Here is a 64,372-nt window from a genome sequence, read left to right on the forward strand (position 1 = left end):
CTTCAGATGCAATTGATCGGAAGCACAAATTAACAAAAGTACATATTTTCCTTACAAACGCAATCTATTTTAGCAATGGAGCCTTAATTGTCGTACTGTTTAATTTTGTTTGCAACTGCAAAATTTCGAGTATCATGTGACAACTCTAATAAGAGTCCTTTTTTAAGCCTTGAGGTACTTCAGATATTTTTCTGATAATCCGTATATTTGGTAACTTACTGACGTACAAAGTGTGCAAAATTATTGTTTCAAAATACATTCAAATGCAACTTTGAACTACAAACGTGTTTACAGTATTTATTTTCAACAGTAACGTACTTTTGCACATGTTTCTTTTGAAGAATTCCAACTAATTACCTTTGACGATTTAAAACCATTCGAGTTTAGTTATAGTTTAGTTATTATCTACAAATATTTATTTGTTAATCTAAAGTATAATTGTTTTAAGTTCAGTCTCCAAACCCCTAAGGTATAAACAAATGTAAAATTTTAATAAATAACATTCAAATTTACTTGTTGCGCATCTAAATGGTCCGTTTGCCACGCTCATATTTACCGAATAGAAGCGATTTCATTTGAAAAGTAGCGGCGGAAAAGCGAAAAAGGCAAGAGCCAGTCAGTCGAAATAATAAACCGGAATAATGGATCTGATTATAAATTCCGGACCAGCCGAAATACATTCAAAACAGAAGATATATAGCCGGTTACCTACTGTGCGCGCAATTAAAAATTTCATAATTTATACCATATTATGATTTAGTTTTTATGAGCTTTATTATACGCGTAATTAAAAGGCTGCCGCTTCAGGCATATCCATAAATATTTCTAACTGGTATTAGATTTAAACGAAATTTTAGACGAATTATTTTAACATTCTTATAATTTATTTTTGTATTCTTATGGTCGATTTTGTATTAGAAATACGTACATTAAACCGAGTACCTTTTCAATTAGTAATTTCTAACTAGAAAACGAAGAAGTGTCCCTTAACGAAACGCTTACCCGAAAGTAAATAATAGAAAAGTTTTCTATAGGAAGATTTCACTTCATACAGACTGTATAAGTACCGAAAAGTGACCAAACGGAACCTTATATCCTTGCGGCGCAATCTAAAATATGTAAGGTAGTACCTTATTCTGCTCTGTATGAATACATATTAGTTCGTAAGATGATCCTTTATGGCAAGTGACTTTTGAACCACGGTGCTTATCTAAGTAGCAAGAAGCTTTTTAGTTACGCTCAGGTACTTTTCAGTACACCAGATATTATCGTCTACCGTGTAAAAAATCCAGAACCGAACTCAATTTGATGTTTCAGTTTGTTTGATTTATTTGCTGATTTGAAGCTGAAGCTGCAGCTGATAGAAGTCGGTGATCTCTTATCTAAACGTTACACTTAATACATTAAATATTGATTTAATTTGAGAAATTGACGTTCATTGTCCTGAAGTAATTTCAGGACCATGGAATGCGGAAAAAGACAACATACATTTTCAAGGGGGAGGAAGAGCGTGTGTACACACTGAAAAAACTGCAATTGATTCAAAAAAATCGATTGATGTGACAAAGAAAATCTCGTGTTTGATTTGATACATTTTTCAGCTCAGTGCTACAGTGCATAAAACACTTAATAAATTGCACTACGGAAGAATAAATTGGTAAAAGGCTAGAACTTATCAATACGGCTCTGTAGTTTTTAGTAATGGTTTCGGTTAGCGAGACATATTCACATTTTGATTTAATCAATAAAAGAATTTGCCGCTTTATAGAGGCAAAATCCTCATGTTGAAGATGAGCCATTTTTGCCTATCGGAACAAAACCATCAGAAAACTTTACATGGCCTCACTCATTGCATTCGGATTTTATTTTGTGCCAACAGGTTAAAACAAAAAAAAATAAAATTGCTTAGGTAAACGGCCATTCAAAAAATTGAGCTCTATGTCTTAGGTCTAAAGAATCACAGTATTTTTAACATCGCAAACTAATAGGAAAAATATTACTGGTTTCAGTTGTTTTTTTCTCTTTCCATGAATTTTCTAATAATGTGGTTCAATAAGAAAAAACTAGTCAAAATTGAGCACCATCAACTCAATTTAAACAATATTTGTAATTACTAAGTTAACTAATAAAAAAATATATGGACTAAAATCCCACTTGAGATGTCGTCTTTCTAGCAGATTAATTGTATAATCATAAAAGTGAACATTTATTTAGCTCTTATATGCTTCCTCTTTTTAATAAGGATTTATTTTTGTTCATTACCAGTTACGTCTGTTAAGTCTGTGAAAAATATATGCAGTTAAGGCATTAACCCAAAATGACATAGCAATTAGCAAAATAGGAAATACCAAGAAAAAGTCATTATGCAGGAAAAACGAGCAACTGCATTTTTTCACGGAAAACAGGAATAAAAATGCGATTCGAAGAATAGTACAAAACAACTTAAAAATAAAATATGTTACCAAAAGACAATTAAAACCGCAAACGACAAATTCACAGAAGATTTGGCCGAAATAAAAATTAATAATGTTATTTTTATTTTGCCCAAACTACTATGGTAACTACAAACGTATGTATGGGTACTGTATAAAACAATGTAGAGAATAATGTGGTTCAACAGGTTGAAAAAATTTAAAATTAAACAATCGAGCGTGTGATACATGGTCTTTAAATAATTAAAAGGGTATAATAATATTCAGAAAAACCTAAATAGTGAGAAGAAAATGTGAAGAAATTTGAGAAAAAAAATCATAACAATCATTTACAGACATTCTCTAAGGACAATAAAGCCAAGTTTAATTAGAGAATCAATACCGGGCCCAACTTCAGAAATAAATCAAATATCAATCAACAAATCCACATGAAAATCAAAGGGAATTAGTAAAGTCTGGAAACTAAGCCAGACTAAAATCAAAGTCTGAAATCACCTGCCAAAAGAACGGTCTGCATACTGGAAAATTAAGGTATAAAATTGTATAAACAAATGAAGGCAAAACTGCAGATGTATAGCGGTTAGACCAGAACGAAGCGACATTGATATATCTTCTCCATGGCACAGGCCAATACCATAACTATGAAGAACGCATATTAATTGTGCTTGAATATGAGTGAAAAGTCCGAACTGTCTCTTATTACCACTCGTACAAATGCTCCGTTGAAAAGAAAAAGTCAATTTAAAAAATGCAAAAACAAATACATCTTGCTTTAAACACATTTAATATTTAACACCAAAAGATTCAGAGCGAATGTACGGAAGAGAATACATTAACAGTAAGTAGTGAGCTATCGCCACTCTATATTCTGTTCTCTGTGCCAAGAATATATCTGGGATAGCAAATAATGATTTGAAACACTATCCAAAAGAGCATCTTTTAATAAGAATCCGAATTCTGGCAACTAAAAAACAGAAGAATAAATTGTTGAGCATGGAAATTACCTTCTGGAGATGTTCGTTAAAAGTTTTGAAGCTGGAACCGAGTATGCAAGAAATAAATGCAGAAACAGCGAAAGTAGAGTCCATCATTTTTCTGCAAATCCGAAGAAAGCTAAACTATTTCATCCCAATAGAAGTTCTAAAATGAACCTCAAACGGGAGATAAATAAGAGAAATGCGAAAAAGTACATAGTATTCAGGTATAACCAAAGGGATGTAAGAAACTCGAGTCCAGATAATTGTAATAATAGAGATCATGGGCGAATAGAAACCGAATGGTTGAATTTCGAGATTTAAGTAAGCATTTTTTTCTTTTTATTAAAAACATTAAGTTAATTTTTCCTTAGCATTCCATAACATATTTTTATTCCAGCAAATTATCTTTTATTTGTATACTTAAAAAAAACGTTAATTTGCATTTTTAAATTAGCACACTAAAGATAGCAGATAATATTACATCCATGAAAAATTATATTAAAACAATAAACAGTCAAAACCCCGCTTAACCACCTTAAGCACGCTCATGTATTCAACCATAAATCAGGCAGAAAAAAACGTATTTATGGTGTTTTGAGACACGCAGTGATTTGCAATGTGGTTTTCTATGTATTTGTTTAAGTTCATTTTTGATTTGGTTTTATAGTTCCGAAACAAAGGGGCTACTGCCATTAAAGACTTTATTAGAATCGTTTTTAACTGATTCATTATGTGGGGAGGTATTTGTTTAGCAGCTTGAAATTTATGGTTCTGTGAATTAAAATTATGGCTTCTGAAAATCTCTAGGGCTTTATGGTTAAGAATTGCAATATACTTTCCTATTACTGATTACTGAGCAATAGTTAAGTGGACAATTATGGTTGAAACTGGTATAGAGCTATAAAACCTTTTATTTGGGTATTTTTGAGCATAGTTTATGGTACCTAATGAACAATAGGAGGTTCTGTTGACAACAAATCTAAATTTTGAGTGTATATAATATAATAAGCAAATAAAAAAATGCTTTTATGAATAATCAGTCAGCGAGAAATTGCGATTTTTGAGACGCCTTAAAAGAAGTAATGATTTAGTTCACGAATTTAAATTAATGTTGCCGATGTTTATCTATTGTTTCATATTGAAACCTCAATGATACGCAAATAAGTATTGATTTTAAAAGCTAATGTTTGCTTCGTTAATATGATGTACGTGAGTCTTTTATCTGATATTTCATATTAAATGCTATATACATTTCTGTTGGAAAAACGTTACAATTCTATGCATTTTGTTTGAAAACTCACAGCGGTAACCATGAACTCAGACAGATATTTGTTCAAAAATAGGCTAGCATTTGAGGTTAGATTTTGGCTTATGCTCTTCAAAACTTAAAATTGATAACAAAGTCGTACATGTAAAAGACTACCATCCTTGATAAGACTCCAAATGGGTCGAATATTCTACATGCGAGATTTCCTTAATACAAGCAAACAGATTCTTCTGAGAAATCGAAATCGAACTTGTCGAAAATAGTGAAATTGGTTCAACTGAACAATACCATCGTACAGCGATTAAAATAGTGCTGAGTTTAATAGAAACGAGCATCATAACAAGACACCGACAAACATTTGAAAGTTTCCTCTGAAATGATTTTTTTGATCTCAAATTTTTGAAGAAACTCCATATTAACAGATAGTTTGAAGAAAGGTTTGTTCACACATTTTTACCAGAATTTGAATTTCAACTTCAAGCTCTGCAGAATCATTAATATTTTTTTAAAGTTGTTGAAAACTAATGTGAAGAAATGCAGTGCTCTGTCATAAATTGTGTACATTTTGTAAAAAACTCACGTAGCGAGAATACTTATTGATATACAGGTTCTGTTGAAATATTTAGCAAACTTAATTGCTAAATTTAATTTTGGAAAATGGCGATGAGTAAAATAATCCGGATTTCTGCTTTCCTTTAAATCACCTTTCATATAAGAAATATCTATAGGTATTTTATACGTAGAATATTTTCAGTTTCTCGATTCTAATTAAGGCGGGTTATTTCATTATTAAAAACGGGTTTAATTCATTGTCTGTTTTAAATATTTAATTGGGTTACTTACGTAAGTTACCGTTACCGTGTTCTATGTAAGTATTCATTTGAAGTAATACGCAAAAACTTGTTCTATCCGGGCTTTTTTGGATATTTTCTCCAATTAAGAGTTTTTGTTTTACTAGCTATTTAGAACAGTAAACTGCAAACTTGAAAAAGCTTTACTATAATACTTTGTACATGTATAATTTTAATAAATTAACAATTATTGAATACGAGAGAATACATGCTGCCTTAAATATACTGAATGTTTTGCAACCAAAGCTTGGGTTTCCATTTAAAACACCTCGATAGAAGAACCAACATAAATAAAGCGAAATAATCGCTTTTATAAACTCGATAAACAGTTAGCCGAGAGTGACGACATTTTTCTGTTAACTTGTCTATCGTATACCGCCCACCAGTTTCTACGTTTTACAACTACTTAGTTCGAATTACACTATACAGGGTGCAGCTTTTCATTGACATGTTAGAACTACGCTTTTTTTAATTGGGTCGTTTATCTTCAATACAGGTTACTATTTTACTGCGCGTGTTTTTGTATTTTTATCGTTAGTTCAATGAAACATTTACTGAGTTTAACTTGACATACTTTAAGCTCTAAGTAAATACCAAAATATTGTTCGGCCAAAGTGTTATTTCTCAATTGTTAATTTTCAAAATGTAGAACTCTCGTAAAAATATATTTCTGGTTGAAAATAGTCGAAATTTGATTATTTCAATTTGACTTCTGACCTCTATTCAGATATTGAGTTTGCCAAATTAGAACATTCAAGGCATTAATGACTTAAATGCTTTTTGTCTGCGCGAAGATAGCCATTAAATTACATTTTCAGCAAGCCAAATATTTTCTCTGAAGCTCTGAAGCACTGGCCATTTAATATTCATTTACAAAATCGAAATATGTATTTTATGAACCTGATTCAGTGACAAAGTGTTGGCATTAAAGAGACTAATTTATTTGTACTGAAACCAATAAAGTTCACATAAATACCCGATAAGATGATTGTTTAGAAATATTTTCATGAATATCATCATAAATATCCACTAAATTATGCAGAAAAGTGCATGAGAAAAAGTTTCAAATAATTACATGAACAACCTGAAAGCTCTCTCTGCTGAGAGCTTTTATTTTTACCAATTATGTCAGTAAATATACAGAAGCTCTTTAAAATAATATTTTTTTTTGCATTACCTGACGTTTTTGTATGTATTTCATGCAAATAAACGGTTATTTATATCAAGATAAGAAGCAATATGGCTGACAGCTTCAGAAGCTTTAAAAAACTACAGCAAATGAGCTCAGTACAAATCATTACCGAATTCGTTGTGCTGTGCTAAAATTTAATTTCGTTATACCTGCGTTGAATCTTGCTCACCTGGTATGTCCATTCAGCCAAGACAATGTTATGGCCACTGTCAACTACATGAGTAGCCAGAAACATAAAATAATTTTATAGATTTTAGGCCTCTACTTGGTAGGTCCAATCCACAGTATCTATAAAAGCTTTCTGATGCCATACATGGCATGGCGACAATGGCTTTTTTGTTAAAAGTTTCAAATTGATTTGTTCAATTTGTTGCCGGTACTTATTGTTAACTAAACGATCAAATTGAATGGACGATTGAATATTTTCAGTTAAAGGCAAATAATTGATTATTTTGATTTTTAAATAACGTATAACTACGAAATTCCAGATTACCTACTGATGGGGCATTAAATAATGAAAGTTGCAAGTTCTGAAACCAGTCCAGAGCAGAGTTAAATAGTTGTGTTTTTGAATCAGACTACGGAAAATTCAAGTAATAAAATAAATTTAATTTCACTTACAGCTAAGCTAACTCGCTAAAATGTTGCAAAAACAAAATGACTAACGAGTGCCACAGATGGATAAAAATGGTGCGACCAACACTTCACGAGGCAACTTCACAGCAAAAATTAGTGAGACAAGTTCCTATAAGACTTTCTCGAAAACTCAATAATAACTGATCTACAGGGCGTCAGAAATTGATTTTTTAAACTATTTGTTTGGAATAACTTTTTTAACGTTTTTACTCTGGCCATTTATATTATGGTTCCATAGTTGATATTTATAATCCCTTATTTACAAGGAGGAACCAATTTTTTTCTTTGCAAGTTTATGCTTTGGGTTTTGCAAATATTTTAGTTTTCAGTAATTTTTTTCGTTTTGACCCTGCCAACACCTTAAAAGGAATCGACAATCTAGAACCACCCTGTACCTAAGCATCACTTACAGTTTTTCAAATATTTTACTAACTTACACTCCTCTTTACAGTATTTATTGCCAGCAATTTAATTCATAATTTAAAAAATGTGTAGCAAATAGGAATTTGTTTTAAGTCAAATAAACGATTATGATTAATGTGATTATCGGCTCAGCTTAAGATCACCGACGACATTTAAGCGCATCAACTTGGTACTCAGAAAAAGTGGTTGCTGTCATCAGTCTGAACCTTTGCCATAAAACGAGAAAATTTAAAGCTATTGCCCGAGAGAATAAAGATAGCAAAGTGGTCGAATGGACAAATTATTGCAAATGTGGGTGGCAGTAAATGCTGCTTTATTTCTTGGAACTTGGAAGTAGCAATTTGCGCTTATTAGTAAAACTGTCGTTTTGATATACCAACCGTTATAATAAACGTTAATACTGCTTTTGGCGCTGGGATGTTTTATGATGTAATCATGATAGCTTGGAATGGGACTAAACTTTATGATTTGCAGTAAAGTCCATTGATTAAGTATTGCTTCAATAAATTAAATGCCGATTTGAATTGGAAAAGTTAACTTTTAAAACCTCTTATCGAAATTATGGCAATTATTGCAACATAACAATTAAATAAATGGGTTGGTTTTCAAACAAAATCACAAAAAGTAATATATTTTGCAACCAAAAAGTGATGATGAAGCTTCAATATTCCCCAATTTTAAAAATTTCTCGTGAAGTAATCAATGGTGGTTAATCGAAACCAAATCGACACCATCAGTAAGCTAATCCTTCTTTTATTGAATACTGGAACCCAAATGGTCATATCTGAAGCAGGTCTTTAGTGAAAAGCTTCAAATAGGCTTGATATAAAAATACAAAGCCGCCCAAATATTCCGAAAGTTTAAAAATTAACTACAACAGAACCAACAGCTGAATCGACACCACCAGATCCACCCTACGAGTCAGTTGATGAATATGAGACTAATAGTTCTACTTCTACATGGCAACCAGGGGCAAAGTAATGCAAAATTTACCGAAAGCTGCGTAGTACCACCTGCAATAAAAGAAGAAAATGTGTTTAATACAGCAGGAAATCTGTCCAAAACTAAACTTATTTGAAATCAGGAAAGCAAGGAGAGAGAAATATAAAGAATCTATAAAACTTCAGTGTTTTGTCGGAAATCTAAACGCAGTTCAAGCTGGAAGATTTATAGATTAGCGACCATTCATACCAGCTTTTTGCAAGCTGGCGCCCCATACTCCATTTTCTAGCCATTAATCCTCAAGAAGATTACTATACTTTCACAAACTACCGCACTTGCCATAAGGGCCACAATCCATCTATATTTACCATCTAAGAATGCGATTATCGACTCATTTTGCCCACTGTTTCTATTTGTCTGAATTAAACCATTTATATTTGTCTGAATTTAACTTATCAGCACGGATTAACGCACAACACCATAACCAAAATTAATGACCGAATTAATTTGGTTCCTCTAAAAATATTGACTAAACAAAAAAAACGTGACGAAATCACTTAAAAATGCTTGCTCAATTTCCGAGCTATGATACAAGCCGACGAAGTTTCAACTAATTAAAAATGTCCTTTAAAAGTTCTGATTTCAAGAATTATGCCGCCACAAGCGCAATTTGAGGTGCGGCGCTATGAGTTATAACTCACCAACTCACTGAGCGGCATCAACTCAAAAACGTAACTCAACCCAGGCCTAATCTAGTCTGAATGTAGTCAAACGTTCCTTTTTAGAAAGTTGTTCATCAATTTTATCGTCAATATCAACTTCTGGCGAAGCTTAGGGACCTACTGTAGGTCCCTACAGATCCTTATTCCTACAGATCCTGACATCCTGATCCCTACTGTTTCTCCTGAAAGTGGAAAATTACTGATGTAATTATTTAAAGAAAAAAAAATTATAATCAATTAAAAGATGTTATGTTATCAGCATCTGTCCGTTTTCGGCACAAAACTGACGAACAAATTAAAATAGGACTATTTTCAAAGGACAATAGGTCTGCTGCAGATTTCTTGTATGCTGCCATTTCAATCCGATTCTTGGATCGGGAACATTTTAAAAACTGAAGTTGCACAAGAAAATTTGGTAAGTGCAATTATAGCACTTCATTATAGAGGTAAATTTGACCCAAGATCTACCATGAAGACCCAAAAGTGAGCACCTTTTGGAAATATTATTTTATATCATCATTAAGCAACAAACGTGTGTGCTATTTCTGGTTTCAAGTAATTGATTTTTACAATTTTCACAATTACGCTCCAATATTTGTTAGTAAATAAACGTCAGTCCTCTTGGCGTGTTGGTTGGGGGGTGTTTAAGTACTATATAAAAAATAGTAAAAAAAATAATTTTTGCCAAACACTGAGATATTTTCATTGAGAAATTGATAAATTGTGAAAGAGTAAATAGTAGATCCTAATTTTCGTAAAATTATGACATTCATTTTGAATCGTCCTGTATAAATTGACCATCATCAATATGCAGGAAGAGCATTTGTTTAATCTCAAAATGTTTATATTTATTTTTATATTCGATCCCCACTTGGAAAGAGCAACATTTGTATTATTTTAACCATAACAATTTTTTTTACCGAGCGCATTATTGAGAATCTAAACTCGTACGTTTTTAAACATTGTAGTTAAATTGTTTAATCAAGTTTTTCGACCAAATCTATTTGCAATTTCTCTAGAAATTTCCACTGTGAGCGTATTAAATTCTAACATCTTATATTACGCTTTTGAAAGCCACTTCCGAGCTATAATGAGCTGATTTATTTGAAGCAAAAACTCAATATTTTTCTATGGTTTCGTCATAGGTATTGCCATTTGAAAAGTAGCTTAAGTATCTGAAATTCGTAAGAATTCGATACGATTCTCCTATTGAAAGCCGTTATCTTAATCTACTATGACAGCCAATAAACCACTATCAAACAGAGTGGGTGGTACGCACTTATTTCTGAGCATCCGCTCCGTCACTTTCTATCTTTTTTGGCAAATTTATGTGATGTTGAATGGTGCCATCAGCCACTGCTACTGTTCATATCTGGAGACTATCTCGACTGACGAAGATCCTGCCAGATGATACTGGCTGATTTGGTGACCTCCCGTGGATTTTATTTGGGATTTTGGCATGAAATTTGATATTTTTGGGGAAATATAGATAAGCACATAATTGGTTTGAATTAGGTTTAAATGTGGTCAATTTTTGTCATTTAAGAAATGCTTTTGATATAGTATTTTTCATTAGTCCTTAGCCAAAAAATGCTACTACATCTAATGCATTTAAAATGTCTGCATATTTTTGACTTTCTATTATTAAGTGATTGAAAAGAACGTCCACTCGACGATGTTCTTTGAGCCCGAAGACACAATCAGCGTCGAGAGTTTTATTGATTTGGAAACACTATAACCAGTATAAAAGTTATACGATATCATCTGATGAATCTTCAGTGTCTAACAGCAGGCCGCTTCGTTAGTACGCTCATTGAGCTGAGTGAATTAAATAAAATATCAAATTAATTGATAAATTCGATCGTTAACTCGGGTACCAAGCTGGAGGTAATTACATTAATAACGTGTCTTAAGTGGGATATTCGAGGTGTACTGTAAACATGTTTAGCACTAGGTGGCCGTTTGCAACCAGGATTCGATTACCTTTATACCAAGGCTTCTCAAAATTGTCTACTATTATTCATCATCAATAATCTTCGACTATCATCAACTGCTTTTGGGATAAAAATGTTGATGCAATCATGCAACTATCGGCAGGGAGATTCGACGTTGCACTTCAAAGTACGTCATTTATAATAATTCGACTTGATTGGAAAATGGCTTTTCATATGTGTAGAAGCAATAGCAAAGCAATGTGTTAAAAAAAATCTCTGAAACCCAGAATAGTTATAAAGTGTTCACAAATTCAAACGAGTCTATCAGCTTACACGGTTGCTCTAGGAAAATGAGAATTTGAATCAAGTTAAATAAAGGTACAAAGAAGTTTGTTTTTGAATTTGTTGACTGATTTTTAGGTGCAACAGGCGTAAATAAGGTCTTCGTTAAATAAATGATTTTTAAAACGCCACGTGCAATTAGGTTTCAAATTTAAGACTAGTTTTCTATAATTTTTTGTTGTTTTCCTACCACATGATTAATATTGTATATAACACATATAACTTTTCACTTCCATTTGCTAAATATTTCAACTTCATCTACAATGTGTTCAACGCTATTCATCTCTTGTTAAATATCTCTAATCTCTCTCAATTAACACAATTTTTCTTTGATTTGAGTATAAACTATTTCCTTCTACCGTATAACAAACCGGAAGGAGTTACTTATAAATTAGAAAAAAAAATTGTAATTTCCTTCGTCCCAGTTTTATTACCCAAAATTATTCACCTTTAGATACGCATGTAATCATAATTTAATTTTAAATTGAGCAAAATGGAAATGAAATATATGTGATTATACAACATTTAGTTATCTGGTATTTAAATATCATGCAAGAAAATCTGTCTTTCTAGCTCCAAAAAATGTGCAAATATGACAGTGTAACCGAATATATTAAACTTGGAAATGTACGTCCAACATTAATATTATTACATGAATTATCACAAATATTTTATTGTGTAATTAATCCGGAAATCAACCTACTCATCGAGGGAAAATGACCGAAATATATTAAATACCGATTTTTATAACATTTTATAATTTGATTTAGATATTATTCGCTATTATATAACATTTTACGCCATAAACTCTTGTAAACATGGCAACCCTTTGGAAACGTTCTAAGTCAAATACTTCGTTCTCTGAGTTTTAGCTTTCTGAAAGGTTCATTTTATAAAATAGTTATGTTTTTAGCAAAGTAACTGAAGATTTAAACAACGTTTTGTTGGAATTGCTTTTTCTTAATAATTGACTTATTAAATTGGTTAATGTTTCTAATTCTAATTATATTCCAAGTTGGTAAAGTGATTTACAAATAATTGTAAATGTCATTAAGTTTTGTTGAAAGAACATTATTGGTCAATCTCGTATTATCTTTGCCTCTGGAGTGACTAGAATGCACAAGAAACTCAAGAAATTGGAGAAAAATGCAAAAACAGGAATAATTTTTAAATAAAGAGTAAAAAATATTTCAAACACTAGAAGCTTTCAAAACAATTAAAATGCGAACTGTCCTTTAACACGCTTTATGAATATTAGTTTTATGGTACAAAGTTTGCGCTTTGCTGCAATGTGCATTAATTTTATGATATTCCACTGGTTCCTGTTTAGAGAAGCTATTTTATTCAATATTAAGCGATCTCTACAACAATTGCCTCGGTTTTTTAATTTAACATTTAAAGATAAAAGTCCGCAATTAGTGTGTAGGTTATGAAATAAGATTTAAAAAAGGAACTTAACGACCTAATGACGAGAAAAGGAATTAAACGACCTGTAATGAACTGTTCTTTAAGCTGAAAGTCAATTTTGAATCAATCATCAAGATATCTTTCTTAGAAGCACTTCTTAAGTTTTTTACGTGAAAAAAGTGAAACATACGTTTTGTGCCACTATTCAGTTATCACGCAAAAGAATAACAAAATGAGCCACTTTCTGGCTTCTATTTGCCAGGTTACGTTAAACACGATGTTAAAACTTTCCGCGCATTCCTCGTATAAGAAGGATTTTTAAAATGCGGTATATAAAAATTGGTCTAGGTGGCCACAACATTGAACCCTAATGGAATAAATATTTATAAACAAGTCAAGCTCACTGACTATTTTATTGCAGAAGATTGTCTAGACGGCTCATTGCAGAATGTTATGGAGTTATGCTAATCAGCCAACTTGCCAATTACTTCTTGTTGGCAGATTACGGTGGGCAGAACACTTTCCAACCAAGTGTCGCCTCGATTTAGCACGCTTTTTGATATTTTGCTGAATATACTGTATCCACTGACTCAGTTAGTTTTAAATTTTTCTACAGGGTGAATTCAAAAGTCGTGGCTTTAAAGGGCTTTTGTTGGGTTCTTAGGGCAGAAAATGCACTAAAAATATTTATGCAAATAATTTATGCTAAAAAACGTGTTATTGGATTATATAGTTATTATAGACGCGTACTATAAGTACAAGTCCACCGTGCGTATTAATCTGCTAACTTGACTTAGATGAATGTTTAAATAAAATACAATAAGAAAATTAAAATCGCATGCTTAACTTTTAATGTTCATACATAGGCGTAAAAAGTTTCTTCTATTTTTTGAAAATAAATCTTACTAACGGATGCACATAAATTTAGAATCAACTGTCCTGTTAAAATTCCTAAGGTACATATATAAATAATGTGAAATTTGTTTCAAATACTTTAATGGGTTTTCTAAACGCGTCCGCAAAATACCCAATAAAGCCTTGAAAAATGTCTATAACTCGTCAAGGAGGTCCAAGTCTTAACCAATTTTGTATATTTCTGTTACGGAATTATAGCAAAAATTTATGTACAATGAAGAATGTATTAGCGGTCGTTAATAGTCGTCCAGTGCCATTTTTTTCTTTCAACGACCTTTTCAAACCTACATTCAAGAAGTGTCCGGACAGAACAATATACCTGAGCGAATCGTTTTCAGGAATGAAATTAATTAAAGTAAAATTAATTTGAATAAATTAATAGGTGCAGACGTGCAGACACAACACAATTATTAATGTCGGTTTGCCGATGTCATTACGTCACTCCCACGCGGCGGCAAAGACCTTTGTATCTTCTTGGTTTTTTCCCCTTTTTAACAAAATCACCTTTATTTTAATATTAATTGTTCGGGTACTTACATCTACGCTTTGATGTCGGTGCTTGATAAAACGAAGCGGGATTTTGTGGTCAAAGCTTCCAAAATGTTAATGGAATTTCTGAAAAAATGTTAATATATATTAAGCGGACAAAGAAGAAAGAGTACTGTGTACTGAAAAATAGTTGCACATAAAGCCATTAGAACTTCTATATTTAATAGTAAATTATTACCAAGAACATAAATAAACTATAGCATTGTAGCGATTTTCTCACATATACCTTGCTTACTGAAAAACCCTAAAAACAACATTAAAATCTGCTCTCATCAAACACATCAGCATCACAAAGAAAATCTGTTACCAGATCCATTCATGGATTAAACGTTACAACAAACCCCCTAGTAGTAGTCCTCTACCCTTTTTAATCCTTGTTAAAATTATCCTTTGGATTAAGCCCATTTTAACGAGTCACTGTCAACCGCATCTTCGTCAACATTTTAAATTATTTGAAGACTTATTAATGCTCGAATTGTTGCAATAACTGTTCGCCGGTTTTATGTGGGACTGAATGTGTTATTGCCACCGGGTGGTAAGATTTCCGTTTGCTAATGGCTTTTTTGGCCGCATCTGTACATATCACAATAGTAACTGATGTAAGATGGTATTATAAGCTTCATTAAATCACATTCATGCCACTACAATTGGATTGTGATAACCCATCAGATCGTCTGTTATTTCTTGCGTTTATATACGTAACAACATAATAACGGGACGGAAAATATTGGCAGTCACTTGCAGAATGTAGGCCCTACATTTATAAAACATAGACAAAAATATTAAAGTTTCTGATTAGAAATAGTTCTATTTTTAATCCCCGAATAGCCAAGACAACTAACTAAATTGCTCTTGTGACGGCCAAGAAGTCTCCTAATGTAAATAGTTTTGTTTTAGTCGTAATTCCAGGAGTAACCCTGAAACTTTCAAACAGAAGTTTGAACTATCAAAATACGCTTTTAGGTTGCTAAAATTACTGATGATGATATGCTTTTGATACTAAAGCGTAACATTCAAAGATAATTATAATATATTTATGATAGTCGAAACGGAAGCACATTTCTCATAAGCAAAAATGTTTTAAAAAATATTTAACTATAATTCATATGTTCAATATTGAGCAAAACTGTTAGTTTTACGATAAAATTCAGTTAAAAAAGAATTTAAAAAAACTAGTAAAGCAATAGAATCAATCTGGGTGAGTGGCCGAAAAAGCGAATTCAATTTTCTGTTCCCATATATGAATAAAACTTCCCAAATGTACACCAACTTCATACAATTTCACGCTCTTAAGTTTAACAATAATTTCGCGAATTCTACTGCAGAAATCCATAATCCTACCAACTGGGTGGTCTTCAAAATTCGCCGTAAAGACGAAATCAGAAAGCATTGTCGCAACCTTTTTAGCACGATTTCGCACTTGAAATTGTTTAGTAAACACTCTTCTCTCTTGTTTGCCATTCTATTAAATACAATTTTGGCTTTGAGCATTTCCAATGGGCTTTTCTAAGTAGACCAGGTGTGACTATGTCACGTGGGGATGTCTTAAGCCCTTGACAATAGGTTTGAAAAAGGTGTGAAGTTGAATACATTTTGCCATCGATATTTCCAATTAAAGAAGATGTTGGTTGAGATGTTTTGAAAGCTGTAAGCTGCTCCTTTGTTTAAGCTTGCTACTTGAATCTACTTCTATTATCTGCCTGTTTCCAAATACATACCTGTCTTTTCTTAAAAATAATTCTGTTCTTTATTTTTTATGTATTTTAAGTATTTGTTAAATTTCTAGTTGTTAAATATCAGTCGACCGAGGCGAGCTCCACTCACTTTTATCGATTTCAAGATTCATGTCATTCCATGTCTTGTTTGGTTGCATTGAATAATTATAGCTGTCCAAGTACCTCTCATTTACTTGCAAATTATCCCAGTCATTATCTTTATCTTTTAAACGAAAAACATACGCAATTGGGTTTGGTCAGTATCATTTATTTCACACCGATGCAAGTAGAAGTGAATATAAAATATAAATTTTGAGTTTTTAAAATTAAACACTTAGTTGGATTGAAGGTTGTTTCAAATAACGCAGAAACTATCAGTCAGAGTTTTCTAACGGAAAACTACATCCGCTTTTAAATAAAATCATATAAGTTTTTCTGACTTATCTTATAAAGAAGAGAGTAGTTAAAGATTCTAGAATGTGATGTGCAATTCTGGTCTCTGACCAGGCTTGGAATTCCTGATTTATCCTTGCCTGTAGTTTTAATAATTTTATAGTATTTAGTATTTAGTACGACAGACTTTGCCAAAAAACAATGTAACGGTTTCTTCTTAATTTTGAAATTTTAGAATAATTCATTAGACAAACTACTTTGACAATTGTTCATGCTAAGTGAGGGTAGTCGAAAAACACCGAAACGTTTTAAAAAATAAATATTTGTGAGTTCGAAAGCAATGACTGAAGCCCAGCAAAATAGCTTAGATTAATCTTAAATAAAATGTGAGATATTAGATTGTTTTCTACAAACTTCTTTTTGGGTATTTCGCCTTCTGTCTTTTTTAAAGACAAAAATTTTTGAGGCAAAATACCCAAAAAGGAAGTTTGTAAAAAATGAATCCGCCTCAACAATATAGAACTTATCTACAAATTAGATTGTTTGTCTAAACTGCCATTATTTTTGTATCGTGGATCATAGAGGCATACAAATAATGTTTTAAATCGCTAGAAAATTTACGTAAAAAATGGAAGAGCATAAAACGCGTTAGGAATTATTTTGGTGTTTTCTCTTTAATTTACAAATCAACATTCTTTTTATAAACAAAAATAATTATTAAAATATATAAAACTTAAACTTGATTTTAACCTGAGAAGGACGAGTAGATTTTCAGTTTTTTGGAATAACCTTTAATTGACTTTGATTTACTTTCGCTACGTATATTTGAGGTTTGGGTTTAAACGAGTTCCTACTGACTACATTGTCTCTATTAAAAAATAATGCAAAATACCTCCTAATCATCTTGGATCTGACCGTTTCGTGTTGTTCAATGATCACCTCGATAAACTGACCGAAGAACAGACCACCCTTTTCCAAACCTAATTAGCCCAAAACTTAATTATCTCAATTCGTTCGATAATTTTCACAGTAGATGGCTTTGTGATAAAAATCTATGGCGACATGACAAAGTATTTTGATAATTGCTCATAATCCTTTTCCAGTCGAACGGTTAAAAAACGGGTCAGTTTTGTGTCAACTGTTCGTCAATTTTTCACTTAATTTCTTCCAAACTGTATTGGGTCTTGTTCGCTTATCTGTTTATCTATTTACCGTTTTACTATGGATCGACATTATAAAATAGCTGAATAGAAAGTAGTTAATCTGGGTAAAAGGTATGTATGCAAATTTTCCAAATTATGTAATTGTAAAATTACATACTAAATTGTAAAATCAAAACGAAGTGAACAAAAGAGATTAATTTTACTTAAATTTCCGCTAAGATTTATTAATGGATCTTTACAAAACGGACGACCAATTATTATTAGTACTTTAGGTAAAAACACACTACCTCGGCTAACTCCAGGATATTTACGACATTGTCAGATCAGATAAGAACCAAGGAAAGGTGTCACTCTTGCGGGTGGTAACAGTATTTAACTTTTTATTGCCACAGCTCGCTTACTAATAGACAAAAGGTGTTTGAAATTAGCCATTTCAGATAAAGGACGTGTTTTGTTTCAAGACACTAATTTTAAGGAGGTTCTACTCCTCAGGGTCCTGACTCTAATTAATTGGATTCGGATTTTGTGGCTGAAGCTAACAGATTGTGAAAACTTTATGGGCCCTCACTTATGCTTCGCTCAAGTATTATTGACTTAAATCTTTCTATCCGAGCAAACTGTTGCTACCAAAATTTAGTTCGGTTATGTTATATTCTGACATTATCTGCGGTTTTTCAGCTCTATTGCAACGAATTCAGAATGCGAGATATCAAACCTGATGAGTGATTCTTATCTGCAGCAGCACAGGTATTGCACCAAAGTTTATTTTTTATACACCGACTACCTGTTAATTCAACATCGGTAACCCCTAAGGAGCTGATAAAATATATCGAAGTTTTACTTGGGACGCATTTAAGGTGCCGTTTGAGGAATTGATAACGCCGTTTTGGCGTGTCCTTTATAAACAGTGTTAATCTGGTATTTGCTAAAGATGTGATAGAACTTTAGAACCTACCTGTTTCAGGATATCAATATTTGCTTTGAAACATTCCACTTATTAATATTCACATTTTCACTCCTCGGGTAAATTTATTATGGCAATATTGGCAAACCAACAAGAAAAACTGTATCAATTTCGACACAGTTCAGGATAGAATCAAATGCGCACAGAAAAGGAAAAAGTTCTCGACAGTGGAAATCAACAGAAAAGCAATACTTGACTTGAATAATATTGAATTGTTGAAGAATCTCGTCAGAGATTTAATTTTCTATTCTATCTTTATTTTTTTAAGACCATGTGTATGTTTTGAGCCAGTGGAAATACTGGAATATTTAAAAGCTGCCAAAAACAGTGTTGATAATTGCTTAGTTCAGAACTCTGTATTCCAGAAAAGTCGTCAAATAATTTTTGAAACTCAACATTGATATCGCGTTTACCGAGGTTTTAAGCAAATATGTTAATGCTAAAAGCAGACAAACAAGAAAATGGTAAACAGCTTTATTGGGGATTTTTTTCTTGAATACTAGTAATGCTCCATCGTGTACCTAGGAAAAATATTGATTCTCTTTGAGGTGAAGAATGACCTTCTGCAATTATTAGTTCGATCAGTTCAAAACTATTTTTTGAATTTTGAAATGTATTTTTTCAAATATTATGACTCGAAAATAAAAATTTAATTGAAACTGTTGATAACTCACAGATAATCACAATTTTTCTAAGTGATTTTGGTGCGAACTTTGGTTTTTACTTATGATATTTTATAACAATTTTACTGAATATTAACCCCTGTTTTTAAAATAGATAAGTTTTAGACAAATCCGAGATAAAACAACTTTTGCAGCCGTTTCATGAAGTCGAGAGTGGAGTAAATAATTTGAATTCAATGTCCTTTTCATTCATGTTACTTAGACCAAGAAATGTAATATTATTTTTTTTGCGCAAAGTCAAAAACTATACATTAAAATGTACAAAATCTAAGTCCTTCCTCCCAAATTGTTAGTCGCAAAAAGGGCGCCATGGTCCTGTCTTACCAAAATTATTTTTATGTTTTGAAATAAATTAGAATATTTGAAATTATGTTTTAGCGTTATATCGTTTTTTCGATTCCTTGCAAGCACAGAAAATATGTGTATATGAAAATGAACCATATTTATTTTATTAATACGTTTTCAAAGCATTTTAGTTGATGTTTGTTAACACAAAAATAGTCAATTTTCAAAATGAGATAAGTTTGTTAGAACGTTTCGAAAAATTGTGATTTTCTAACAGCTTGAATGTAGCTGACACGATTACTGTATCGAACTTGAGCAGCTTTCTTTGATTGGTCTTCACAAATTAAACTAATATGAGAGTAAATTGAAAAAGGATAAAATGTTTGACTCGACTGCTACTGATGGTCAGAGTTGTTCAAAAAATTATGTTTTTTGTGGTATCAAAGCAAAACTGAAACGAATATTAATAAAACTTGCTGCGGATTTTTTTCTACGTAAAGATCGTATTTTCGTGCAGCTTCCGTGTCCATCAGCTTTCGGCAAGCGGTAAATTCTTGTGAGGGAGTGAGTTTTACGTACGAACAAATCCACAGCAGGTTTTACTAAAATCGATAGAAACATTCTCAAAATATACAAAAAACATAATTCTTAAAAAAAATTGTCGATCATTAGCCAAAAAGTGAGGTCAGATCAGCTGCTACAAAGAGAAAAATGTCGCTGTACTCTAACTGTAAAAGTTTATAATTAGTAAACAATTTTATTTTAAACATTTACTACTAATTTACTTTAAGTACTTAAATTTCCAACGGCATAAACAAGTCAATATTAAAATAATATAAGTTTATACGCATGAAATTTTTGGATTAAGTCGTAAAAAAAGAATCCTAATGCTAATCTTGCAATCAAACAAAGCCGTATTATTTGGTTATTAAACCAGTTATGGATATTAACCGAACAATAAAATTTGAGCCTTGAAATTCGGAGTCATTGACAATTTGGAATCTTCCGCTTTAACTCGTAGACTTTGCCAAATTTTCCTTTAGATTCATTCATGAATTTCAAGGGCTTTTAGGTCGCGATTAATAACATAATAGTGAATAATAATGAGTGAATAGTAATCAGGTGGAGAAAAAAAACAAATTAAAGTATCTTATCCAAGGTCACACAGGAGCATTTCACATACGTAGTAACAAAGATTGTGTATGAAAATATTTTCTAAATATAGCTGGGCGATAAATTTAAAGAAACGGCACCATTAGGGTCATTTATTATAGGAATTACTAGATTCGTGATTTTCCATTTTGCTCCGTGCATTATGACTAACTGAATCCTGTATTAACAATAAATCAAAGATCGTACTGCGAAGAAGAAATGATTATTTCAGGATATTAATAGCGTTTTAAGAGGATATGCTATGCGAGCCAATACAAAGCCGAGCTTTGAAACTTATAAGAATTATAGTGCGGAATTGTGCTGAATGCTCCATTGATTTTCTCTCTGTTTGCTCTATGTTCAATTCAAATTAAATCGTAATTGCACCATTGGAGCAGTCCATTGAATACGAAGTAAACGAGGAAAAACTAAACATGATGCAGAGTTTAATTTATTGATATTAGAGTTGTTTGATTAGGAAAATAATAAATAGAATGGAATCAAGGAAATCAAAGTAGTTACCAAATAAAGCAGAATTTTTGTTGCATCAACAGTAACATAGCCTCTTAAACAATTAACCGGTTAAAAGCGAGACCTCAAGCCACGGATCTTATCTCGGCAGAAGTTCTGACATAAATTCTAAAAATAAAGCTGAGGAAGATGTGCGATTTTTTTAGGAAGTATAAAAGATATAAGCAGGTAAGTTTAAGAAAACAATAATAAGAAGATCCTTGGCGGATCATTTCAGTGTGGTGATATGGTGCAAAGATGTCCGTGATAAAAAGTTTTTCCGTTTTTATCACAATTTCCGTTGCTTTGCTGCGAAATGGATGTAGTGGTGCGCCTAATCCATGTCCACAGTTTCTACCTGTGGCAGTACAACTGGGTAAGTGTCATTTTGTTTATCCAAAAATTTAATTAGTTTGAAAATAAAGCTTTGAATATCAAAATATCAAATTAAAATTCATGAACAACAAAATTAAAACTCAATAGAAACAAAGTAATTTCTTTTAAAAGTTAAAACAAAAGAGTGCTTAATCGTTCAAGATTAGTACGTTTGTTTTGAATTGCTTTATAGTACAAAAAGCAAAGCCTAAATACAGACAGAACCTTCAAGGCAAATGTAAACCTAATTTAAATAATAGCGTATTTACCCGGCTTATAAATAAGATCATTTATAAAAACAAGCAAACATTTTGAATTGAGGATTAAAGATAAAAGATGATTGAAGAAACTCGAACTATTTCCAAGTCTTTTGAAGTAAACCTGTGAAGTAAATTATTCTCCTAATGCCCTTAATTAATGGAATAATTTACCCGTATAAAGTAAATTTAATTAATTAGTGTAAACCTTGCGCAGCTAAATTTTGAAAAATAATGAGTAAGAGCAGTTTAAAAAAATCATAAAGAGATAAAAATCGTTAAATTGGTGGCGTTTGCAGATCAGCCTTACGAAAGGTCCGGTCCTTACAATTTAAAGACTCTGGTGCGAGTGAAGAATGATAATGAGGCATCAAAACCCCACGAAAGCAATTTGGTGTTTCCAAATGGTAAGCTAATGTGCAATAGACATAAAATAAAAGCAATAATTGGTTGATGCTTCACAAAGATTTGGAAATTCCGACTGTAACTACGAAACAAGGGGATGATTTACCACTTCAACCAAATACGAAGCAACCAAGTAAGTAAATTAATTTTGTTTCATCAATATACTTATGAATACTCACAACTATTTATGGATTTTTAGACAGACAGCAATCCGAAAATGTGCCTCAAAATTCAGAAAAGTCCAAATCGCCTCAGCTTTTGGAATTATCCACTCTTAAATCCGATGTTAAAAGTAAGTGAAGTGAATATCTCCTCCCGGAACAATAAATAATTTTCAAATTACATATTTTCACCTTTCATGTTTTTTTTGCAGATTTAACTCCCAAGAAGCGGCGAAGGAGCAGACCAAAAGGTAACTAAAAACACATTGGGCAGACTGATTTAAATTCACTAATTGCTTTCAGATTCAACGAAAGTAATTCTCAACAAGAATTCGATTTGTAAGTATGCATAAATAAAATAGGTACTTTAATTTTTGTTAATTTGAAATTAAGCTAACGGGCTTAGCCACATTGGAAATAAATTGCTTATTTTGGTTGTACGCAATAAAACAAAGCACCTTTTCCTGGATTATGACTTTCTGTTCAAGGGGCCCTGAGAACTATCAACGACAAACCAGCTGAAGAAGTGTTACGCACCGACAAAGGTAAATTCTCTTTCAATGTGCTATTTTAAAACATTTTTATCCTGCCACCCAACATGATGTTTTTTTGGGGTTTTATTTGCGTTTGGGTTTTTTAGCATCCATTGCAAGAGATCTGAAGGATTCAACGGAAAGTGCTTTGGTAGCAGTTAAACAGCTTGATCAGCAAATGTAACACTTAAGAGCTGCTTAATAAACTATTTTTGCTTTAAACCTTCTCCGCTATAATCAGCGAGTCTGCAACTATTTATTTAAAAATTATATGTAGGTTAAGAAAATTATGCGATTCTTTCAGCGCTTAATAGTGTTCAAATCTTACTTCTGTATCCTTACTTGAGGCATTTCAGTAATTTACGTTGTCTGTTTTTGTACGCTTTTTAGATGCAATTAAACGTTAGTTGATGCTCTAGTTTTGTTAATTTACTGCAGGTATTCGATTAAAAAAAGTAACTGGAAGTTGGGTTGTTCTGGCAACCTCTTACTTGAGAACACATATTTTTGAAAGTTAAAAATTCTTGTTGTATCTATATACTTTTGTTGTTGATTTATTGTACTTTTTGCGGCTTTTACTTGCGATTCTATCCATTCATAATTAATAAAACTCGAAAACAACAACGATTACTTAGCAAGAAGTGATGCTGTCGGTGATCACAAGATTTCAATTATATATTTCACATTAGTTTACCCTCCAAAATTAGTTCTATAGCCGGACCATTTTGGTCGGAATAAATTGAACTAAATGGCCACTTGAGTAGCTCGAAATCGTCAGAAAACTTTAATTTTATTCAAATATCATCATAATTATTTGGTCGTTGTCTCATATGCGCCTTAATCTCGATACCATTAACATTCCTTCTTCAAATGTGCCCAAAGGATATATTGCCGTCGGAGAATAATTTCCGACCGATCCGATTTGATTTTTTATTCAAACTCATATACAATTAAATTAACTAGCTATTTTTTAGTAAATTATTTGCTGGTGATTGGTTGAGAATAACTTTTTGTATAACTTTTTTTAAATAACTTTCTATGGCTTTTATTCTGTAATAAAACATGTTCACTTCTTCATATCCTTTTGAGAGGTTTGTTGTACATTTAAAAACGATGACCTCTGCATAAATTTAGCAATGAGGGGACAGATAAGAGACAAAGAAACAATCTTAATTGTTTTTCCTATTGCGCAAAAAAATTCAAAAAATGTTATTCATTGTGACTTAATTGTTGACCGAATCAAAAATGTTGTTTCTCATGATATGGCATTCACGGTCCTGATGCAAACTGTACATAAAAAGCGCACCGTTTTAAAGTCCATTAGCCGAAGAAACATAAAAGAATACAAACGACAATGGGACCATCGACGACAACATTAGAGAGTGCTCTTTCGGTTAAGAGGCCAGCAGGGGGGCTGTCTTGACCCTAGGGGGGGCCTGTTTTGTTATTGGGTCGCGTTTCGGTCCCTTTCAAACACTTGCCCAGTTTAAATTCGTCCAAGCAGAGTCGGACTCTTTGATTCAATGTATCGATAGTCACGAAAAGTCACGCTTTTTACATATTATTTATCAATATTTCTTGTTGTAGAATGTAAACGGTCAATGGACATTTCGATTACCAGTATTAACTAACCATAGAACCAGACATTATTTGACTTAAATATCTTACGAATTTCATAAGCCCTTGCTCTTTTTTATAAACCATTATTTTGAAATTGTCCCATGTTTGATTTGAGGATATTGGAATACTTAAGGATCCGAAAAAAAGTTTTACGACCTTTGCTTCAAATTACGAATTTTTTTTATTTTTAAAATATCTTTTCTTTTGTCATTATTAAGTACATAGCTTTTGTCAACAATAACAATCATTTGTAAAAAATTGACTTACTTTGAAGCTTTTTACACAATATGTACTCCAATATGCAGTTAGTTATGGGGGAAAGCATCATTAACATAGCAGAAGCTGTAATACTATAGTGGACGACAATAGATGTTTTGCCACGCGTCAAATAAATACCGAGGAAGGGCCACATGCCTACGACGTATGTGAGATACACAGAACACAAGACCACATTAAACCAATGGTTTAATGAACACCGGTACAAATTGAGGACGAGTTTATTAACCGAATACGGGAAGCTGCTTACGTAATGTTGATTGGGCAGATTAGCTTAAAAGCATTGTTGTCGTTTGTTTTACTATTTTTTCTGTACTCTCAAAACACCCCCAGACAGCACATCCAGAAGACACCAACTTTGAATCACCCTGTATAGAAGTTATTTGCAATATCAGAATGTATTTGAGATTTTACTGAACTTTGAAATGTTCGTATACCTACATCTATATCAAATTCATACTGATTTTATCATTGCGATAAAACTTATAGAAAAACCAAACTTGTAACAAGATCTATAGTCGTAATGAAATAAAAACAACGCAATGACTGCACACAAGCTTACATGTAAGCCAGCAAATTGTCAATCACACTCTTTTCAACACTCGCTTAAGGCGTTATTTATTGACCTTAAAACGGCGAACAAAATTAATATTAACGAGCACTTATTTTCAATTTATGAATAACAATAATAATTGAAAAGGTAATAAATATTCAGCACCTCCCAAATGCCTGTGTAGGTACGTTATTACGAAAGGCACGTTTGAGACTGGCCGATAATACAGTTCGGTATTGGCCCATCTCGTGTAGCTGCTTACTAATCAGATGGCATTGCGTCATACAAATACGAATATAAATAACTGGGACGGTTTGAACAATATTATGAAAAAATGCAGGCCATGGAGACTATTTTCAACGGTATGCTATGGGATAAGTTCTATTTTTCGTTGGAGATTTGTTAACCTAAGACTTTTAACCATGCAATTTACTTAGGCAAAGTTTTTTTATTTTCCTGCTTATTTTATACTAAAAAAACTTTGATTGGTAACCTCTTGGAATACTTCAACGTTCGAAAAGGAAAATTTTACGAAAAAACTAACCTAAAGTCACAAGTGTTCGAAATAATTGCAGCAGCCCCTTCCAGGAGATCGTGGAGCATTGCCCAACAACTGACACTTTTTCAGGCACCGGATAATTGTCCTGATAACTCCCCAGAGGAAGGGCTACATTCTGAGCAAAATGTGAGCCCAAACTGTTGCCAAGAGTGCACGATGAAGCGATTCAGACACAAACATGTTTGGTGTTAAATGGGCAGAACTTTGAACATCTCTTGTGGTTTAACAGCTTAACCTTTCACATGAGGTTTCTGATGACAGGTGTGACGGATTTAGGTATATTAATAATTTGACCCCAAAAGGTTGGTAGCAGTAACGGCAAAGTGACTCCGTTATCCTAACCTCAAAGTATTCCATCGCCACATTTACTTTCTTTGTTTTGCATTTACCCTTGGGTACTACCATTCGTAATAATTAAGAAGCAACAGATATTTACGCAATGTCAATTATGCAGATTACCTTGAAAAACATTGTTGCCATCGTTCTGATCGAGTTTTTTGCAAATCTCTCAGTTTTTAATAAGAATTATTACTCTTTACTATTTTTCTTGTACTCCCGAAACACCCCCAGAAAACACCTCCAGAGGAATGACGCCAATTTGAATCACCATTATAAATCCTTCTAGGTTTTGTTTGTATGTCCAAACATAAAACATTAAGGTACTTTCAAAACTTTATTATACACATAACATTGTACAAAAAGGGATTTTTGCAAAAGTCAGACAACTACTTAATTACAGCACATCATATGAAAAAATTACAGTCACCTTAATAATATGAGATTCTCTAACCACAAAATTAAATCACAAGTAGGCTATGAGTATATGTTTTCAGTGTTTTTTGATATGTTTAAATGTCTGCATCGGCAAAAGTCAGGACTAAACTGCTTTCCTCACTACACATTAAACACTAATTTTAATTCGAATTTACAATTATGATTTTAAGTGTGACAAAATGGCCTAAATTTGGATTTACAAAATGTTCCACAACTTACCTGAATTATTTCGTCTGTTACTTTATTAAATACATAAAACCGTGGTTGCAAATATGTTAAAAATTGCAATAATATGACGTAGCAGTGTAGTACTTCTTCTGCTCATAAACTTGGAAATTTAAATATATTGTTTATGAAATTATGTAAAATTTTAGACACATTATTGTGGGTAAATTTTTGGAAAATTTACGCACAATAAGCTTTATAAACTTTAAAARAATCGATTTCTTCAGTGTATTTTTTTGGAATTTTTTAWCTCTAACCCTGTATATAACTGGTATAAGCATTCTTACCAGATACTACACAAACTGTTCATTGTATTGATTAAGCATAGAAGAGTATGAATGTATACATACACATAATTCTATAGAAAGCCAAATAAGAATACGAACAAATAATTGTGACAGCTAAACATATTTATTCATGATTTTTTTATCGCTACAGCAATTTTTGAATATTTTTTCTTTCTTCACAAGCACATATGGTTTTGCACCACTTTTTCCACAGGCTGGGTATTTTGTTGCCCAATTACTAGTATTTTTCCACATTTTTTCTTGCATTGTCGATAACCAAAGTCCAAGCTTGAAACTCATTAGAAAATTGTGGCTTAAAGCACTTGTGTACCTTCGAGCTTAATCACCTTCATCTCCGCTTCCACTCTTACTATTAATCGACTCTATACTGAATCTCTGAGTTTGAGTCTCCGATGTAACCGTGCTGGAACCCAAAGCAGCTCCTGCGCTGGTTCCTGCTGAATTCGAGCCCAAATTATGCGTTAGGCTATGTCTTCTCAGATCGCAGTTTCGTCGAAAAACTTTACCACATGCTGAACAATTGTAGGGTTTTATGTCCGTGTGGGTAAGCAGATGAGTTTTCAAGTTTGATCGCTGATTGAATGATCGGGAACATACGGGACATTTGTGTGGAGATTTTTCCATGTGAAGGATCTTGTGCACTGCTAAAGTGCGGGATTGGCAAAAGCCTTTGCCACATTCTTGGCACTTGAAGGGTTTTTCTTTGGAGTGGATGTATCTGCAACAAAATAGGCAAAAATGTTATGCTTGCTTATGGTACAAACTAAGCTAGCTTATATTAGCAGATTTACAAGAATAGCGCTAAAGCATAATTTATTCAAGTTTCGAGTATTTGCGTGGTATAAAATTCAAAAAATATAATCTAGATCACTAGATATAGTTATATTTTATTATTAAGTGTAAGTATTTTTTCAGCTTATAGAACTTATTCCTAAATATTACCAACAAACGGAACGGAAACTGTAAAATTGGGCAATTCTTATATAACAACTTGCAATATAACTTTGCTATCTTTAAAATGTATATATCCCTAGATAAATACACAAATTTTAATAATTTATGTGCAGGAATTTCTAAAATTTAATCACCCTTTCAACTATTGGTGAATTGTTGCTTAATACCAAAATACTAAATTTATTTTATATTTTACTCGAATCCTTTAATTTTTTAATTAAAACTGCTATTTGAAAATACGAAAAAAATGAAGCGTATACACTTAGTGTAAACATGAAAGCTGTTGAATTTTAGTGGATACAGTTTTTTAAACGTATGATTGATAGGCACAAGGTCCAAATTGAAAAAAATTACGATTTATTTGAATAGGCTAAAATTGTTTTATATCTTTTCTTCAATAACATCTTATAACCCAGCAACTAAACTAGTAAATAGTTTATTTAGTTTGAAAAAAATGTTGCATAAACCCAATGTTGCATAAATGTTCCTTTAAAATAGGAGGATTATTCCTACATCTTCTAAAGGAGGTTGTCGGTGCTTTTCGTTTTTAAGTTTAGCGTGTATTGTGGCAAAACAGAAAAATAAAAAATTTCAGGTGCATTTGAGGTGCAAGTTAAAAAAGGGCATTTTAGGCAAAAAGGGAAACGTTTTAAAATCTTCTGACAAAAACTCTAACAAAAACTGAAAATGTTCTTGAACTTCTTTATGAACTACTCACAAATAAAATTCTATGATGTTTCACTATATTAGATTTTTTTACGCAAATGCTCCTCTCATTCAGGTTCTTAAAATAGCTAGCATTTCATAAAATAATCTTAAGGCTTAAATTTTGCAGAAGCATATTTATCAGAAGTAACTTGAATGCAATTACTCTTTTTGCTCCTGGAATGAAAGTGTAGTACCTACTAGTGGAAAAAGTAAAGCATTTGTAGAAAAAAATATTTTGTTCTTAAAATCAGTCAGTCTGTACAAAAATATTTTAAAACGAAAAGCTTACAAGCCTATATAAGGATAGTAAAGTTGATCACTTGATAACTTGTTTTAAAAAGTCCCATTCATTTAAATAATTATTGCGAAATGGATTAACCCGTAATATCGCGTCCAGGATTAATCAAATGTTAGAGCAATTTCAATTAACAGCGCCAATCAGTTCTACATTTCTTAAATGAACAAATTGTTACATTTTATTTTTCCCATTATTCAGCTCTAATAATTCAATTCACATTTTGCAACAAATTACAGTCAAAAAGTGAAATATCTGAATAATTGGCAATAAGATATAAATAAAACTGAGAAACTGAATTTCCTAGATACCTTTTTTTATGTAAACAGAAGTATAATATTGTAATAATAGAAATAATTATTACTTAACATCCCAAAAACGTTAAATAAGAGTTTGAAAATATATTTTCGGAAGTCATAAATTTTTCACTTAATGAACTTACGGACCAGTATAGACAGAAACTACGAAAATGTAATATTGAATGATTTCTGCTTGATGAAGATGAATTAAAAGCTATAGTAAACTAGACAAGAAATTCAAAATGTTGATTTCTAAATATATTGCAAACATATTAAGCACCGTTATCCAACCTTTCGGCATTCTCCTTCTTCAAATTAGAAAACGTAGCTCGTAAATAAACTTGGGTAACTCCTAATAAAACACGATATAAATTTTGAGATATTCATCAGCCGAACTCATTAACCGCTTAATGAAAATACCCAAACTGTTTTCAACTTGATTTTCCACATTGCTGTAAAATTAATTTAAAAATAAAATAACTGTGTAGACCTGGTGTGGCTGTGTTGAATCATATAATTTTGCGCACAGATTGCAGAACTAATTATGTTGCACCAAAATAATGCCCTGCATGTAAATGTCAAATGTTCTCACCAACACTCTGTATAAAGCGTTCCAACGATGAAACCTGTTTAAATTCAACTTTAACCTCTCGTATCGCCTTATCCTATAATTACCGATTTTATTTCTCACAATGGGCTATTCAAAAGTTACTTACGAGACTGAACATAACACAATGCAACAACGTTGGAGCGCTAATGACTCTATTAGTTAAAATTAACTACACCTTTAAACGATATTGGTAATGCGAAAAAAGACCGACTATTATTTTCTTTGTTTTCTGCATAGGTTAATACCTAAGCTGAAATAGGCATGTAAGGTTTACGGTTACACGATTGTGTATTTGCGAGTGCAAATGCCAAAACATGAAGATGCAATTTATTTCCAGATTAGAATGATTGCGCTTTAATAGCAATTGAATATTGTGCTAAGCAATTTTCTGAACCAGCAGTACAGGCAACTAGACAATCAAAGTGTTTTCTTCTAAAGTAGCACAAAGTACGAACTTAATAATCTTTAAAAGTAGAAAGCAGAATATTCGTTTCAATAACAATCGACCGAAAAGTGTTTTTGTGTGTTTTTGTTTTGTGTTTTGTGCTTTGTTTTTTTTAGTGTATATCAAAATATACAAAAATGGACAAGGAGTGTTGCAGATGAGAAACGTGTGACCACATCTTTTATAGAAGGTCGAAGAAAGCCCGAGAGCAAACCCCCATATTAAATATTTAAAAACTAAAAAACTCTTGGAGAATGTATTTCGTATACGATTAGGTATTATTATAATCTTCGAGTTGGTTTTTAGAACTGTTAAAACATTCTCACCCAACGTTATTTACTCAAAACATAACTCATATTCTAAGAGAAAAAACTGGTCGTTTTGTTTCCATAAAAGTGGATCGTTAATTAAGTGACTGCGCAGAAAGTGGCCTAACTTGGGTCTTTTTGCGCTTACCTTTTAAACGCGCACGCCTGATTTGACTAGCTCAATTCCTGTATTTAAAAATAGCGCATCTTTTTTGGAAATCGAGGAAGGACTAAAGACTTTTCCTACTTTTGCAGATTATCTGATTGATTGAAGGAGAATTTATTTTAGAGCGCCGAAAAACATATTTTACCTGCTAATCGAGAAGCCAGTGTAAAACGGAAATAGTTATAAAATGTTTGATTAGTGGGAATTGAATTGGCCTCAATCGAGATAATCAACAGTAAACGTATCTTATTTTTTATCTATTTTTATGACTGCACTTCCTGATATCAGACTGCAATGAAATGTACATTTTATTGCATTTGGAATAAGCTCTATTTTATTAAATGTATAATACATATTTTGGGAGAAACGAGCATTTCAAGTTAGAGTTGCACACAGTTTTTCAGAAAATTTTCTGGCAAAGATTAACCTGCATTTGGCAATGCACTGTTGAACATACTTATTTATTTTTTATAGCTGACTATGTAACTAACACAGTCAGGGTTTACATTTCCTTAAACTCACCTCTGCACGATACACATCAAATGTGTTTTAATTCTTAAAACTCTTTTGTAACAAATAAATATTTTCAATGCATGTCGTCTGTTTCCATAAATACCATTTTTGCAACTTTTTGTCGAGCGCTATTAAATTTCTAGGCATTTCAGATTATTTTATAATTTTATTTCAAATTTGTTTATTTCTACGTAACTTTTATGGCTTTTGACATAAATTTTACTAACTTTCAATGTAACATTTTTACTAGGTTGACAAGTTTTTTCTCGAAAGATGATAAAGAAGTTCCATTCTTTCATTCGTTATTATTTTGCAATAGCTCTGAAATTGGTATAATTATACAGGGTGTTTCTGGAAGAAAGGGGCATATTTTGGAAATTCATTCAGGAGGTCAAGATAAGTTTTCCTATTCGAAGTGTTCCTTATCGAAAAGTTTTTCAAAAGGTTTTTGCAACTTGTACTTCTACGCAGAATGACCAGGGAAGGCTAAATCCCGCACTCCATCATAATCTTTTAGTTTTGATTTTATTTAGTTCCCAACCGAAAGTAGTAAAAAATTTACCACACGTCTAAATGTATCAGTTACATATTGCAGTTATAAGTTGAACAGGATCAAGGAAATCGCTCAATCAATTTAGTCAATAAATTGACCAACATGGTCAATTGGTCAAACAATGGTTTTATACACATTCAACTATTGTTATCGCTTCATCTTATTGGCCATATTTCAGCCGAGAAAATAAAAATAAAACAACCCATAATCGAATAGTCAACTTCAATCCATTAAAACAGCTGTCGACAAAAACTATGGAAAAAATCACGACCTTCGTCAATTAATAAACGACAAGGTAGAAATGATGAACGATTGGGTTCTTAGGCAAACCTTTTTTTAAAAATAAACAGTGTGCACATTAAACCACAAATATAATGGTCAGTCAAAGACAAAACTTGAATAATAGATATTGGGGGACTGCAAAAAGGTCAAACGAATACATTTTGGCGCGAACACAGATACCTATTGACTGTATGATTAACATGATTTGTCCATTACCCCGCCGGCAAATACGTTTTCGAGTCGAAAAAGGTCAGGAAATGTACGTTCACAGGTGTGCTAAGGTCAGGTGCAAAAGCAAATAAAAATCGTTGGGTAGGTTGGGTTTTGAAATTGTAATCACGAAGCATTTTGCCGTGGGTCGATACCTGTCGTTCAGTATTTTTGTTTTCAGCAAAGAATGTTGATTTTTGTTGCTTGCAAGGACCTGTTTACCAAAAATGGGCACCTTCATTTTTTTCCATTATACAAACCGCCATATAAAATGATCAGCAGATTTAAATTACATAAACTATGTTGCAACAATGAGTAAAAGTCCGTTCAAAAGGTTTTATATGCGGCGTATGTCTGAGTATTTTCGTTTGTGCTTCAAATAAAATATAAAAAACGGCCTCTACTGATGAATGAAAAAACTAAAATTAAGGCCTTCAAATCAGAAATAAACGAATAGGTACAAACCATACTCCCCAGTCCATAGTAAATCTCCTAAATCCGTTTGTATGTCGAATAATGCCAAAAATGCACGTGTGTCCTTTTTAAATAAACCTTGTCCATTTGATTACTTTTGGAAAAAAATTAAAAAGCCAATTTTCGGAAGTTTTAGTTATCACTCTGTACTATCCAAAATGAGATATTTGGATCAACCCTGCAAGTTAGTATCGGAAAATAGTGAGCAAAATATCATTATCGTCGCAATTTTAATATTGTATCAAATTTCAAATTTAACAATAAAAATTATAATTCCGTTATTTCTGAAATGTCAAGCAAATTATCATAATTACGATTAGGATCAAAACTGTGAAACAACGTAATTAAAAGTGTTGATTCCTAACAGGCCCATGCTGCATAAGATTAACAATTAGTTTACATTAATTACATTTTTATCGTTACTGATGTTTAAGTAAAATGGTTTTGTTCTGAACACATGTAACGCATTGCATCTCCCTTTGTTATCAGTTACCTCCAATTTAATGTCTTTCTAAATCGCATCATCTTGACCCAAAAAATCTCGTATACCTACATAACCTGATGATTTCAATAAACGCAAAAATTTTACTTTTTCCTCAACGCGATTGGAAAACCACTATCAATTTGTATAATTAATTCAAGGGGTTTCTAAAATGTTCCTACTAAATAAATTATTTAGTGGGATTCTTCCCTTCATTGCCGAAAAACTGGCTAGGACCGATAAGCAAAAACATCGCTCACTTACTCGAAGAAAATCTTAATAAAATTAATTAGCAATAAATAAAAGAGGAAAAAACTATTGCCTAAAAAATATTCTTAGTGCTATGAATGAGAAGAAAAGAACATATTAGTTAATATTAAAAAAATTATTAGAAAATTTAAAGTTAGAAAATAAAAGGTGCTTATCTATTACAAACAGTACAGAAAGTTACCACTTCTTCTCTAAACAGTTGCCTAAAAGTCGATTAAAACAAATTGATAAAACTACGTTAATAACAAGTGCTTGAAAAAGAATTCTGTCCGCACACATACTATGTATCTTATTCCTTACTCTTCTTGATTCGAAAGTTTGTCTGGCATCCCTATTCAAATGCTCTTTATCTAATTTTTAAACAGTATTCCCGGTTTTCTCATTCATGGCGAGAATTAGATGGAGTATAAAATTTGCTCATTTTTATTTCCGCAGATTATACTTTTTTGCTTCAATAGTTAACATCTTCAGTCTCAATACATTTGATCTCCTAACGCAAGTTGACTTATTATTATATAGTTCATCAGTACATAGAATTTGATTCTTTATTAAGCGTCGTTCGTTTCCCCCAAAATCAGCGTGAGAAATTGATTTGGGATTATTCTAAACATGGTGTAGGATCAAAAACTGATTAAACATAAATCTGTAACATTTATATTCTGGACAGTACATAATCAACTGAAAATCACACTAATTTCGAAGATCAGCGACGGTCTACGTAAAAAACCCGATTTATGCTCCTTTGTAGAACTATTCAAGTAAAACGCTTTAGAAGCTGAAATTTTGGATACTGGCTACTTTTGTTTTATATCAATGGTGTTCTAACATGCATTAAACTTGGTTAGAGCTAAATCTATCTATTTTAGCTCGCTTACTTCGCTGTTAACTTTACGAGTAGCCAGCAAAGAGCTTCTTGTCGGCAACGTTAAACTAAAGATTGTTTGCTATTCTTCAACAGTATATTCCTTCAATTGGCAAATTAAATAAATGTTTCTAAAAGTGTATAAAGTCAAGACTCAATTTAATCGATTTCGTCAAAAGCATAAGATCAATGCTGACTTTGGCTAATAGACTTCAAAGACAATAATCACATATACATCAAGTACCAAAACAAAATTAGTGAAACCTTTAAAATAATTATGCTGCTTTTGAGACTAGCCACATAGGATGCGAATGAGACAATGAAACCCTTTCTTGCAACCGGGACATTTGCGAAATATTTTTGTTCAGAGATCTGGAATTAACTTTTTATTAATTATTTTCATATTTTAACATATTTCTTGTTTTTCGATGCCCTAGCCTCAACCCTTTATGTACCGTGTTAATTTTGTTAATGCAAAAAATACCAAATTAAGCAGAGAAATCTGTTAGAAGTACATATTACAAAATCCAGTAAAATCTAAATTAAATTAAAAAAATTGTCTTCTGATAGAAGCGGAAGTAAATGGTAGAAATTTAAAAATTCCTCTATTTACAAATGTTAAAAGTATCATGGCAAAGAAATTTCTGTTCGCCGCTGATCGTCTTTCGTTGGACACACCTTGTATACGAAATCTTTACATAATACTTTGTACTCAATTTGCACTATTCAAGTGATGAAAATAATTGCCTTACACACTACTTGACTCGTCACGTAATAAGGTCGTTACTCTCAATATTCATCTGCATTACAATTTCTATTGTTTGATGCCAGTTCTGTGCCAGGTGTTTGGTAGCCCGTGGAGGGTACTGAAGGAGTTGATGGAACAGACCATTTTAAACTGATGTAATTAGGAATAGACGTCCAGGTTATAAAATATCCCAGGAACTTGAAACATGGAACCGAAAGAATTTAGTTAAAGATGACACAATTACAAAAATGGTCAGCAGTAATGCGCCTTGGTGGTAAGGAGAAATCGAATATGCAGTTTATTAGGCGGATTATAATGAGTGTTCTTGCTTATACGTGAGCACATACGTAGTTTTCGTAACTAACAGGCACATGCCATCAAAATAGGATAAAACGAGTTGTTGAACTCTTGTTAAGGTGGAACTAACTGAAGTTATTCTGTTTTTCAATCAGGTGTTTTAGCCTATATTTTTAATRGCATTCTCGACCGACAAATATATAGAMGTTKTTTTACTAACACAGATAATTTGCAGTTAATGTCTAACATTGTCAAGTGGCAAGAAAACAGAYATRTTTTTTTGCGCAAAAACTATTAATGCTACAAGATWTTACAARGAGCGCAAAATTGTGAATAAATGATTAGTGCATCAACCAAAAAAAAAAAAATGATAGYTGATTTTATCAGCTAAATAAAAMGTTCTGGTAGTTTTTGTACCACKATACTCAAGAATTCACCACTTGTGGCYWMAACGGCTGAACTCAATTGTTTCATGAAAATATGAGTMTTTCATAAGAACARATTCACAGSGAGTTTCACCAAAATACATCGWACCATTCTCCMAATATTTCAAARAAMATTTTTTTTAAAGAACTTTGACCATCKATAGCAGAGGAGCCARACATKTTTTGTTAATAAAAGTTAGTTCAGATTRTCTTCTTTTGATCCAAAGAATATCGCAGTACCCTTTTGATSATRTGCTTACGGGAMACCCTSTATTTWCGAGTATAAAAGGMGTGTCCCAGCAAAGGCAATTCTTTAACAAGTCTCTATTTTGTWSCSRATTGCAGCAACARCTTTTACCGAATAGAAAATKTCTGTAWCKTTAACCAGAGTTTGTAATACTGCAATTGGAATGTTGGAYTATTYTTCTAATAACCAGACAATGAATAATTGAGGTGTTCGAATTGGCYTTTTAAGTATTAATTTGTTTCAATTATTTTTTMYCTCCTTTCTTTGAGAAAATKTATATCTAGATGTAAATATAAATTGAAAATTTCAATAACTAACTGCCAGACTGTTAGYGCAAGATTYAAAGCAAAGCAATTAAAATGAAACAGAATTGTTGATAYAAAAGGTATGTAAAGATTTTCAAGGAGAATGTTTTCTTTTATTCACACGTTTCTGTGTTTTTGYGCAGTATCCAAAATKATTTCTGTYACCTCTCGCACGGAATTATMCGAATTTTGAAATKAAATGAAAAYCATTGAGCTCAGTATTGATATTRTATATCTGCAACCAGGAAGGGCACATTCTCCATACCTAATTTTTACCTTAAAGCGATTTAATSTTGCAAATCCTTACTTATTATAAAAAWKTTSTAAACTAATTGAAAAAATATATTAAARACATRACACTGACCTGTGATCTCGCAAATGATCCTGTCTCCTAAAGGCCTTCCCGCAAATATCACAGCTGTAAGGTCTCTCGTCAGTATGTGTCCTTTCGTGAATCAACAAGTTGTAGCTTTTGGTGAATTGTCTATTGCAAAATTTGCATATAAATTGTTTCTTCGGTCTAACGGTACCTTTTTGCCTACTCAATGCCACACCATTTGCAAGTTGTGTTAGCGATGCCACCGTGCTGACAGTTCCAATTGCTGAAGTGGGCGAACCAGCGTTGGCTTTAGCATAAATGTTATTCATCACCAAAGATGGATAACCGTTGTCGACTGGGCTCGATGACAAAGAAAAATTATTTAATTCCTCTTCATGGTCTAGTAGAGCTAGATCTTCTTCGACTTCTTCGGATAGCTCAACATCTTCAGTTAGGCTGGTGTTGCTGGTTTCTTCCCCGGTTGTTTCTTCATGAATTTTTGCGGTGTTGGTTGCTATTTTTAAGATGTCGATTTTGGGAGGTGCAATATCGGGTTTCGCAGGTAAAGGAGTTGCTTGCCATTCAGTCTGAAAACGATATTACACAACTTTAACTAAAATTATTGTGGATTTGCGATGCGAAATTTCAAAGTTTGGTACAAATACACAGCTTTTAAATCAGCTTCAGTCAAAGCCCAGAGAGAGTAATTGTCTCAGATACTGAACTTAAACCCAGTTTCAAAGGTATAAAAAGATAAAAAATACAAAATATTTTGAAAGGGCGGAGTATTCCATTAATTTTTGCTTCAATTTAAAGAGACCATCATATAAAGAAAAGGTGTACAAATAATAGGAACATCGGAAACTTTGAGAATTTCAAAACACTTTCAATGTAACTGACACTCTGGTAAAACGAAAGCGATAGATTAAATGAAAAAAATTGTAAAACTTTGCTTACCGCATTGGTAGATACAGTCGAAAGCCTCTGTAATGTCAGATAGCTTTCCAAAGCTTGTAAATTCAACGCTGCAGCCGCTGCACTATTAGCGGGCAATAGAGCAGCTTGTTGAAGAGAGCTAATCATTGCATTCTGCAACGTTAATGCTACATTGTGAATCGATCGTTGCAACAGACTGTCTTGCATTAATGTGGAATTAGTTGCTGCATTTTTCAAACCATTTTCTGTTGCATTTACTTTCGATGCGTTTAATTGCTCTTGCTTGTCTTGGAGCATTTTTGTTTCCGTTGAGGTTTGCATTTTGTTGAATGGTGCGTAATCCAAATGAGCACAATCAGTTGTAATTAGATATGGTCCAGTTTGGAGGGTAAAGGTTGAGTTACAGATGAGCTCCCTGAAAAAGGTGAGAAATTGTATTAATTAATTTACCTACAGAACAAGTCAGCAAAAATGTGTGGTTTTAAACAAATGTATAGAATGTCCCAGAAATCGACCGACCACATCTGGTAATGCGTAAATTAAAAATTTTTAAGATACAGGCAAGTTTAAATTTTCAATTGATAAAAATCTGCTTCATAAACTTGTAGTTATAAAGTTGTAGTTCATGTAGTTATTTCAAGAACTACAGACGAGATTTTCCATATATGGGATGCGCGCTTAAAATGATTTGCCAGCAGCTGGTTACTTTTGAAAAATTATCGAACCGATTTTGCAAACATAATGAAAGCGCTGGAAAAAATGTTCCTCGGCCGACATTAGGACAAAATTTCCATCAGACAGCTAACTGAGAATATCACCCATAGAGCCAATAGCTCTGATAAAGAAAAGGTAAAGATTTTTTTTTACATTCTGAAGGCATACATTGAAAATCAGGAATATCCAGCTGAAAGACGTGGATGAGACTGGCCTATTGGGAGGTAAGAGCTTTAGCATCTGTTGAAACAGGTTCTTTAGTAAGGGTAATCTAGGTTTCTTTTGTTATAGAAACTAGCTTCTACGCTTGGAAACTATAGGGAAATTAATGGGCGTTTACTCTACTAACCTTAAAATGATTAGCGATGAAGCACTAGTTAAGTTGTGCAAAATTCGCTAAGCATTTTAGTCATTACTAAGTAGGTAGGCAAATGGCAATCAATTATGAGCACTTGCTTATAGAAAAACCTGCTTAATTACTAGCTGATACATTTCTGGATTAGTCGAGGAACTAAAGCGTTTTCTTGCAGGTCTATAGGCAGTGCCTGTAATAACTCAATAAATTGTGAGTGGTACCCATGAGGTGAGAGAAACAAATTCAGCCGCATTTTGTACCGATTACAGCGGACGATGATTGGTCATGTTTCTATCTACCTATTTTTTGTGTAAAGTAAAGCTCATATATTCACATAATGAACTTGATAAGCATTTGAGTTAGTAGAGACTCTTACTTAAACATTTACAAAGTTATATATATTTTGATAATAAAAATAATAAATATAAATATCAAATACGATAAAATGAAACCAAAGTCCACAGAGAATGCTATGATATATCAGTTAGTTATTGGAAAGTAATAATTCACTATTACACATATAATTAAAGTGTGGGTTAAACTATTAGTGGCCGACTCGATTATCTATTTTTTATTATTCAGCCATCGTGATTGTTAATATTTATTTTAATCGCACAGGCAAATAAGACACGTGCACTCAAGCAGTAAGAACTAGGAACTAAATATTGTAGAAATATGAAAATTCAGGTGTTTTTCAAAGCCAACGATGGCCTTGAAATAACTCCTATTGCTGCAAGATTTAAGTAAGAATTGTACTAATTTCTAGTATGTGTCATACTAAATCATACTAATAAGTTTATATATACTTATTACTCAGTAAACATCTTTTTGATGGCTAAAAAACTGCGTCTATTGTTGTCACTGTAAAACTGCAATCCGTCAATTGACTATTTGATTTATTTAATCAATAAATTTTCTAAATCATATCATAATGCCAATGTACTGTTGAAATTTGGTATTTAGCGGTTTTTGAATTTGGAATTTTACATGTGTATACATTTCGCTCTAACTTGTAGGGGGCGCCATCGACATCACTTTTTACAAGTAAACATTCAGCTTTTTTACGATGAAAAAATTGGCTGCTACTTTTTGCTTTCTGTTGGCCAAAATAAAATAAACGGGTCCAGTGGCTGCATATTTTACAAATAAGTCGCATTTGTTCTCCCTTTCTTTCTTTATTTCTCCATGTGTGGGTTCTTTTATAGAAACGCATCAAGATGTATTCAAAATTAAAAGGGAGAATTTATTTTCAGGTTTAAAAAAATCAACAGAATTCAAATTAAGCGTTTAAAAGATTTTATTTCTCTTGGTCGGTTTTTTATGGTTATCCTGATTGAAATAACGATTGGAGCATTAAAAAACGTTAAAATTTAAGGTTTCAAAATCTCCCTCACTCTCTCTAAAAGCTTGTATGCAACTTGAACTTGTATGGTTGAAAACTTTTGAAATTTAGTATGGGCGAAGTGCCATGTTTAAAGTTTTTTTTCTTCTAGTTTCAATCAATATATTTTAAATGAAAATAATATGTTTTTATTTAGTTTTTAAAATGCAGGCAATTTAAGCATTACATAAGCACTTATTTTTTCAAATATGAAAGTTTGGGCGTTTCGCATGAAGACTTTCAACTTGTGCACATAATTATTAAATCAAGTATCTATACTTAAAAATTCCGCTGTACAAAATAGCTAAAAATTGCCTACTAATTCCTCTCCGAAATATTTGGCTGTTGCGGAATTTTTGACTAACCCTGTATAATGCAGTTTTCTTATCATGTGATCCGGTTTTAATGTAAAACGTTTTTCAAAAATATGCAAAGTGTGCTTTGATGCAACGATGTAACTTTACTGTACTAAATCATTAATTGCAATAATGCTGCTTAGACACTGTTCAAATAAATGAGATAAAGGGTAAATATTAATAAAAAATTAATAAAATTAAGCAGTAAAGATGCATTTTACGGTCCAGCTATAGGTAGTAGTGATTATTTTGGACTCTCCGTAATAAGTAATTTACTAAATCTAAAGTTTTGACGCAACGATTAATTGATTCACGATCAAATATCAAGTTTGCTCCAACTCTTAAAAATAATATTTCAATGGTTTTAATAAAAAATGGTCACTGTTTAGTTCAGTTCCATCGTGCACCGATAAAAATGTTCAGATTGTTAAAAGATCGAATCTTCTCCGAATTAACCAATATCGTCTCTAAGATTACTAACACATTAACTACTTACTTGCTTGAACATCTGTATCACTGAATACATGTCAATGTCATCAACTGCCACATTTCCCGCCAAAAATAGCCCCCTCAATATTGAACACAACCGGATAACCCGGAAAAGTACTCGAAAATTCGCGTAAGATCGGCGTAAGCGCGCAACGTCACACACACGTACGCTCTTCGGTAAAACAGTAGAAAGTCGACTAAATGAAGAACCAGAGGAGGCTGGCAATGGGTTCTTCGTCTGTTTTTACTTCTGCGCCATCTAGAATTTAATACCACAAGTGAGAGCGAGAGTTACGGTACCACACCAGCGTAACAAAGACGCCACGCGAGTCGTGAAGATTGGCCGTTATGGTATTGTAGCCCTTCATGCTGAAGATAATGGCTGGGGGGAAAGAAGAAGGGCTGTTTAAGAGTTTAAGAGGTTCCTTTGAAGGTTTTTTGATACGGTTAAGTGATAATTGTCTGAAATGGGGTTGCTGTGTTCCCTTTGTGTTCCGGTGAAGAGATAGATTTTTCGATTATTTGTTTACATGGGCCAAGTGGACTGTACATAAGATGATGATACCTGCTAGCTATGCTCTAAAGAAATTCGGGTTTCTGAAAATTGTTAGATTTCTCAAATATTTATATTCTTAATTTATCTAAATTATATTTCTTTTGTGATTTAATTGTTGCCTTCAGTCAGTTTCGACAGCAGCATTTACTAACTAAATTGCATAACGCACTGAGACTGCAGTTTTCTTTTATTTCTTTCTTCATTTGCTGCAGGTAGAAGTGGTTGAAAAATGTCATATACATACATTTACGATTGCAACAGTCTATCAGTTTCAGTTAATTAAACAATTTTCTGTCGTCAATGCATATTTTCATGCTATTAATGGACTCCAAAATGATCAGTTTATGTTCCACTATGTAGTTGTAGCGATGCTAAAATTATTTAAATTGCTAATTACAAAGCAGTGATTAGGGTCGCACATTCCATCTTGATGAAATGTCATAAAACAAGCAAAATAAACACCACAACGGAATTTTCATTAAATGCTTCATAGTATTACAAATTCATTTCCGAATTCGATATGTTGATTACAACTTTTAACTTCGTTATACTGGGCAATAAGAATAATATAGCCATGTTGACTATCATAATAAAGACTGTATTAGTTAGGCTAAAGCTCCATGACTTAATGGTGCAATTTATTTGCGCTTTTGAAGAGCGAATATTTTCATCTGACTTAATGCTTGAATCATGCCGATGAGATATAAAGTTTCTCATTCTACCAATCTGTTTTGTTGATTATAGAAATACAACTTTTTCGTTTGTTTAAATCACTGTCTTAACACCGAAATTCTTAGAAATATGTGTTCAATGTTTTAAGTCACTTACACTTGTTAATAATGACATTAATTTTTGCTCTATTAACGCTTAAGTTAAATATTCCATAATTTGGACAGTAACTATTTTCTCTCACCCTGTACAATATGTTTGTAACATTTTTTTGGCTTATCTTATAACTGAAATGTTGTTCTAAATTAAATTCTATGATTCTATGATTAAATTTGTTCGAATCGGATTATCAGTCAAGAGTTAAGAACGATTTAAGATTTGCGTTAAATCTATGGTGCAGTGAAGTTGAGTAGGTCAAAGTCTTAATAGATAAACATTCAGTAATTAACAAAGTATGGCAAAAACTATTTTTTTTAAGTCTAAACCAATATATGTCCCACAGATGCAGGTTACTATCGGCATATTGAAGATTAAATTAACAAACGTATGAAAACAACATACCAAGCTAAAACGAGGGGGTTTATTAATACAAAATATTAACAATGTTATTATTATTAGACTGGACTTCAGTTTAATAACACACAGAAATAACTCAAAATTAATCGGCTTTGAAGATGGCTTGAGTATAACCAAAACTGTTACTCAAGTAAAACAGTGTGTCCTTTTCTATTGTTATTTATCGATCGATGGGCCCAAGCACTTAAACCGACAGAGTATAGGCTTATTTATTTGTAATGGTAACCAAAAGAACGGCCAAAGAAAATTTTGGAACTGTCTGTTTTAAGAATGTAACTGAATTCATATTTTTCGGAGACCCTGTAGATTTTGGTATTTTACAAATGAGTTTCAAGTGCTATAGTGAGTTAATTTAAAAAAATATAAGATTAATAAACAGTACACTATGTAGTTACATCGTTAAATTTTGGAAATGCTAAATCTTGAGCATCGAATTGATGACGATGATCCTTGAACACATTCTTTTTGATGCTCTGTTTTGTTACACTCACTGATGTTTGAAAAAATAGATTTTAAAGCCTTATTTGGGTAGCGGCAAAATTTCAAAGTATGGTTTGTTTTTGTACTGAAAGATTACTCCAGTTTATGTAAAATAAACGCAATAATGGTGTGGACGATATTCCGAAGCAAATATGTGTGTTTCGATTTTTTTCCTGGCTAATCTTTTCATAACGCTCTGTCTGTTGCATATTAAATGGGTGTGAAATTATTTTAAGTCATATTTCACTAAAAGAGAAGTCTAAAGTGTGATTTGAAGGCAATCTAATTGTGAACAAAAAACTACTCATATATGTTGGCACAGGAAGTGTGGGCAAATATTGACTTCCCGTTTCAAGTTAAACCGACATATACACGTTTTCTTCAAAAAAGCTGTTTGCTCTTAAAATATTTGTAGTGCTTAATCGTAATTTTAATATTTGAGACCTAGCGAAGAGAATTAAACTGTCTTGAAAGCAGAACGCCTTATTTATGACTCAGGTTTGATGATAAACCCTATAAAAATGTTGTGTATTTGATTTTCAAATGCCTCGATCCTTCAAACTGTTTTCCCAGAAGACATATCGAATCGGAAATATGAATAAATACATCAACCACAATTATTTCAAATGATAAATTGTAATTTGCTCTGTCCGSAACTAATCGAAGTTTAAGATCRTCGGCCAAATATGTCRAAAGTTTTTTTAACTACATGAGTAATATCAAAGTTCCTACTTTAGTTTGATTCGGAAAATATAATTTTCAATTTGTTGTTTCCTTAAATATTCAAYTTAATGTCAATTAAAATGCTACCTCGATCGTTTGCCCCTTTCACTGTTGCTCGTGTTTATCTATGTTACAAAATCAAATTAGGACCTAAAACCATTTGCGCATACTGATAAGAGTCAAAATTCACATTGGAAAATCGTTTTTCTCCACAAAGGGGAATCACGTTTGGGAATTGCTGACCGCTGTTAAGGAATTTACAGTTTTACAAAATCGCAATGGAAGAAAACTTTAGAAATAACTAGTTTTTTCTCAATGACAAATATACACAAATTCAGGAAAAACGCACATATTAAGGCATTGAAATCAAAATAAAGCGGTTAACAAAATATTAGGACCACTACCATCAATTAATATCTACATTGTAAACTGAAAATGTCTGTATAAAGATACAAATATTTTGTTCTTTATACAGTCATTTTCTGTTCTGTTCATCTAGGGAAACCATAATAGTTCAAAATTTATTAACAAACTGTTTCCCATTCAGATTTTTCTGTTCCATGTATATGATATGTAGTACCCAGAGAAAATTTAAAAAAGACAGGCACAATTGTAATTACAAACCATATTGTAGCCGACAACAACCAACAACCGATTAGCAGGAAGTTGAGACAAAACAGAAACGAAAGACTCACTAAATTTGGTCTGGGTAACACTGTGTTGAGTTGCGCTTTTGAGTTGATGCCCCTCTGTGAGTTCGCGAGATATAATTAATTGCGCCACACTGCTCCGGACCTCGAATGGCGCTTGTGGCAGAATAATTCCTGAAATCAGAACTTTTAAAGGACATTTTCAGTTAGCAGAAATTACGTTCGTTTCTATCATCGCTCGGAAATTGAGCAACAGTTGCGTAAAAGCTTTCATTTTCCAAGCAACATTTAAGAAGCGCGTAAAATTCAGGATTTCATGTGATTTGAACGAATGTTTGAAGAAATTTTGACGATATTTAGAGCGCAGTTTTCTTTACTAAACGTTCAACTTGTGATTGTAGATTATTTTTCGTTTCTCACAAATTTATTTTCGAAAAACGCGATACAAAATATGCACCTCAACAACTTTTTCAAATCATAAACAACATTTTCTTAACGATGAGTGAAATTCGAAATTTTGACCTTTCGAGCGCAAGTAATTTATTAAAGGGCGAATTAAAGCTTTGGGAGGCCCGGGACTCGAATTTCAACACCGAACAGAAAAACAGGTCACTACATTCTTTGTTAGTAACGTTTTACCAAATGGGTGAGTTGCCCACTCCTAAAGTAAGCAAAGGCATCATTATAACTTGAACAGATACTCAAAGCAAACGGTACTATTTTCGTTGGTATAGCAAATATTTCCGAACCTTTTGTAACCAACCAGCACGCCAAAACCATACTAAAAAAGCAATTTATTTTAAAGCGTTTATTAGCAACTAAACAGTTAAATACAGGAATAGTTTCTAAAATAAATCGTGGACCGCAAATGTAACAAAATCTCGAATATTTCTAATATTAACTAATATATCACAAAGCAAGTAATACCTGACAACAAAATATAAAATAATATTCCTGAATAGTTTCTCTCTATATATTTTTTGCATTTTTCTTATTTTTGCTTGTTGTTTTTGTTATAATAGGACATAGTCCTGTTTAGTCCATTTAGCCTCCTTCGGGACTCCTGTGATTCTGAGCTCCATCTTTCATACCAACTTTTGGTCGTTCTACAAGTCTTCGCAAATTTCGTTTTTGCGACTTGCCCATTTTTAGAGAGCCCCCTCTGAGAACTATTAATTTAAAATAAAAAATTAAGACAAAACTTTCCAAAACTACAAAATTTATATCGTCATCCTATTGAGCTTGGAATTGATACGGTTCCTAATTTATAAAGTATCAAAGATCAAATAATGCAGAAATAATGGAAACTTGGTCAAAAAATACAAGATCTGCAACATTCAACGTATTGTAGATATAAATTATAGAATTATTAGAAAATAAAAATAAGACACTATACCAGAAATATAAAACATTACCTGAAAATGGTCAAATTTAAACAGATCTTCAGAAACAGACATCTCTCAACATATATCAGTTCCAACAGCATACAAGACAATGCATTTTAGGAACCTTAACTTCAAGCAAGCATGCAACTTGATTAATTAAGACACTTATAAATATTAAAGAAAATAATACAGAATCTCAATCTCTGGAAGGTAATATATATCTATATTGAGGCTTAAGATCAATGATAAACATTTTTACTGCTAAGATGATTGAGGTACAAAAGCACACTAATGTGAACACACGAATAGACCATGTAAGTACAGGTTTTGCGATGTGTTAATCTCAGAGACTAAGAATCGATTTCGAGCCTATTGGCTCAATTCCAAAATCAAAATTTAATATATTTAATAATTTGGACTATATGTAATGTCGCGTGCTAATAGTATCTTCTTTGTCTTTAACTTTTTCGCATTAATTACATGTTTTTTTTGTTTGTCTGTTTAATCGTTTGCGTTCTGGTAAAAGTCAGAAAGTCTAACATTTTTTTGGAGGAATTCCACAAAAGTAGAAGCTTTCTGTATCAGGAAAACCTGAAGTTTTCCGAAAATGTTCTCATCCAACATTTACCAATAGGCAAATTCGATGAAAATCACCAGCCTCCACGCGCAATAGAAAGCGAAGAGCTGAAAACTATGTAGAATTGAAGATAAATTTGTCAAATAAAAAATGTTTTCTTTGAATTATCGCATATTCACGGTGGTAATGTTTCCAAGATATTCATGTAACATTCTGTATATACTACAACATTCAAAACCGCGCATTAAAGGCGCAAAACGTTTTCGAAAGCATATTAAACCCCTTAAGTGTGAAATGAGATCTCGGACCGCATATGAATTATAACAACGAGTGCTAAATTGCGGTTATGACAATTTAAGGGGCCATAAAAAATGGTCGAGTGGAAATGATGCTTGCAATCTCACGCCAGGTTTCTGCCGGATAATCCGGTGACATGGTTACATTTTGTCGCTGTTTAACATGTCTCATCGTTCTTGCTGTTTTCGAGTAATTCCGCTAATTTGCAGCAACATAGTTTGCTAGATTCTCAAGAATGAGCTTTGCCTAACCGTAAAACAGCATACCTATACAAATGGTTGTAAGAATCTAGATAAGCCGTTTCCAATTAGCTTAGTAAAATGCCAAAGAATTCTTAACGTCCATAGAAGGCAAAGCTCACATCTACTTGGGATTATCAGATTTTTTTGGTGAAAGTTTATTGTTGGGGGCAGGAAAAAAATTGGCCAATTTTCACCGTGAAAGCAATATCTATAAATCTCCCATCTGCATCAAACCGTTTGATATGCGTGCTATCAAGTCGATTTGTTGGAGCCCCCCCGCTTTTGGCTCTGATTGGAACAAATAGCCTCCAGCAGGAGGCCGTTTTGGGCACGGTAGTCTATAGTAGCCCCATTTAGCCCCTCCGATTCTGTTATTAATTGCTCAATTACAACTATTGCACTGCCGCTGTTTTTTTCATTATCTCCCGACTTGAGTAAATCATTGTGTAAGTTATTGTGTGTCTGATGTTGGCATGGTATTGAATTTGCAGCGGTATCAGATTGAAAAGTTTCTTTTGTAGGGCGATTTTTTAGCTGGCATAATCGGTATAACACATACGGTCAATAGCGACAAATGTTATAAAAATTCACTTCTGATAAGAGCTAAAACGTTTCGCAGCAGGAGTTGATGGGTTTTTGTCACCATTATCCACCCTGGCATAGTTAATTATTATTGCTATTAAAAAGACGTTTATCCAAAACAATTTGTTCCATTTCAAAATTGTTTCAGCTAACTATTTGCTAGCAATATCAATCGTTTAGAAGTCCAACATAGTCGAAGGTAGCCCAAGAACTATAAAGTTCAGTATTCAAGAAGCCAAACAGGAAAAATACCTATTAAACGAGTTAGTTTAAAAATGCAGGATGTATTATAAAGCATAATCACCTGATAATAATGGTAACGGAACATTTTCCGCTCAAAAGAAAACAGTCTCAACCCACTTTTCTATAGAAAAAATGTCTTGGTCCGCTGGTATCAATGCAAAGGCAATTTATGTCGTTGCATTTGTCCCTACGGACAAGTACGAACAGTTTTGGTTATTCTTGATTTAAAATCAAATAACTTTTTATGATTGTGAGTTTTTGAAAGAAGCTTAGGTAAACATGAATCCTGAAAAATTATTAAATAAGAACAACTTCTTCAGAAATTAAAAAAAAATCCGAATTTCAGAATTGGTATGCAGTTCTGCTCATTTATAAAAAGGAAAAAACTTTCAGGGAACGTTCATAAGCTAAAACAGATCAAGGATAATTCAATACATCGTATGTTAGGTTTACAAATGATAAAAATTAAATATTCAATAAAAGTACAATACAGTAAGTCTTGTTAGATATTTGCAAAATGTATCAACAATTTTTCAGGGTCTTTGTGTACGTATATCTTTAAATGAGCTTATTTATTTTTCCAATATTTATGGTTACCAAAGCTTTATTAAAACAAATAACAATTCATTTTTAAGCAAGGAAAAGTAAAAGGTGACACTGTGCCACGCTTATCGGACGACTAGTAAATTTTATACTGTTATGGATCAAAAACCTCCAGAATAATTTTTTGGTATCCGTAATCAATTCAGTTTTTGATTCGATTAAACATTAGCTCTTGGTAAAATCTGTAACATTAAATTTTTCTATTTCATTTAAATTTATTATTTATTTATTATTTATTTAACAATTCAACAAAGTAAAAGCGGTAAATATCATAGTATACTACCACATATTTTTACAATAAATTAATTGTCAAACGTTTATTATCAAGCGTTTTAGGCTTTCCCAAAATCGATTTTTCAGTAATCGCTGTATGGCACTTAAATAATATATTTCTTTCGTTGCTTCTACCCAGCCTTATTTAAGATGCTCCATTAGTAGGGAATTATTCTCTAATGTACCAATTGTACCACAAGTCGTGTTTCAGAAAAAAAATTGAATAAATTTTTGGCCATATGAATGATCTAATTTATTTGATCAACATATTTCTGGCTCTGAGAAAGATTTGACTCGATTTTCATTCTAAGATGTGCTTATTATCACAGGTAAAGGCACAATAATTAGCATTATCGGTTCAACTTTCTGGTTTCCGCCATATTTTTTCATTTGTGCCATATTATATGATTCAGGAGAAGAACCGCCGCCGACTAAAAAACTATTTTCTTGTTAGTCATGCATCTAGAATAAATCTTGGTTTTTCTGCACATATTGAAGGAAGAGAGTAAATTGCAAAATATATCATATAGTAGTATACGTTAGAAAATAATTAAAACAACATTTAGAAGAAAAATTTGCAGAAAATTAGTCACAATAACAAAACAAAATAGCTCAAAAGATCAAATAAATTAACACTCCATTTTCATATTAAAATAACATCAAATCTGCCTCAAAGAAAAAAAACCGTATCATCCATAAATAATGCTCCACACCATCCAATACGTCAAATTGAATAACAGCGGATTTTTCACAACTTTTATACCATTTCACGCGGCTTTTGTCCAAATTTTAAATCTGACATGTTCTCACAATCTGAAAAAAGGTGCCCGTTAAATATTCCGGGAGTTGAAAAAGAAGCCTCTTGAAGATGTTTAACACCTGTTGGTTCTTTGGCTTTGCCACAAGATTTATTTCGCTTTTATTATTTCATCTTTCATATAAATGGCTAAAATATGATGTGGGAGACTCTATTAAGACGTGACAAAGCACTCTGAAGCCATTAACATATCTATGGCTTGCTTGAATTCCTTTTCTTAAAACGTGATATGAAAAAGTATTTAGTTTTACAGTTCGAAACTGCTTTTAGCTACTTGAATATTGCAACTTATTTATGATGATTTGAAATATGTTTTCTTTGAAAAATGAAAAAAAAAAACAGTCAATAAAGAGAAGGATATTTAGGTAAGTAAGTCTGATTACCGCCTTTACATAACATCACAATGGTCTGTGCCAGAGTATCTTTGTAACTAGTTTTGATTTTAAAACATGTCTAGTCCTTATTTGGAGTTTTTGCAAAATAATTCTCGAAATTTCAGACATTTTTTATTATTTCATTCATTATGGCATTTAAATGGTGCTGGACTTAAAATTACCCCTTTGTATTATTACGGTCGAGACTTTATTACTTATTTTCACTAAATGGTTATCAATTGATTTTTGTCTTCAAATATGTTATGAATATATTTCTTTTATAGTTTTAGGGTCTTAATTATTCTCATTTGTTGATGGAGTTGAACGATGCCAATAAAGCATATAATGCGATTTTCTTAAATGTGGATTTGTTTGGTCTAAAGCCTTGTTGTTTTTCACATATTCTTCACTTTGCTAGTTCTTCACAACAAAAATCATAATTTTCGTTTTGCAAACTTAATGTGGCTTGTTTTTTAATTTGCTTAAAGTTTATTTTGGTATTTTGTGTTAATTTTTCATAGTTCATTTCAAGTTTCATAAATGTTACTTAGACTGTCAGTACGAATCCTTTCGCTAGTTTGGAATGTTTCAAAATAATTTTCTATGGCGATTGTATGTTTGACATCTAAAACATGAAAACAAGAATTGCCGAATTTGGGTAAACAAATTTTATCAACATTTTACAATTTTTATGTACTCGTGTTCGTACAATTTTTAACACTTTTACTTAAATTTAAATTAAAACTATCAAGACAGGTTATTCTTTTAAACATAGGCAATACGCTTCATTTGCAACTTTGGGAAAACTGCTTAAATTTCTATAATTCTTCTGCTGATCTAACTTTTTCGTAATTGTTATACCTATTTATTTTTGGGATATTCCCTAACGATATACATTTTACACGTTCATCGTTGTTTTTAATTTTATTTATTACATATGTGTTGCATAGTTGGCGAATTATTCCATTAAAGACATTAACTAAATTTTCAAATTGTGGACAAACCATATTTAATTTTAGGGACTAAAATGTCTTGGTAAAAAATTATACATCTGATAACGGTATCAAAATCGTAACGTCCGTCACGAAGGAATAAGTAAATTAACGAATATGCAAATTGACCGCGTAATGGAACTATTATTTGATATATTATCATCAACTGCATAATGAAAATTCAACAGGAATTAACTGTGACTTTTTAATACTAGTCTTTTTCTGCTTATTTCTGATGCAAGGTGTGTTAATTGAGAGTTTACTGTTTTCCTTTCATTTCGTCTCTTATTCATCGCGCACTCAACTGAAAATAATTTAAAACTGCTGCGAGGCATGCAAGAATATTTATTTTAATAAAAAATGTGTTTTACTGCTTGAAATATTTACAGGGGATCACGTTACGCGGAATTCTAAGGACGTCATTATCATGCAATGATATTGGGTACTATTCAAAGCATTAAGTTGTACATGAGCATGAAAAACAATGCATTCCATTTGATGCCTTGAAAGCGAATTCGTTTTACATTTACTAAATGGTATGCGACTTCTTCGCATTTTCTATTTATACATTTTGTTTGGGTTGATTTTTTTGGTTCACTGCATAAAACAAAATTTCATGTTTATCGCCGCATGAGGTATTCACGCCCAAATGCGGCTTAACACGAATCAAAACATAAATCCGGGCTTAAGAACATGAGAAAACAGTGCTCTTCCTCACGAAATCTCATAAAAATCAGCAAGCATTCCTTTTGCACCGTGAAACATTATTATAGCGCCATTGCAATGAGCTATTTAGTAAAGTATAGATATCTTTGCCTTTCCTATCTAAGAAAATGACTCGGCAAGCTAACGAGACTGAATTTATTGAAAAAATGTTATAACAGGATATACCACATATTCTATATAACTGTTACAATGCCCCGTATCACCATTACTATGTAACTTGCTGAATAAAACAGGTTAACACTATTTTGTCCACCAGATCGCCGATCATCTGCTATCTGAAATGGTCACAGCATTGAACCAGAATATTCATTAGGCATTAGCATAGGATAAGCACTGGCCGTCCGACGTACCGGATTTATGTCTATTAGTTCCGTGGAACACACGAGCAACTCGTTCGGATATTCTATTTATGAAATTTATTGGAATGTACCGGCATTCCGGTACGCCCATACAGTTCCACTGCTAAAGGATTTTAACCCATTGAGTTTGTTTTATATGATCGAATTTAAACCGTTCTACCTATTTCTTCTTGGTTGGAGTCTTGTTTTCAACAGTTCTTGCGTTATATTTTCTCTAGATACTTGGCTGTTTCAGGGGTAATTACCTTGTAATGTTTATTTTCCTTTTTAGTTTTATAAATAATAATGAAACCAGTGTGCACCGTCTAAAAGAATAATTACTGACTCAGAAAATTGGTACTTACTGAATTTACTACTCGCTTTATTGTCACTACTTTCTGCTTATTTCGGATAAAAATTATTATCTGAGTGACCGTTTACCTCTTAGTGTTGTTTGATGGATTTATACCTATTTCAGGCCGTGTGTATCTAAAAATGGAAGCATTAATTAATGTTTATGTTAACCAATAAATCACCGATTTGACCTTAAAATGGAAAACATTCAGTGGAGCGTAAGTGGCTCATGGGGCCCCATGTGGGGTGGATAATAAAGACACCAGGGGGGACTAACTTCGACTACCAAGATTCATCAATAAAAAATATGGGGAAATATTTTTCGGTTTATTGTAGTTGCTTACCGTGTACTGCGTCTCGGGATAATAAAACAAGAAATGAAAACGCGGAATTGTTCTTACAGTGCGGTAATTTGCTAATTATTTATGGTCAAGGTATGTAAATTTTTATATAAATTATCTATTATGAAACTGGCTAGTTGCATAAATCCCAAATTATTTTAAGCAACATTGGTTGTGAATTTCAATTGCCCAAGATGCGCTTTTTGTTTACAAAAGAGAATGAAACTGAAAATTTGCCCTATGTAGTTGAGAAGAATTGAATATCTGCTAATTAAATGTTTTAATAGAGTTTTTAAAACAATAATTTTTATTACAGGAGTTTCATAAGAGATTTGCTGAACTATACTTCATAACTTCAGTTCACAGTATTAGGTCTCATTTGCTACATATTAAAGTGATATAGGTATCGCAACCTTAAAAGCTCCAGATCCAGGAAAATATTTACGAGATCACTAAATAATATCCTAAGATTGGTGTTAGTGCTTGTTTTTATTAAATTTCAATAGAACGTAGAATATCTGCGTCTATCGTGTCGAAAATTTTACAAAGACCTAAGGAAGGTAAACTTTATGCAGGTTCGACATTGTTATACATTTTGCATTCTCAAAAGCAATGTCTAAAAAATTCTTTAACTCTTAACCATTTTACATGTTGATTGACGCCCATTTTGATTAATTCTTCATTAATTCTTTAATTGATCCATTGAATGCAGGTGGAAAATATCCATTTTTTAGTACCTACGTAAATTCAGGTTTTATAAATATTACTTGGATACTGGATCAGGATTGCGATTAATTTATTTTGCTTATTGAATTTCTTACCAATATATCCAGTAGATATTTAAAGAATTAAATTTTTCAAATTTATCTTTTGCTACCGATTTTATTAAGGCTATTCTATTTTTATTATGGCTTATGAAGCTGTATGTGTATTCGTACATTTTTATTAAAATTTTGTTAATTTCTGTTTGTATATTTTGATAATTTTTTGGTTGTTTCCAGCTTTTTTAATATTATGCGTTATCCAAATCTTCGAATTTCATGTGCCCATTTCTAATATAGATACGAATTTTATATAAATTCTGTGTTCTTTATTATTATGTATTTCAGTCTTTTTATTTGTGTGAGTTTCAGTAAATGCATTCGCATATTGCTGTCAATAAATAGGCGTGAAAATGACGATAGAAGTTTTTCCATCTGATGTTGGAATAAAATCGAAACACAAAATTTGCAATTAAAGGATCTGTATGGAAGTTGTATTTTGACTGCCTGTGAAGTCAAGAATTCCGAATGGTTTCAAACAGTTCAATTTCAATCAGATTTTTGGTGTAGTTGATTCACTGTTACAACGCCAATACCAAACGAATTCATTTGCCCAAGGTTGTTTCCAAGAGCCAAATTTGCTCATACTTTGGAACCAGTAAATTATGTAATTTACAGCCGAAATTGCCGTTAAAATATTCATACTTTAGCTAACTGGCCGATTATTGCAACCTATATATAAAAGTTTTAAAGGATTTTACTTTCTTATTAGCATCTGAACGGTTTTTATTCGTTTCGTCGATGAACAAAAATTGATTCTGTCAAAGGTATCTTGTTAAGGGCTTAATTTTTAATGAAATGTTAATAAGCTGGTCCGAAAATCATTGACTTTCGTTGTGTTAAGCCGCTTATTTTCATTGGTGGGAACCGGAAGCCGTTATTTGTCTCAAGATTTCGGTTGTAAGATCTGATCAGATTTTCTCATCGAACATGGTTAATCGATGAGGCAAACTGATAAACATATCGACATGTGGCTGAAATGCTCATGGAAAAAACCATGCAAAACCCATCAGGAATTTGGTCAGATAAACATACCATATCCGTACAATAAACAACAAATAAAAAAGTTTGATGAACACAAGATTAGACTTACAATAACAATACTGGAGGTTTGTTAATAAGGAGCTGTAGATGGGGCGCGTTTTTCTGCAACGATTGATTTTGCGTTTAAGCTTATTTGCTTGAATTTGCAAATATCATACAAAAATTAGCCACTTTTATTTTTGAGGATACAAAATTTCTATTAAAATGTTGGCTATCTGAAACCTATGAGTACTGATATTTTTCTCTCGTATGTAAGAACGATTACGTGTTTATGATTGTTCTACAGGGTGCCCCGGGTAAAAAACATAACAAGTTTCTATAAAAAAATTTCAGAGGCCCCCCCTACGGAAATACAGGCCTCTAAAGGAGCCACTTTAACCTTAAACTAAACAAAATATGCTCTTGATTCATATCGATAAACAGAACGATTTTTGAGGAAAAAATATTTTTATTGAATACGAATTTGGTATTGGTAAACGTTCCTAAAATTATTTACGGAAAGTATTATTTCACCTACTCAAAAAGTACGATAATGCAAGTACAGACATGTTTTTATTACCCGTCTCTCTTAAACGACGATCCACTCTTCAAAATTTTCTATCCGGTACTCTTCAAAATCGTTCCGCGTAAAGCCTTTCTTTATAGGAACTTGTTATGTTTTTTTAACGTCTGTACAAATCCCAGTGCATGCCCACATATTCTGGGGCACCCTGTATATTTGTAAAAATAATACACTAAATGCCAAATTTCATATTTTTGCAAAAAAGAATCTGCAGGCATTAACATTACAACTTAAGTGTGTCTGGTCTCAATTAACTGGTTTCAAAAATAAGATGGTCTTGGAACTCAAAAACTTTACAAGTTATAAATGATTTTTTGCTGAGGCATCTTTCTCATTTTTTCTTGTTCTATAATTTACTATAATATTTCCATACTATGTATATCTTCCTATATATCATCATATTTCCCTGTGTTAAAAAAAATAATTTTTCAGCTCCTGAAAAGGCGGAGAAATATCTGTTTGAAGCAGAAGTCATGACAGGTTTCTGAGATCGCTTTCCTAGTAAAGACGAAACGAAAGTTAAAAAATAAACATTTAATGATGTTTTTATATCTCTTTTTCTGATTTGGAAGCATTTCCATTTACTTGGGAAACTACTATTTCTGGTACCATTAGGTGTGTTTCTCAATGAAAGCGGATTAGAAACAATGTTCTAAAATTGTAAGCTCAAAAGCGGTAAACGATAATGTAGTCAATTATTTAATTTGTAATAGTTCGGGAACCACAGGAGATATAGGAAAACCGTCCAATTATATGCAAAGCTATCATTTCAAGTGGGAAATATTCAAGTCCATAGTAGTTTACTGGACTTTTCTCGACGCTTAAAACTTAAGTATTCTGATCCTGCTTTCCATCATCCATTAAAAAGAATTGATCATAGCGTTTTGGAATATTTTTCTTCCTGGCGTTTCCTAAGGAGAGAATTTATACTTCTTATTTAGATCGTTGTTATGTTATTTAGAACATAGTTTTCTGTGTTACAAATTTTCCATATCTTGCTCCTGGTTTTGCCTTTTTTTATATGTTTATTTCATATGCTGGCCGGCAGCGTTTCTTATTAAGTATATATTTCTACAATATCTACCAAACTGAGAATTTTTTACACTTCAAAGACCTGTTAAAAGTATGCAAATGAAGTGAATTTAACGTGCCTGCAGAACTGAACGGTTCATGGATGTTCTCTCTGATATTTCGATAAACAATTTGATTAAAGATCTTCAAGTCACATCATGAATTTTCTAGATTCATTTCAGCATGTCCACCTGCAACTACAAAAGCAACACATACCCGTACGTAGCCAACAAAAGAGCTCATCGATAAATTTCGCTGATGACCCGTTCAACACTCGTCTTCACATAAGAATATTCGGCACAATAGGCGATTGTTGAGTCGGTTTTCTGCCTTTGAGCACCCATCATTAGCATTGTCATCGTCAAGTGAAGGCGGTGGTTCTTTTTCAAGTGACATGTCGATATCATTAACAATGTCATGGACCATACCGGTTCCTCTTTTTTTTTGGTTTTGTTTTTGCTCGGTGTTGTCGATGGTCGATTATGGATGTTTCTGTTGTAGATTAGAGAGTTCATTAGAACTATTACCAGATTGTTCGTTTCAAGTTTAAGATCAATTATGATTTTGGTGGAACAGAGCCTTCTTTGTGTAGAATGGTTTACTTTTTCAAATTTGCCGGTGGATTGTTAGTAGGGGGTTCCGAATTGGCATTATTATCTTTAAGGCGTTAGTCGGGATTAGTAGGAGAATATGGAAACATATTCGGTGTTGCTCCATTTTCAGCTTTGCCATTAAAGCATCTTTTAACAAACTTTAATGGTCATTTGACAACTTAATAGTATACCTGGCTTACAAATAATAAATTGGAAAACTTGCTTCCACTTACATAATTTTCCTATTTGGTAAAAATTACGACTGCAGACATAAATGTGGCGACAAAAATCACAGCTTTGCAGTACATTTGTGGTTAGATTTTTTATATGCTCAACGTTTTAAATGCATAAAAATTGTCGCTTCCATGAGCAAAGCACAGAATTCGCTGGGTTTTTATTTCATACAAGCGAATTGATTCTTGTGAGAAAGCTAACGTGAAACTGAAGGAAAAAATTTAAGAGGCAGATTCTTAACGGCTTTTCGTGGATTTCAAAATTCCGAAGAAAGTTCGCATCATGCTATTGTTTGAAAAAGGGCTGGAACTTGCTGAATCAGACAACTTTCGTCTAAAGGTCAATTTTACAGATAAGTTCCAAACACTCTTGTAAACAATGAAAACTGATGTTGTGAAGTAAGGTTCTAAAATTAAATTGCTCAGTTCTGTAATAATCAGGGCAGTTTTGTGATAAAACTCGTGTAGTGCAAGCAGCAATTTATGTTACTACGTCACGAGCTCAGTCAACAAAAGGAATTTTGGAATCAAGAATCTGTTCTATCAGCAAATTGTCAAATACGTCGCGTGTAAATAAGATTAAGTAAATTTTTGCAAAATTTCCTATATGGTTTTTGCAATTATTTCAGCTTTTGTGAGTAGCAGAAGTATCAATTAAGTAAATGTTGAAATTTTGAGAAATTATTGCACACTGGAAAGCGATAATCGCATTTAGAAATAATTTGTTACATTATTAACCTGTTTATAAATAAAAGTAGCATTTACACCTGCTTTTCATAATAATTAGATACGTATCTCAATGTTAACTTCATTAGGTATGAAATAACGAACTAATTATAAAATAAATTAGCATATCTTCCGTAGTGTGGATAGATCTAAGTTACGGCTAAAACAGTAATTAAAAAGTTCGAAAACCACACTAAATAAAATTCTATTAAAATTATATTTCCATATATAAAAAAGCAAACCCGAATGTAACCTTGCAATCAATCAGTAGTAGCTTTGAGTACTCGTTTGGAGAGTTCTAAAGATCTCAGCAGGGAGGCACACTTAGCCGCTAGCGACGCATAAAATATGGCAGTAAGTTCTCCCGTTTTTAATAGTTTGGCCACATCTCGAAAGAAGTTTTATGAGGAATCAAAAAGGACCGCGGTTGTTTCATCACCTCCACAGTGGGGGCACGCATAAATTTTGACTGAAGTCAGCTGAAGTAATGGAGTCATGATATGTTTCAGTTCGATTAATTATTTTTTATTTGTTCTGCCGGGTAGTTGTTTGTTATACCGCATTGATTTGAAATTATTAGTAAATGGAGTTGGTCTTGAATAGGCAATCTAGTCACTTAATGAGACCAAACTTTTTGCAAAACCAGCTATTACCTAATGGTTGAATTGATAAAAGTTTCACCGTTTTAGTTTTTTGCTTCTTGCGACTTTGCAGTCGTGTTAATATTGTTGATACTAACAGATGTGTTTGAAATTAGAGCCATATTAAGAAAAGCCTATATTAATTTTTTTTGAAATTATCTACTTAGATAGTGTGAGGACAACAAAATGTTTTAGGCTCGTCAAAAGTTTCATCGTCTGAAAATCATTTTTTTTTTGCTTAAGAACCGTTAGTTTCCAATGACTTAATGCTTAACTGCATAGGAAGTTTTGGTTCTGGAAAACTTCTGCCCAACCAACGCCCATGCTTATTAATCATTTCTCAACTAAATCTCGACATTCGAGCCTCCACGACTACCATAAAGCAGTAGCAGCAAGGTACCTTTCATGTCAACTACACAGTTTCATCTTTTTAACTTCTCACTTTCTGCCTAAAGCCACCTTATTAATATTATTTTTATTATATTATTTAGTGTATCTTTTATGCAGTAAAATTAGAAAACATCTAGCAAAATATATTTAATAAACATTAGGCAAAGGCACGTTTCAAACATAAAATTCGGGTTTTTAAATATACGTTAGACCCATATATCATGTTGTCTCCTTTGATGAAATAGTGTGTATGAAAGTACCATTAGTTCAATTTATTTATCTACTTTGGTTAACAAAAATACAGGTTAGTTCAAACCTAAGTGTTATTGAGTAGTAAAATGAGTATTTGAAGTAAAATAAACAGAATCATAATACATACTAGCCATAACAAGGACTTTCGGTCGGAAAACGGTCACTTTTTTACTGACGGCATTTTTTATGATAAATTTTGCTCAGAATTCTTATTGTTCATATACAGTGTTCATATTAAAATTTGTAATAGTTGACTCCCACATTAAAATTAAAACTCCAAAAAAATGACTGCTGATTCAATCGTTTGATTAAAACACTAACTTTTACGAAAGTCAACGTTTTTCTGGACTAATAAAAGACTAAAGTTCACTTCCAAAAATCACAATATATATTTTCAAGTTAGTGACTGGCAGCTTATCCGTCAAGGTTGTGTATACTTAAAATTTGTGTGGTTTAAGTCGGTATATAGAGAAATAAAATGTAACATTCTATCCAGATATCTAGAACAGTCGTGTCTAAACCCTTTCATGCGTGGTAAATCTGAGCACACTGAAACAACATTTTGAAGTCACTCACCATTAGCGCTAACACCGTTATTATCTTGCACATTAGTTCTGTTTAAGAGATTGTAAGAAGTAATTTTTTTCAATCAATATAGGAATTTATTTATACGATTTTTGCGAACATTCTACGACGAACGGGCTTGGCGATTGATTTCCTTTATGCTTCTGAACGCTTCTACTCGTTATTTCTTGAGGAAGCTTTCAGCTTTCTTTAGCAAATCTTCAGTACTTATATTTTTATAGAGTCCCAAACAGAATCTTTCAAAACGCACGTTTAAACAGAAAGTTTAATCTCATGCCCAAGTTCCATTATAAAAATTGAATTAAAATTGGGAACAAAAATGTTTCCAAAAATTAAATTATAAATGGTTCTATAGATGAACACACAGCGACCCTGTAAACGCTTTGCCATATTCAAGCTTCTTTTTTTATTTAGTTTACTGTTTTGTTTATAATAAAGAAAAACTTTTAACTGCTCTGCTCTACTGGATTTTAATGTATTTCAATTCAAATTATTGCCAATTCTCATTGTACTATCCCAAAAACTGTAAAAAAAACCAAAAGCATTTCTAGGTAGATATATTGCAGTATTACTAGAAACTTTTTCAAAAGAAGCGAGGTACTTAAGTCATTTTGTAATTTTGCTTCATAATTAAAGCAATCTATAATTTTCGGCAAATATTGACCGCTAATTGTATCACTGAGTTGATGAGTAGCACAGAAATTGTCATTTAATAAATATTAGCATTTAATAAAACAGACCGCCACTAGAAACCAAACATGAATTAGCAAAATAGGGTTGCTCTTTTTGTTGCAACTGAAATTTCCTTTCATCCTTCCGTAATATTTGTCTGCTTAATTGGTTCATCATCTTGTTCAAGCATGTTACTTTCACAGCATATTTAATTGTTTAAATGAGAACATAACGACTTCTCCTGAAATACATTCCGCCCTTCTTCTACTCACTTAAGGTGAATTCTATTTTAGTACGTGGAAAATTAATGATCTAAAATTGGAATACAACTTTGACTGCCATACATAATATAGAACTTCACATCTCTGTCGACGGGCCTCATATTTCTGCTCAGTAATAGTGGCCAGCACAATGACAGACTTATTTAGTACCCCCCACAGTGGCTACCTCTCCAAGAAGGAATTCATATTTTCGATCATCGATTTTTTAGATAAGATCTACATTTTTCCCAAAGTCATTTTTAACAGTCTCCTATACGTCCATATAGGTCTCTTTTTGTGGTTCAGTTTTTTCGAACAAGGATTTTGTTTACACCCCCATGATATAAATATTTGTAAAGGTCGATGAACAGCTATTGGTATGTAGAAGAATGCACGGTTGTCTCAATGTTAACTCAGTAAATGCCGATAGTAAATAACAAACACGATTTTTTTCCACGGAAATTTCACAGAGAGGTTAAATTTAAAAACCTCCGTATTTTACGTCAATGGTTTTTTAAAAATTGATACGAACTAAAGATCAATTGAAAATGGAACCCTGAAAATGAACTAAATTATAAATTTATCTGAGTTATGGATTTTATATAATAAGCTAATGTAGGTAGTAGTTCGGATATATTTACTGACGAGGTGAAGTACAGTAAAGTTCTCCTATAAAAGCTGTAGCAATCTGGAAGTTAGATTTGTTTAGCTAGAAAGCGCAGCAATTTTACTGAAAAGTAATTTTGCTAAATTTAAATTCCAGGGAATTTGGACCAAGGAAGAAAATAAAGCACAGTGATTTTTATATTTCTTCGCAGATAAAAAAGTGAATTATTCTTACTTCTAATTACTAAGCTTTGTTAGAAAATATGTTTGAGTGTCATAATTATAACTTTTTTTGAATAGTAAAAGCAGTGAATACTGAAAAGCAGCCAAATTAACAGACAGTGCACATGGCTTTCGTTCTCTTTAGACGTGATATGTATTATTAAAGATGTTTAAAAGACGTGAAAAAATTGAACTATTTTTTTATTTAATTTATCCAATCAATGTTTGTATCATGTAAATTATATGAAGATAGAATATCCGATTTTTGTTCAGGAACTAAATTACAAAATGCAAAGTAGCAACTGAAAAATAAAAACCAAAGCTGCATATGATCGAGTTGCATACCAGTGTCTTACAGGCAGTTTTGTTATACCCAATGGTTCTTTCCAATATTTGTCTTAAATTAAATATTGCATCTATGGTGGATCTGTTTTGTCGAAAGCCCTGTTGTTCTTCGCTGATGCCAGTCTGTATAATTTCTTTTGCTAGGTTTTTTGTGAATACATTGAGGGGGCGCTTAACAGACCAATGCCTATCTCTATAATTTTGTGGATCATTTTTTTTCATTAAATTGGGATTGTGATGCTTTGTTTCCACTGTCCTACTACCTTGGTCATAATGTATATTGACATAATTTTTGTTAAAGAAAAATTAAAACGTGATCATAAGTTAAAAAATTATCTTCTATACAGGGTGATTCAAAATTGGCGTCATTCCTTTTAAGGGGTGATAGAGCCTCACTTGGAGAGTAGGAGAAAAATATTGAACATTTTTTTTTCGAAAATTTCTGGAAGATATTAACAGTTGAAGATYGAATTTCAACTTTGTTATTAGGCATTATWTTGAAATTGTTCCATGTTTAATTGGTARCATATTGGAATACTTAAGCATTCAAAAAGAWAAATTACCATCTTTGCTTCAAATTACGAAAATTGTTGGTATCAAAAAAGTTCTCTTCTACAATTTTTTGATGAAAAGGCACAGCGGCAATGATGTTTTTTGTCTTTAACAGATAGTTACAGGTGGATAGCCCTTGTCAATAAAAACAATAATTTGTCAAACTGTGACTTAGTTTGAATTTCCTTTCACGAATTTGCGGATATGCGATTAGTTCGGGGGAAATGCTATAGTAACATAGCAGAAGCTGAAAGAACTCACGCCAACAAAGGGCGAAAAGAATGGTGCCAGAAACATAGTGGACGATAGATGTTCGGGTTCCAGGCACAGAGGAACAAGTATTGGACATAATCGAATCAGGGCCTTCCAGGGGCACTCAGAGCGCAATAACTTACACTTTCCCAAGCACCAAATAAATACCGAGGAAGGGCTACATTCCTACCACTTTTGTACGATACACACAGCACAAGGAGATACAAATGGAGCAGGAGTTAATTGACTGAATACGAGAAGCTGCTTGATAAGAGTGGATAATAAGGAGATTACACAGCACTAGCTTCTTTGGAGTTAACAATACAAATGTTTGGTGTTGTATGGTTTATTGTCAAACACCAATATTCGAGGTTATGAGAACAGGTTGGCATTTCGTCAACAAATCTTGTTGAATTTACCGTTTATCCTTGTCTACCCTATTGTCACTCTGTATAATTCCATGGTTACCGAAGTTTTAAATAATTACGAAGCACCAGGTATTTGCGCAATGTTAATTAGGCAGATTACCTTGAAAAACATTGCTGCCGTATTTCTGACATAGTTTTTTGCAAATTTCTCAGTTTTTAATAACAATAAACTTCTTTTACTATTTTTTCTGTACTCTTATAACAGCGCCAGACAACACCTCCAGAGGAATGACGCCAATTTTTAATCACCCTGTAGATTTCTAAACAGATTTACTCCATTTTTTTTTTCATCTAAAAACAGATCATTTAAAAAGGGGAAAACTAAATCGTCCAAGATATTGAAGACAAGTTTTAAATATTTTTCGGGTTTTATGAAGTGCCAATGCCCTGGTTGTGAAACGCCATGAAACTTTTCTACTTTATTTCGGATCAACTTCATTTTTTGCGTCCAAAGTGATTTGTGCATTTTTCAACTTCTCAAACGTTTCCACATTAATAAGCAAATTTATAGAGCTGTTAAATTTCACGATTGGTTCGAACTTGAGGACGCAATTTATTTATTTCGCTTCCTTCGCTTACACATTCTTCTTCACCTGCGGCCCGTTGCCCAAAAATCGTGGGCGATCTTCGAGATAATCGGCGGACACTAATCCCCAAAGAAAGGGCAATCAGCACCGTCTCACCTGTCATTGTGAAGTGCAATCGACATTGACATTATCTGGCAGCATCGGCTTGGAATAATTAAATGGGCTCACCAGGTTTGACCACGAAATTTATCGGCCGTTCAACAGTACCTCTGATAGCTATTTACAGGCAC

General features: G+C 32.5%; 2 protein-coding genes and 1 long non-coding RNA gene across 7 annotated transcripts; 1 reads left to right on the plus strand and 2 right to left on the minus strand.

The window, feature by feature from the left end:
* Window positions 1-21,605: 21,605 nt before the first annotated feature.
* LOC109536819 lies at window positions 21,606-23,603 on the plus strand. Its single transcript, XM_019903222.2, has 8 exons — window positions 21,606-21,830; window positions 22,386-22,493; window positions 22,553-22,624; window positions 22,691-22,783; window positions 22,865-22,903; window positions 22,956-22,991; window positions 23,141-23,197; window positions 23,293-23,603. Exons 1-8 carry the CDS (start codon window positions 21,713-21,715, stop codon window positions 23,367-23,369), a joined length of 600 nt encoding a protein of 199 aa, XP_019758781.1. The 5' UTR covers window positions 21,606-21,712; the 3' UTR covers window positions 23,370-23,603.
* A 3,249-nt stretch (window positions 23,604-26,852) lies between these two features.
* On the minus strand, window positions 26,853-41,733 carry LOC109536820 (protein sister of odd and bowel). Of its 4 annotated transcripts, none has more exons than XM_019903224.2 (4): window positions 41,510-41,733; window positions 38,229-38,622; window positions 37,317-37,858; window positions 26,853-28,218 (listed from the first exon to the last, which is right to left on the minus strand). In XM_019903224.2, the coding sequence occupies exons 2-4, from the start codon at window positions 38,526-38,528 to the stop codon at window positions 27,819-27,821; spliced, it is 1,242 nt and encodes a 413-aa protein (XP_019758783.2). In that variant the 5' UTR covers window positions 38,529-38,622; window positions 41,510-41,733; the 3' UTR covers window positions 26,853-27,818. The 4 variants fall into 4 exon arrangements, with proteins under 4 accessions (XP_019758783.2, XP_048519907.1, XP_048519908.1 ...); XM_048663950.1 differs by lacking the exon at window positions 41,510-41,733 and adding an exon at window positions 39,793-39,926; XM_048663951.1 differs by lacking the exon at window positions 41,510-41,733 and adding an exon at window positions 39,576-39,640.
* A 10,655-nt stretch (window positions 41,734-52,388) lies between these two features.
* Window positions 52,389-57,186, minus strand: LOC125503529. 2 transcript variants are annotated; one of them, XR_007280948.1, is made up of 4 exons: window positions 57,015-57,186; window positions 52,787-53,094; window positions 52,618-52,729; window positions 52,389-52,542 (listed from the first exon to the last, which is right to left on the minus strand). It is a non-coding gene; the product is annotated as an uncharacterized LOC125503529 (long non-coding RNA). The 2 variants fall into 2 exon arrangements; XR_007280949.1 differs by having other exon boundaries at window positions 52,389-52,729.
* Between the last annotated feature and the right edge of the window lie 7,186 nt (window positions 57,187-64,372).

The sequence above is a fragment of the Dendroctonus ponderosae genome, unplaced genomic scaffold, assembly GCF_020466585.1.
Source record: "Dendroctonus ponderosae isolate FM_Combo_2020 unplaced genomic scaffold, Dpon_F_20191213v2 Dpon_F_20191213_2, whole genome shotgun sequence".
NCBI classification, from domain to species: domain Eukaryota; kingdom Metazoa; phylum Arthropoda; class Insecta; order Coleoptera; family Curculionidae; genus Dendroctonus; species Dendroctonus ponderosae.

What these genes read in the sequence shown, in the direction of transcription:
- LOC109536819 (XM_019903222.2), top strand. Translation starts at nt 21,713, where the DNA reads ATGTCCGTGATAAAAAGTTTTTCCGTTTTTATCACAATTTCCGTTGCT. An exon ending in ACCAAATACGAAGCAACCAA is followed by an intron (nt 22,625 to 22,690) that starts GTAAGTAAATTA and finishes ATGGATTTTTAG; the next exon opens with ACAGACAGCAATCCGAAAAT. An exon ending in TCTTAAATCCGATGTTAAAA is followed by an intron (nt 22,784 to 22,864) that starts GTAAGTGAAGTG and finishes TTTTTTTTGCAG; the next exon opens with ATTTAACTCCCAAGAAGCGG.
- LOC109536820 (XM_019903224.2), bottom strand. Translation starts at nt 38,528, where the DNA reads ATGCAAACCTCAACGGAAACAAAAATGCTCCAAGACAAGCAAGAGCAA. An exon ending in CGACTGTATCTACCAATGCG is followed by an intron (nt 37,859 to 38,228) that starts GTAAGCAAAGTT and finishes TATCGTTTTCAG; the next exon opens with ACTGAATGGCAAGCAACTCC.